General features: G+C 41.0%; 1 protein-coding gene across 1 annotated transcript; it reads left to right on the top strand.

The window, feature by feature from the left end:
• Positions 1-27131: 27131 nt before the first annotated feature.
• Positions 27132-34571, top strand: NPY (neuropeptide Y). Its single transcript, XM_010987191.3, has 4 exons — positions 27132-27318; positions 28233-28420; positions 32451-32531; positions 34373-34571. Exons 2-4 carry the CDS (start codon positions 28233-28235, stop codon positions 34395-34397), a joined length of 294 nt encoding a protein of 97 aa, XP_010985493.1. The 5' UTR covers positions 27132-27318; the 3' UTR covers positions 34398-34571.
• The last annotated feature ends 37518 nt before the right edge of the window (positions 34572-72089 follow it).

The following is a 72089-nucleotide window of genomic DNA, read 5'->3' as shown; positions in this document are numbered from 1 at the left end:
ATCAGTATTTCATGGATATTTTCTAGCTATAGCCCTACCTCATTTAAAAAAGTAGCTGCTTAATATTCTATACTCTGTATTATGTGCCATAATTTAGTCTTTGGCAAATATTCAGTTTTGATTCTTCTGCCAATACAATGTTGCAATTAATATCCTTGTGCATAAATTCCTACATTCTCTCTTTTTTTTATTGAAGTATAGTTGATTTATAATGTTATTTTTAGTTTCTGGTATACAGCATAGTGATTCAGTTATACATACATATATTCTTTTTCATATTCTTTTTTATTATAGGTTACTACAGGATATTGAATATAGTTCCTTCTGCTATACAGCAGGACCTTGTTATTTATCTATTTTATATAGAGTAGTTAGTATCTGCAAACCCCGAACTCCCAATTTATCCCTCCCTCCCCCTTTCCCCCATAACCAAAAGTTTGTTTTCTATGTGTGTGAGTCTCTATTTTATAAATAAGTTCATTTGTGTCATTTTTTTAGATTCTACATATAAGTGATATCATATGATATTTGTCTTTCTCTGTCAGACTTACTTTACTTAATTTGATTATCTCTAGGTCCATCCATGTTGCTGAAAATGGCATTATTTCATTCTTTTTTATGCCCGAGTAGTATTCCAGTGTGTGTATATGTGTGTGTGTGTGTGTGTGTGTACCACATCTTTATTCAATCATCTGTTGATGGACATTTAGGTTGCTTCCATGCCTTGACTATTGTAAATAGTGCTGCTATGAACATTGGGATGCATGTATCAAATTCCTACATTCTCTTGCTTTTCTTTTTTTCTGTTAGATTCTCAAAAATTGGCTTGCTGAGTCAATAAGTATGAATACTTTAAATGCTAGTAAATGCCTTATAGTTCTTTCCCAAGAAATTATAAAAATTCAACTTTAACCAGCATGCTGTGAAAGTACTTCTCATTTCCTGGAAATTATTGGTTCATATTACTCTTTTAATTTTTATCCAGGTCTGGGGCAGGGAATATACCTGATGAGTTTAGGACATCTTTGTGTGCCAAAACACAGGGATGCTTTCAGAGACTAATGGTGTCCTGCCAAAGAGTCACTTAAGCTGGTTAGAAGGATCTCTCACTAACAAAATTGGGACAATTTAAGCATCAAAAAAGAATAATAACTGTAATGAACTGAAACACAATATATGATATATACATTCAAGTATGTGTGTGTGTGTGTGGCCTTCATCCAAAGGCCATCAGAAACACCTGTAACTGAACAAGTTGAATTTATTTTGCTCACTTATTGCAGCAAGAAAGACTGTACACCATGGGGAAGCGAAGTGGGAGGGGGCAGTGAAGGAAGCATCTCAGAAAGAGAGTGTGAGAAAGAACCCATTACGGAATTTGGGCTTTGGGTGGGTAATTCAGGGGCAAGCCTAAGGAAGTTTGTTCTAGACTGGGTGTTGTCAGAAAGCGGAGACAACATTATGACTGAATATCTCAAAAAATGTTACCTACAGGGAGGGCAGATAGAGCAAAGATAAAGCTGAAATTGCTCAAGAAGCAGAAGTCACCCTGTCAGCCGCCAGAGAAGACTATTTGGTATTTGGTGGGTAACATGGCGACTTTGTCTGACGTGGGTGCTCTGTGAGACTATGTCCAACAGGAGCCCAGGGCTCAGCTGTAAGCAGCAGGTCCACCTGTAATGGCCCGAGGCATGGCTGCAAGCCCTCGCACATCAGGGATGCTTGCTCCCCATACAGACAGGTAAGGCCGGTAGTGAGGGAACTAGATACAGAAAAAGAGAGAGACTTTTTTTTTAAAAGTAAGAAGTAAAAGAGAAATCTCATGAGTCTTCATTGGAGTTACTTATTAGGCTTATTCCTTCCTCTGAAAATTGGTTATGAAGCAGAATTAATTAGCAGCTTATCTTGCCTTTTCAGTATGAACTCTATTAGGATTCCTCTGCTATTAGAAAATACAGCGTCCCATGAAATCTTTCCTAAGTTGAAATGGCATAGCGTGAGGAAGCAATCGCCTTAGGATACATCTTGCTAACTGTTGCACAAAATAAATGGACATCAAGCCAAGATGTGGCTCAAAGCTGTGGCCTAATGCTGAGAGGCTGAGGGTGGTTCCCGGGGAAGGAGCGTGGTGCTGCCGCTCTCACGGCTCAGGGTGTGTGCTGTCTCTGTAACCGGTGGCTGTGAAACACGCTCAATGCTCTTTTCATTTTTTGCCTTTTTTCCTAAGAGCAAAAATCCTCTTCACCCCTCTTTTGGTGAGGGAAAACAGGTACTAACGTAGGTCTATCATAAAAGCGAAGTGGCCTAAAATGAACTTTTGAAAAATGGGGGATACCTGTATAAGGACAGCCTGGATGGTGAGACACAGCTCTTCTTGGAGAAGAATTCCAGGTGATAAATGTGGAACAAATGCTAAAACTATAAAGTCGCCCTTTTACAACCCATGATGAAAAAAATTCACAGGCTAACATTGTCAGCAGACGCTAAAACAATTCAGGGAAAAGGTGAACAGGGGACTGTATGCTTACATGTCACCAGAATGTCACTTCACAGATTATGTAGTGGTCATAGCTGGGAAAACACAACTTGACAGCAGTGTAGGATGAAGTTATTGCCACCTTAATCCAACGAACATTCCTAGAACCAGTAATAGTGGACACCAGACATTATCTGTCCCTGGATATGGTGCGTTCTGTCAATGCCCTGCATCACTTGTGAAACCTTGCTGCCCAAAGTGTCTAACCTAAATCTAATCAAGCCTTTAGAGATAACTTCAGTTTACAGGGAAGACAGGAAAAACAAGGAAAACCACAAAGAAATAACCCAGGCTGTTGGGCATTCTGTAATTCAGCTGGCCAATCTCTTCAACAGATCGCTACCAGGGGGAAAAAGAGACAAAGGTGAGGATTCCATTCCAGATTAAAAGAGATTCTAGAGACATGATGCCCAAATGCAGTAAGAGAGCCTTATCGGGTCTCGCTTTAGGTGAATCAGCTGTAAAAGATATTTGAAGGTTGACTGCGAAAATTAGAATGTGGGCTGGGTATTAGAATATGAAAGAATTATTATTAATTCTGCTAGTTGAAATGATATTGTGGTTATTTAGGAAAATGTCCTTTCTCTACGAGGGACATGTTGAAGTGTTTAGGGAGAAACAGCATGATATCCTCAGTCAAAAATATTACGACGAAAAGCAAACAGATTAAGGAATGTGGCAGATATTAACAATTATTAAATCTAAGCAATGGATATAGATGTCATTATACTAGTCCATCTAATTTTTATTGAACAAAGTTAAAAAAAAGTGAAAACAAAGTATGTAATTTTCACAAGTTGACATGTAACTTCTTTAAATGTACACTCTGTGACACTAGTAAAGCCAGGCCTCTTTCCATATGTTTGCTAGTCATCTTCATTTCTCTTTGAATTTCTCATGTATCTTGCTTGCTCATTTGGGGGATTGTTTTGCTCTTAATTTGTAAGACATATTTGGATATTAAACATACTGACCTATCATAGGTGCTGCAAGAATTTATTTCCTAACCTCTCTTTTGTCTTTAACCTTTGTTCCTTATATCTTTTGGACTGCAAAATATTTAAATTTCTGTAAAATCAAATATGTCTATTTTGCCCCAGAAAGGTGGCAAGGCCAGGGACCTGGACCTCTTGTGAGTTGGGACCACTTCCTGCAGAGTGGGCCCAGGGTGGTCCTTCCCTGGGCAGCCAGGGTGACATTTGGCTCTGGCCCTGAGCATGTCTGTGGCTATGCCCTTGGACCTGTGTGCCCAGAAAGGAGGGTCCTGCAGGGCCAGCTTGTTTGTGTGGGGAGCTGAGGCTGAGGCCATGGGCAGCTCCCTTGGTGAAGCTAGGAGTCCTGGCTCCCATTGAACGTGTCACCCAAGATTAAAACAAAAAAGTTTTTTTTTCTTTATGGCCTTTGGGTTTTCTGCTTTACTTAAGAACCACCTCCCCCCAACCCCTGCCTTGTTAGATGGATTTTCTTCAAAATTCTTTTTAATATTTTTATTTTTTAATTTGAGATGTATCTAATCTATAATTTATGTATTATGACTTTTATCTTCTATTAGGATCCCATGTGTTTCTGAATCTATTTATGGATTATCTGTTCTGTTCCTCTAATTTCCTTGCCTATTCTTAAGCCAGTATCATATTGCTTTGATTTCATTAGCTTTCTGTTACACTTCAATATTTGGGGAGGAAAGTTCCTCGTAACTAGTCTTCCTTTTCAGAAAAGTTTTTGGCTACTGTCAGTCATTTATCCTTCCATATGAATTCTTGAGTCATTTTTATATCATTCACAAAATAATCCTTTTGCAATTATGATAGCCACTACAATAAATTCATTTATTAATTTGGGAAGTATAGGATGCCTCTTCATGTACTCAGAACTTACATTATATTCCTCAATAAGATTTTATAATTTTTTTACACATGTCTTAAAACTTAGGTTCTTACAATTTGAATAGAATCTCTCCCTCACCTTCATTTTTTCATATCTGGTTTATCATTTCTAAGGCAGACAATTGCTATAGGTTAATTATATCAACTCACAATTCTTTTAACCTATGCTCTTGGAAGCAGTATTGTACTGTTTTGATTCCATTAGCTATCTATTGAAAGCTAACTCATAGGCTCTGCTAAGAAAGGCCCAAACATGATTTGAAGTAGGTATGGAGGAGTGAGGAAGTAAAGCATCTTGAAGAGAAACAGAGTTAGTAGTATTTTTGATAGATTAATAGAGAAATAAAAGTTGAATCCTGACAGCTAAGAAGGAAAAGTGTGCACTAGAAGAAATGAAAAACATAGTAGAACTTCTAAATTAATTTGGGAAGGAAGAATAAAAAGAAATAACCCCTGGATCAATAAGAAAGTGAAAAGTAAAATTGCATATTGTCTAGAAAGAGGTGAAGTATAAATAGGTCATAGAAAAGACTATCAGCACAGAAAAGTTCTAGTCAAAGGAAGTTCTAGAGCTGCAAAAAATTTTAAAGAAAATAATAAGAGGAAATAAAGTAATGTTTCAACCATAAGAAGTTATAAAAAGAACAACCAAATGAAACAAAAGAAACTAGAATATGGTAAACAAAGATAAAAGCAGAAATAAACAAAATAAAAAACAGAAAAATATAGTAGAAAGGAAAAATAAAGCCAAAAGTTGGTTCCTTGGAAAGAACCATAAAATAACCTTCTGTTAAGTCTGATTGAGGATAAAAAGAGCAAAATTACACTATCTGAGAAATGAGAATCTGAGACTGAATCCTGGATCTTAAAGAGATTATAGAAATTAAAAAATAAAAGTACGTGTTAGTATAAGGCAATAAATTTAAAAATCTAGGGGAAATAGTTAATTTCTTAGTTTAAAAAAATCTACTAAAAATGATCGAAGAAGCAATACAAAACATGAACAGACCAATAAAGACTGGGAGAATAATTTAAGATCATTTATTTAAAAAAATTGGAACCAGAAGGTTTTATAGCTGAACTCTGTCTAATCTTTAAAGGACAAGTTATTTCAATATTTAAAATTCTAAATATTTAAATCAGACCACAGGGACTCTAGCATAATCTTAATATTAAAATCTTTAGAAGACAAAACATAAATAGGGAAACAAAGAACTATTTCACTTGTGAACAGAAATGCAGGATTTCAAAATAGAATATTGTCATATCAAAGAATAAAATTCTATTTTATTCTGGAATTATTTATTCTGGAATGTAAGAATAGTATTAAGAAATCAGTTGATATAATTCATTATATTAGCAAATTAAAGAACAGACACTACATGATTAATAAATATTAAAAATATATTTGATTCACTTTAGGAACTGTTCTTAGTTTAAAAAAAGGGTAAAAAAGAATAAAAGAAGAAAACCATTTACCAAAAACAGGCAGGAAATGTCATAGTAAATGAGGGAATTTCAAATCAAGACTAGAATAGATATCTTTGCTATCACTACAATTATTCAATACTATTTTTGGAAATTTTGACTAATACAATAAGCCAAGAAACAGAATTGTCAGTAAACATACAGGAAAATCCCCAAATTATATTTTCATTATTAATATGATTATTCACTAAGAAAGCTATCAGAAAGCCAACATCTATTAAAATTAATAATATAATTTAGAAATTAGATATTAATAAATTAAATTGCAAATTTAAAAATCCATAGCAATTATCTGCCCTAGAAATGATGAATTAGAAATGAAAAAGTGAGGGGTAGGAGAGACCCTATGAATTGCTTTTCCTCCTACCCTCCCCCTCTTTCCTCTTCAATCAAAGTATGTAAACTTGGAAGTATGATTAACTTAGTACTTCAGAGTAGAGATAGAAAATCGATCTGGGTTTAAATCTAGGCTTTGCCTTTTGCCAGCTCTGGGAACCTGGAGGATAATATTTTGAGATGTTTACCCAGGTTTTCTCTACATTTGTATGTGTGGGTGTGTGTTGTACTCATTTCAACCTCGCTACCCTTAAGAGAGAGATACTCAGAAATGCAGAGTTTCATTTGTTCAACAGTGTTTATGGAACTCCTGTCTGTGCACAGGTGCTGATTTAGGTGCCAAAAATACAGCAATCAGCAAGACAGATAAGGTTCCTGCTCGCATGAAGCTGATACTCCAGTGGAGGGAAAAAAGACTGGAATTAGATAGACAGCATAGATAAGTAGGTGATAGATACATAGATAGATAGATGACATGTAGAGTATTAAAATGAATAAGAAAAATACCAGGTAGTGATAAATGTTATATGCAGAAGTGAAATATCAGGCTTTGTGTTGCAGTTATCTATTGCTGTATACCAAGCCTTCACAAAGCTTAGTGGCTTCATAAAACAACCATTTTACTATCTCACACTTTTGTGGGTGAGAAATTTGGGGAGGGCTTGGTTGAGTGAGTCTTCTGCTCCACATGGTGTTATCTGGTGGTGTTCAGCTGATGGCTGGTCTTGTATAGACGTTTGGTGCCTGGAGGGGTGACTGGAGGCTGGACTTGTTGACTGGAGAGATTATACGTGGCTTGTCTGACTTGGCAGTGTCTGGGTGGTCAGAGTCTTACGTGGCAGCTCAGGGCTCCAAGTGAGGGTGTTTCAAAAGGCCCAGGTAGATGTTGCAAGGACCCTAGCTTCAGAAGTCCCACCATGTGACATTCACTGCATTATATTAGTCAAGCAAGTCATTAAGGCCAGTGCATATTCCAGGGGAAGTAAATTAGACCCTCCTTTCAAAGTAAATAATGACTTGGGTGATGAGGAGGGCTGACTGGGAAGGTCACATTTAAGCTGAGAGCTGAGTAATATGAAGGATTGGACCCTGAAGATACAAAGAAAAAGCTTACCAGTCAGAGGGACAAGAGAACACAAAGGCTTGGTGTGTTTGAGAAACTGCAAGTGACCGGGAGTGCAGTGAGCACGGTGGGTAGTGGGATGAGATAAGTCAGGCAAGCCACAAGGGACCGGTTTATGTAAGATTTTGTAAGCCTGGCTGAGGAATTTGAATTTTATTTTAAATATTTCTTATTCCAAGAATCTACTAAAAGAGCTTTAGCAAAGGCCAATCAAATCGGTAGATTCTCTACAGAGCTGTTTGTCAGGAAAGAGGTAAGGGCAGAAGCAGGAAGGCTAGCCACGAGGCATGTGTGATAGTCCAGGAAGGAAATGGTAGAGTATGGACCAGTATGGTTGTGAGGAAGGACAGATTCAAGACATGTTTTGGGGCAGAGTCTACTACTACACTTACTGATGGATTACACTGGAAAGTCAAAGAACCAAAGAATCAAGAAAATCTCCACCCCAAGGTAAGTTTTAAGAAATCTAAGAGCAGAAATCTTCCCAGAGGTGCCTTCTTGGTTTCTCTCCTTCTTTACTCCATATACTCCATACAATCCATCACTAAGTCCTGTATATTCTACCTTCAAAACACATCCCCACTCCTGCCACTTCTCATCCCCTTCACTACTGGTCCAAGCCACCAGCAACTTCACCTGGATGATTGGAAGAACCTCCTAAGTGATCTCCTGCTTCTACTCTTGCTCCACCTTAGTCTGCGTGCATGAAGTGACCAGCATGATCTTTTTAAAATGTAAATCATGTCCCCTTCTCCAGACTTTTCAACTTCTCTCTCATTTGGAATACCCTTTACCTTCCAGCCCCTGCTGTCTGTCAGCCTCACTCCCACTCTCCTCCTCCGCACTCTCCTCTGCTAACACTGGCTGTGCTGCTCTGATTCCAGGGAGAATGCAGCCACCTGAGGGCCTTTGCACTTCCTGCCCCCTCTGCCTGGAACGCTTTTCTCAGAGTTCTTCATCTGGCCCACTCCCCAGCTTTGTTCACGTCTCCATTCAGATATCTCATCCTCAGAGACACCTACTCTGACCTAAGCTCCCCACCCCTATCTAGCCCCTTAACCCTCTTTTGTATATCTTTATTGCACAAATTACTCACCCACCTGAAGTTATATTTCATTTGTTTACCTGTTTATTTTGTTTCTGTTATTTATTTATTGTATATCTCTTCCATTGGCATGTAAATTCCACGAGGGAAGCAGCCTGTCTGTCATGTTCATTGCTATACACCCAGGGCCCAGAACTGTGCCTGGTACAAAGAAGGCACTTAAATAATGTATAGAGATGAGTAATTGTTAGCTATTATTATCATTATTGATATTATCATGAGTCACTTGCCATATCCTCTTGATTTTTCCTTTCAAATGTCTCCTCATTCGTACCTTCTTTCCATACCCACTGCCACCACGTGAATCCAGGCCCCTCTCACTCCACACCTGACCACCACTGAAGCCTTCTTCCTGCTCCATAAATCTAGTGCTTTCCTCCTCCAGGCATGTCATGTGACTGCCTGGTCAATCTTTCTGAAACCTGGCTTAATGATTTCGTATCTCCTTTCTAACAGCGTGAAGTCTAATCACTGTCACCTTACTGTCATTTCCCTCATAGCTGGTCTCTCTCAACCCTCTCTCCCAGCTTCATTCCTCAGTACTCCCTCTCATGAACCCTTGGCCCCAGACAAACTGCAACACCTGCTCAGAACTGGTACTTTTCCATGTCTGTAAGTTGACCACACCCTTTGCCCCATCTACCCCAAGCCTTCCCTGCTATTCAAAGTTGAGCTCAAATCTCACATCCCTGGGGACTGCCTGTCTCTCTAGTAGTCTTACATTTATTTTCCTCACCCGCTACTTGGACCTTGTATTGGCTCAGTCATATTTTCTGCTGACTATCCACTTTGTATATCAGTATATAGGTATACTCAGTCCTGCCTTCACAAATACACAGCCAGTATGTCCAATCTGTACACCTTAGCTTAAAGCTTTAGCTGTGTCCACTTTAGCTTAAGGCTCTCAGTTATATTTCTGCCCTGTTCATTGTTATGTGTCCTTGGACAGATTCTATCATCTCCCTGAGTATCTGTTTCCTTTTCAGTAAAGTGGGGATAATAATCTCCCTCTCATAGTGCTGGCATTAGAATTGGAAGAGTCCAGGTACAATGCTTAATACACAGTGGGCCTCAATTACTCGTCATTATTCCTTTTTGTGTTTCTCATAGTGCCACTTCACAGTGTGGCTGATGAGTCTGCAAATAGGCAGGGAAATATCTGCAGTAGGCATTATACCACAGGCTAGCCGTAACATGCATCTTCCACAAAGACTACTGCTTTAAAGAGTATATTCCCTGTGCCTTCCTTTTCCTGTCTTGCTTTGGATAATACTTGATTGATGACACCTGAGTCCAGCTGGGTGGCAGTAAGCTTTCCCTAGATGTTCCCACCCTTGTGGGAATACTGATCACGGCGTATTTCCAGCAGCGAGGATCTCAGTAACGCATGAGGATGGAAGTGAGGATAAGAACGATCACTTTTGCAACCAGATTTCTGGAAGGTAAATGATTCAAGCAAAGTGGTTCCAGAAATAAGCTTATCTGAGCAGCATGACCATTTGCTGGAGTTGACTCAGGCACACAAAGTCTAAAGATCTCTTCTACATCATCTTAGGTTCTGGTAAAGTTGTCCCAGTAATACTGAGCAGGCTTCTTCCCAGCCTAATGCCCCCTTTTTGGTGGTGTTATCATTTAGATTTGTTATTCTTTCTAATTTTCCCTGTGTGGTCTCAGCAGTCAGGCTGCTGTCCGAGGTCTTGTTCTGTCCTTCCCGTGCTGGTGAATCTACACAGACAGAAGGTACAGAAGACTCTGTGTAGTTGTCACTGGGTTTCACACCAGGAGTCAGTCTGCACAGGGGCTACCTGGCATGTGCTCAGGGTCACTGGGCAGGTGGTACACTGCAGTGCTTTCCCTTTGGACTGCAGGTCTGTCATAAGGACAGGGCAGTATCACAGGACTGGTGGGCGAATATTATTTTCTCTTGTTTCCCTCCAACACGACAGAGATAAGATGCAGGGTTTTTCATTCGGGACCAGAATGATGCATTCGGTGGCTCGACTGGGGTCTCAGCAGCAGACAGCACACCCGGATGGGGACTGAGAGAGGAACTGCTTGCAGAGGTGTGGGCAGGGTGACGTGGAGCGAGGGCTGGTGCAACACCCCCAGGCCACCGTCAGGGAGAGCTCTTACCTGCTAGGCCAGAGAGCACGAGAAAGGAGGAGCAGTAGCCCCCCTTAGCCATGATTTCGCTTTCCACAGTCAACTGCTATCTGAAAATATTAAATGGAAAGTTCTAGAAATAAATGGATGCCATAATGAAGCCATAAATTGCTCCCTTTAAGAGAACAAGTGAAAGTTCTCAACTTAATAAGGAAAGGGAAAAAAAAGTATGCTGAGGTAGCCAAGATCTACAGTAAAGATGAGTCTTCTATCCGTGAGATTGTGAAAAGGAAAAAGAAATCCCTGCTGGTTTTGCTGTTGCACCTCAAACTGCAAAAGTTATGGCCTCATGCATCTCATCACATAGCCTCTGCGTCATTTCATGTCATCACAGGAGGAAGGGTGAGTAGAGGGACAATAAGACAGTGAGAGAGACAAACCACATTCATGTAACTGATTACAGTATATTGTTATAATTGTTCCATTTTGTTATTAGGTATTGTGGTTTATCTCTTATTGTGCCTAATTTGTAAATTAAACTTCATCAGAGGTATGTACATAGAAGAAAAAACATAGTGTATATAGGGTTCAGTGCTATCACTGATTCCAGGGATCCAGTGGGGGTCTTGGACTGTATCCCCCACAGATAAGGGGGTTACTATGTCACCAGAACCCAGAGAAAAAAAAATCAGTCGATCTAAGAGGGAGCCATTTAACAGGCACCCTGTCTTCAGCAGAGGTGTCTGCAGCTCACGGTGACAGGGCACAGAGCAAGCTGGCTTCTTCCTCCGCCCGCTACGCATCTCCTGATGGTGCTTCCCCACAGCTGAACCCAGTAGGACGGAACTCAGAGGACAAGGCATCTATGGATGCCTGGGTGCTGTCAATGCCGCTCAGGTCCTCAGGCACAGAGCGAGGTAGGGAAGGGCACAGCTGGGCCCGCAGGGGCCAGGGTGAAATGTTTAGCATGTGATGGCTGCTAGTTTAGGTGTTAGTGGGTCTGCTGGCGCAGCAGGACAGGACTGGCAAGAATAGCTTTGAGTGAGCTGATTTAATATTTGGGGCTCAAAGAAAAGAGGACGTGAACTTGAATGAGGAGGAAGGGGTGGGAGATGGAACAGCATGGTGTCTGGCATGTGGTTTCCTGGGGTCCCGCCAATAGACTCAAGTCTGAACCTCAAGAAGGAAGGGGCTGCCAGAGGAAGCCAAGGTGACTTTTCACAGTGAAAACATCCTTTCCTCTGCTTTTCTCTCATCAGTCTCCCCTTACCCCTTCATTGATCCCTAAACCCCAAATTGACTCTTTGAGCCCAGGAAGCCCCAGCTTTTGGACCTAGGTGCAGACTGAGGAGAGGAACACACTCCCTATTCACTGAAGTCAGATGGAGAATTTCAGGGGGTGAGGCACTCCCTGGCCAAATGGGGATCTGTGACTAGGAACTTTAGGAGACGACCTTGAGTTCTCAAAAACAGAGTGGTGGCAGTGCTGAATCACCACACCCCTACCCAGGGTCTTCTGGAACATAGGCATTATTAACAGGAGCAGCTAGAGAGGAAGAAGATGAGAATACTATGGATGAATTCACATAAGACACTTTGAGAAATTCTCATAAAACCAGAGGTTTTAGGGAAAGTGTGGGGGCATTGCATTAGCTGATAGGTACAAAGGAAATGTAGCTCTTAGCATTAACGTGACCCCACTTATACCCCCAGGCTTCTGAGGTGCAGAACAACACAAGATAGTTTTTGCACGTTGGTTTATGGTGAGTTCTTTTGTACTGTAGTCAGCATGGTAATCTGTCTAAATTTTCAAGAGTGTTTTCCTCCTGTATCTGTTCTATATGTATTTTATAAATTATATCCTCCAAGTAGAGGTCCTTGAACTTTTTTTTGTGATATAAACTGCTTTGGTAGTTTGGTGAAACCGCTCCAGAGAAAAATGTTTTTAAATGCATAACAATAAACAGAATTCCAAAAAATTTTAATATCAAAATACAGTTATGAAATCTTTTAATGTGATATAATGAGATACACACTTTGTTAATGCCTTCATTAGATTACAAGCTCTAGCGATGGCTCTGATAATCACCACACTTTTGAAGTTTCATGAGTGTAGAGCTATTTTGAGGTTTCTGCATCAACTTTAGTGTGATGTGAAACATTGTAATTTCTGCTGTTGTCAAAGTCAGAGGTACTGCTAACACAGCCATGGTCGCTGCCCACTTTCATAAATGAAGGAATTACTAAATTTTAGTTAGAGTAGTGGCAACCAAGATGTATTTTTTTATTCAATTCATAGATGTCCTGAATTCTATCTACAAGCCCCTTATTAAGAGCTCCTGCTAGCATCTCCTCTCCTCTTCATCTCCTAAGCCCTCTCACAACTAAAACAAAAACAAAGGCAGCATGAGACTAAAATTTTCAGACATTTAGTTTCAGGGGAGTCTGATATATCTCACCTCCTGACTCCTCCTCTCCCATCATGGAAAATTCTAGATAAAGAATAATGGGTCAGAGAGGAAGAGATGGAGCCACCCCATACTGATATGAGAAGAATGTCCTGGGAGACTCCAAGACTCCTGGAGAGCTGAGTCAGCCCCAAGCTTTTCCTGAAGCCACAACAGTGGAGAACCTCGTTACCCACCCACAAGGTCAGCCTGTTACCCACTGAGCATGCAGTCTTTGGAGACACATTCTTTGGTCAGTCCCTCAATAATCTGCCTTGTGCACCCCTCTTCTCACACGGACCACCCACTAGAAGAGATGGCTTGAACGTATTCCAGGATAGTCATGGCCTGAAGGAAAGTCCCACCCTCTGACCAAAGTTGCCTAGCAGAATTTACGTGACCAACTACTTTGTACCTGTGATATAAGTGAAGATGCCTGGGCTAAAATGAAGTCTAAAGGAGACACTACTGACAGCAGTTGCAGAAAATATCTGAAAATTAACCACAAACCCCACACCCCTAGATGGGTATCAAGTTGTTTAGAAGAGTTGTAATAGTAGGATTCAGTTGCACACGTGGACATCTTCGGCTTCAATAATACTGCAGGATTCTGGACAGTCAAGAAAATCGCGGGAATATTTCACAGACTGAAGCAGGTTCTGTGCTTATCGGTGTGGGCCTGGAATAGTCTTGTTATACCAAGAGTGGAGGCTATGGCTCCAAGGCAGCTTCCTGGGCCATGCTGGGCCAAGAGGAAATTAGAAGCTGGTAGGTGATACTATTTCAGTGGCTTGACCTCTCACTCACTGTTGTGATCCCAGACAAGCCACAACTATCTGAAGGGGGAATTATAATTCTAATAACAAAGATTGGATGAGTTCATACCTTTAAGGCAAAAGTCACATAGGGGCAATGAGAAATGTAGTTTACTACGCAGGTCCTAAATTCCCCTCAGTTTTCCCTGTCCAAGTGCTGGGCAGTCCTATCTACGAGCCCCTTATTAAGAATTGAATTCTACCTACGAGCCCCTAAGGTGACTGAGAGAGAGGGGGAGATGCAGATGATGACAGCATTTTGAGGCCTCCTCTCTCGGCCTCGTCTCTTTGCATCCTTCTGGGAACATGGGTGAAGGCTGGTCTAATAATAGACATTTGAGACCGTACACAAAAGGGTCTCCATTTTATAGATGGGAGACCAGGACTCAGAGAGGTGAGGTGAGTCACTTGCGATGTGACATTTTAGGATAAATAATACAGGACTAAAATGCAGGTTTTCTGACCTCAGATCATTGTGCTCTCTCCATCACTGAGAAAACATTCTAAGCAAACCACAAATGTTGTTTACATCTTGGCCTTCACGGCCGTATCTCAGCAGCAGAAGGGGAAGTGGTAGCTGTGTTCTCTCAGTGCTGAAAACGAAGACCAACCTGGAATGGGTGGGACCAGATGCCAGAAAGCCCAGACCTACTAGGTGCAAATGGTAAACCGACTTACTCGAAACCAGTTCCCATACCCTCCCGGGCCCTCCTGTAGCACAGAAGCTGGAAAGCTAACACTTTCCTTCCCGGACTCCCATGCAGCTAGGAGAGACCATGTGAGATCTGGTGAATGAGACATAAGCTCACGTCAGCTGATTCCGCCTCTTCTGCATTTCCTTTCTCCTTGACTAGACTGTGAGCACCATACTGGAGGTGTGTCCGTCATCCCCAGCATGATGCGGCAGGAAGAGAAAGAGCCCAGTCCCTTGATGGCATTTTGAGGTGCCGTACTAGCCCTGATTTGCTGAAACCCAGACTTCTTCTCACATGGAGTAATAAATCCCTTCCTCATGTAAGTCCATGTTCGTTAGGTTTAACGGTACTTTTGTCAAATGTAATCCTAACTTACATTTCAGTCTATGAATCAAAAGTGAAACTCAAGGATGGCAAATACATGATAAAACAGATTTCAGTAGGGTAGGTTTACAGGCTAATTGAGTTTAAAGCTATGATACAAACTAGCAAAGAGGCCCACTTAAAGAAGGTAAGAAAACTGTCTAGACATGACATGCTGTTTGTGTGGGGTGGTTTTGAAGACCCAGAATGTGACCTGTGGAAGTGCTTTAGTTGGATGACTCAACAACATTAATTAATCAAGGCACCATGATTCAAGGGTAGCATTACTTTATTTGGAGCCATCTCTCCTAGTTTCTTTCATAAAAATAAAATAACATGGCCACCAGAGGGTGTGGGAAAGGAAACACTGAGGCAACATGCCTGCAAACCAGACTGTTCCAGGAATGCTGTCACAGTGGGGCCTGAGGTAGCCTACGGCCTGTGGAAATAAGAGAAGATAAAACACAGGTATCAGAATCAAGCTTTAGAATGAGGTTAGAGAACTTTGGTTTCTTAGCCTAATTTCATCCCACTGGAGACAATTATCTTATGAGGTGATACTAGCTGTAGCATTCAAGTTTAAAGAATACTGCTCTTGTGGGTAGGCTGCCGGGGGTTTCTGAATCAGAGAATTCTCTGGTGATTTAGTGAGAGCAGCTAAAGGTGCATATGGCGTGTACTTCACTCAGTTACTCCTGAAGGGCTCCTCACTTAGTTGGTTTTAAATTGTCTCCACCAGGACCCAAGAAGAAGAAAAAAATGTGAACTGAAAAAGAGACTTTAAACAATTAAAATAAATGTTTCCAAATGTAAAATCAAGAACTATGTTAATTTCTCAAAATAAGAAAAAGGCAATTAAAAATGAAGTTAGGAATATTATGTATTGACATTCCTGGGAAAGCTCTCAAACTGACCCATACTTAAGGTGCCAAAATATGTTTATAAGACCTAAGCCATTACTTCCCAATAGTACAAAACCTTCAGAATTCCATAAGGGGAAAGCCTGTTTTTCAAAAAAAAAAAATTGAACACTAAAACCAGTAGAACCAAGGGTATTTTGGAAAACACTTCTGGTGAGCTCATCAGAGTTTGTAAGGTCTGTGAAAACAGCCTTTGGGTAGCTCCTTCCAGCTCAAGAGAAACAGCAGGAATCCTCTAGCCTCATTTTGGGTCCACTCATTAACCTGCTCTGCCCTGTGGCTCAGTTTTCACTTCCCTTAGGTTCCAGTCCTACTATGGAGCAAAGGTACTTTGGGCACAAACATGGATTTTCACTTTGGAAAGAGAGTCCCATTGTATCCTGAGGCCAGATGGAGGGACCAGAAATTTAAGCAGGCACATTCCTCTGCTTAGTCTCAGGCACTTCTGATCCACCATTCACAGAAGCAGCCCCTCCTTATCCATAGAAGTACACACCCTCTTTTGGAAAACACACTCTCTCATACCTTACTAGTGGACACATCTTTTGGGAAGGCAATATGGCAAGAGCTATTGACATTTCAAATGCAAGCTTTCTTTAACCAAGAAATTCCACTTCTAGGAATGCAACAGTTGCATCTGCACACATGGGTAAAGACAAATATCCAAAGTTACTCATTGCTATAGTTGTTGTAATACAAGGAGATGGGGGGGGGAGTAAATGTTCAGTAAGAAATGATACTAAATAAATTATTTTCTTTAAAAGGGTGTCAATATGTCTGGATGCAACCAGAGTTAGGGCTAGTGTCTAAGTCAAAGTCATCATACCTGGATAGTGGAGCAGACAATGGAAAGAACCCGGGCCTCGTTGACATAATTGAGCTGCGGAATTAACTTTTAATAGAGATGCTCCATCTTTGGGCTTCTTATTCTGTGAGATTATAAGTTTTCATAATTTTAGACAACTGAGCCTGAATTATCTATTGCTTTCAGACATACCATCCCAAAAGAGCATCCTTTATGAAGGGAGATTTGGAGAAATGCCCTGAGATTATGGCCCCACAGGTAAGTTCCATGGCTCTGTATGCATCTTCTGTGTATGTACTTTGAGACACCAGCTGCCATTTCAACAACCTGTATCTCTGAGAACAAGCCTCTCATTTCCCATGGGACCATTTTCTATCAGTTTAAATGGACCCGTAGAAGTAGCTGGATGAGGGGAAATAACTCACAGAGGCCTGCACTTCCTGTCTCTGAGACTCAAGAGACCCAGTCTGTGGCAGCAGAATCCCTGACCAGCACTGTTTCTGCCATGGTCCCGGGTGTGGTCAGAGTTCTTAGTGTCAGGTCTCAGAGTCTGTTCCAGTTACTTTACACAGAAGAGGATTTATTAAAGGGTAGACTCTTTGGAAGTAAGTGCTAAAAAAGCAGACTCTAGACTGAGCTTCCAGAAACAACTCCCCAAACCTCACTACAGAGCCAGGCCACCAAGAACGCTGCTATCTTTGCATCAGTCAGGAAGCTGCAGAATCTGGACTCTTCCATCAGGGCTGTCTGCTCCAGGCCACGTGGCTTCTGCTTCTATCCGGGTCAGGAAGAGGATATTGACACATAATTTAGTTCTTTCATAACTCAGTGTTCTTTAGACCTCTTTTTTTCAGTTAATAATATACCTGGAGAATAGGGGACATCTTAAATGTTATAACTCAATTTTGAATCAAAATCTCAAACAACTGGATCTGAACTAAGTCACATCTGAACCCTGGAAGCAAGCGAGGCCTGGAAACTGATGGCCACATGCCAGTTTCTGGACTCCTAGGAGGCTGAACGTGTCCTGCAGTGGGACAGCCAATTCCAGTATCCACACCCCCTAACATGGAAATGATGTAGCCTCACACTGAAAACTGAACGTTCCTCAAACTCAGCCCTATCAGAAATGAAGGTAGGACTCCTCAGTAAGTCAGTGGTATCACCTGAGCTGCAGGTTACTCTACACAGCATTTAAACCATCTACCTAGAAGGAAATCAATATCTTCCTAGAAAGTCTGCCTTCATTGTGGTGAAAAGTGCTTGTCATTCCCACGATCACATTTAAGGTTCTATTCACAGCAAAAAAAAAAAAGCATTCTGCTATTAGTTGTTGTGACTAGAAGCATGGGACTTGAGATTAATACTACTACTACTACTAATAATAATATAACAACAATTTGTTAAAAAACTGTGACTGGTCAGAAGAACACAAGCCAGTCTCAACTCGGCACTGTGAGTGCTGTTTTGGAAACTTCAGTTTCTTCCTGCACATGGAAGAGTGGAGGAGAGAATTGTAGCTATTATCAGAATACTTTCAAATTTTAAAAATGATATTTTCCTGCAATTATCTAGATGTTTTAGATAAGTTTGGGGGTAAGTATGGTCCAAATAATCTTCATAATTGCCCCAATTCTCTAGTACATGTACTTCTAGACACTGCTAAAAATACATAGCAATCGAGGTAGTGCTGTCTGTCGGTAAACCCTGTTTCAGTTTCACAGAGAAGCTGGGAAAGAAATACAGGATCAAGAAACCTCTCTTCTCGCAAATGTAATAAAATGCACAAAAATTAGAATAGAAAAAAAAGAAAAACAAAAAGAAATAAAAAGAAAAAAAAGTTGGAAGCATCCAAAGTAAGGAAGAAGCACAGCCTCATAATGTAATAGTTTAAAAATAGTATCCATAGAGAGAAGATTCTGGAATTTGACTGTAGCATCTACCTGACTCCTCTGGAAGCAGCACAATGAACAAAACTGTGAAGAAATAAAGTTCTGAAAAGATGAACTGATACCTCTAATTTGGGGGGTAGTAGGCTGATGGTGTGAGGGATGGGGTTTGGAAGTGAAGCTCAAAAGTATCAGGAGTCTTTGTAAGTGGTTGCCTCTCTCACTATGAGAGAGAAACAGATTCATCAGAGGTGGGAAGAACTACAAAGAATTGGCATTTTTTGTTTGTTTGTTTTCATAACAAGATATAAGCAGGGAAGGGACAAATATGATGAATTCCTATCTTCATGCCTTTTCCACCCATATCTCAGAGAGGAGCAGGAGAGACCAGAAGGGAGAGGAGGAGAGGAAATGACTACCTAAGGCAGCAAGTCTATGAGAGAAGAGGAGGCTTTGGGTTCCCTGGCACCTGGTGAACAGCCTGAAAACCAAAGGCTTTCCTCAGTGGATCAGATACACCCTTAACCATTCAGAGTAAACCTCAGTACAGAACTTTTAACTAAGTCACAGAAAGAGTCACAGTGACAAAGTCCTCCAACTGTGATACCCACAGCCCTGGTTCCCCCCTTCCTCCCCAGACCCCACCCAGTCCCATCCTCACCACCTTCTTAGACAACAGAAAAGCAGATGGAACACAACTCACAAATACAACAGGCCTACATTAGGCCTAAGGGGAGTAAAAAAAAAAATGCATTACAAGTAGAAAAATAAATATAAGGCACAAATAGAGGTTTTCCCTTGTCAAAAAATAAATATCTAAAAATAAAAAAGGATAATATTCCAAAAGTCATAGAGGAAAAAAGTAAAGAAAATCAAGAATTTAATGCTGAATTCTAATCATGAATGCTTTTAGCTGCAAGTAGCAGAAAACCCAGCTAACTGTTGCTTCAACTATGTGAACATCTATTGTTCACTTAAGGAGACATCTAGAGGTTGGCAGTCCCAAGATCAGTTTGGCAGCTCATTGACTCATCAGTAATCTAGGCCCTTCTGACCTTTGAATTTTGTCACATTCTGTGTATTTGCAGTATTGGTCCTCACAAGCACAAGATTGCTGCCACAGCTCTAAGACTCACGTCTGCACTCAGCAGTATCCAGGAAGCAGAGAGGAAGAGAGAGGAATCACAGCAAAGGATATGCCTCTTCGTTTTGAGAGAGGAAACACTTTCCTAAAAGTCCCAGCTTATTTATCCTGGTATTTCATCGGCCAGAAATGGATCACACATTCACCTCGAAATCTGTCGCTGGCAAAGGTAAGAGAATTATCATAATTCAGTCCCTTGTCTGGTGATGTTGATGTCAGAGCCAAATCAGGGTCTATTAGCAAAGAAGAAGGCAGGAGTAGCAACTGGAGGTTGGGGGTGGGGGCAGCTGAAATAACAGCCATTGTTCGGTTCAGATTATTTAGATCTGTTATGAGAGTCACTAGAAGAAATAAAACAGATCATATACTTCCCAAATTGCCAGAAATAGGATATAAAAGAACTATCACAGATCATAAAGCAAAAGATAGAAAGCAAAGGAAATGGCAAGGCTCCAGTAAAAAAATTAAAAACCACACAATGTAAAGTAAGATGATAGAACATTACATATATATCTAGCTTAACAACAACAACAACAACAACAACAACAACACAAAATATATATAATTAGTAAGTCAAAACCTCTAAAAAGAGAGCCATAATGGAGGATGTGGAACAAGCTGTAACTGCATATTAACTCATATCATTAAAGTCTGGTACTTGTACTTGTATGGACAGAAAGATGAATGGAATAAGACGGAAAGTCCAGAATTCGACAAGGAAATGTATTACTGTATATGTAAAGGTAGCATCCCAAAGCTATGCGGAAATTACAAACTTTCCAATAAGTGGTATGAGAAAAATAGTATTCAATCTAGAGAAAAATAAATTTGAAATCCTAATTTATTTACCATACTAGGATAAATTCCAGATCTTAATGTAAGGAAAGGAAGAAATAAAGAAATTATAAAAGTACAAGGAAAAACGAAACAAAAAAAAACAACAAAAAAGGGCAAATTCCTTTTTCTTTTCTTTTTTTTAAACTATAGGAGTTGGCAATATCTCTCTATAAATGGCCACATAGCAAATAGTATTGCAACTACTCAATTCCACCACTGTAGTTTGAAAGAAGACATAAACAGTATGTAAACAAATGGGTGTGGCTCTTTTCCAATAAAACTCTATTTACAAAACAAGTGAAGGGCTAGATTTGGCCCCTGAGCCACATCTCCCAAACCCCTGAGGAAGCTTGTGAAAGGTCTTTGAAACTAAGACTCAAAACTCAGAAGCCACAAAAGAAAAGATTGGCTACAGGCAGCTACAAATTAAAAACTTCTACAAGGCAAAAACAACACATTAAGCAAAGTCGAAAGATAAAATGACAAACCACAAATGCATATTTGCAATTCATTTCACAAAGGGATATATACAATCCCTAATATATACAACTTCTAGATTCTCTCTTTTCCTGTCATTTTTCCCTCCTCCCGCATTATTCCCTTCAGCAGGCCAACCTGCTCCTTTCCCTCCCATCTTAAAAGATTTTTCTCTTGACTCTATTTTCCTCACCAGTTACTGCCCCATTTTTTACTCTTCTTTGCAGTGAAACTCTTGGAAAAAATTATCTCCTATATCTTTCCTCTCTTTCTCCTTTAAACTCTGCCAGTCCACCAAAACTACTCTGGTCAAGACTTCTACATTGTTCAAAACTGCAGTCAATTTCAGCCCATGTCTTACTTTACTTTTCAGTAGCATTTGATGCAGATATTCATTTTCTCTTCCTTGGGGGAAAAAATTGTACTTGGCTTCAAGAACATCAAATATCAGACTCTAGGGTTTCCTCTCCCTCTCCATCTTAGGCTACTTTGCTCACCTGTTCTCATCCCTGAGCTGTCAATTTTGGGTCATGGCAGGACTCAACTTGGGGCTCTTCTTGTCTCTTTCTTTACTCAGTTCCTTGATAATCTTACACAGGAGCATCTAAGACCCTTGGAATCGCTGGAGGAAGAAGAGTGTCTTTTATATGCTGAGATGGCTGGTATCTGGGAGACCCTAGATGGCTTCAGAATAGGGGCTGATCACAGAAAGCCAAGCCATGATTAGAGGCTTGGAACTTTTAGCCTACCCTCCAAGGAGGGGAGAGGAACTAGAAATTGAGTTAATTGATTATATCTTTCTGATGAAACCTCTATTTAAAAAAAGCCTTAAACTATGGGGTCCAGAGAGCTTCCAGGTTGGTAACCACTTGGAGGTGCTGGGAGGGTGGTACATCCAGAGAGGACATGGAAGCTCTGAGCCTCTTCCCTGTATGCTATGGATCCCTTCATCTGGCTGTTCATCTGTATCATTTGTAACATCTTTTCTAATAAGCCAATAAACATAAGTAAATGTTTCCATGAATTTTACGAGCCATTCTACCAAATTACTGAACCTGTGGATGAGTTTGTGGGAACCCCCAATTTATGGCTGGTTGGCCAGAAGAATAGTTGACAACCTCGGACTCAAGACTGTCTCAATCTGAAGTTGGAGGGAGTCTGGTGAGACTGAACCTTTAACTTTTGAGGTCTGCACGAAGTCCAGGCAGTTAGTGTCAGGACTGAGTTAAATGCTAGGACATACAGTCGATGTCCACTGAGAAATGAAGAATGGCTTGGTATAGAAAAACCCACACACTTTTCAGAAGTGTTGTGAGTGGAGTAAAAGAAAGTGTTCTTTCTTTTATCACCCAGCTGTCCTATGACCTCCCATTGGCACTTTCAATCTCTCTTCTCTGCCAATTACTTTTCTCCACAGAACTCATTATTCTAGACATCAGGAATATAATGGTGAACAAAACACACATCCTTGCTCTCATGGACCTTATACATATGAAATGTTAGTGACACCAAGCAAATAATAACATGTATGACTGTATACCTAACTAGATAATTACAGCTATGAAAGCCTCCTTAAAGGGAAAGTTTAGGGAGCTATGGAACCACACAATGAGGCGAGGTGGAGAGAAACCTATTGTAGACTGAGGGATCATGGAGAAATGACAGGCAGGGTAAAACATGAAGGATAAGTAGGAGTTTGCCAGGCAAAGAGTCGGGGGGAAAAGAGAGTGTCAAGCAGAGAAAGCATGTGCAAGGGCCCTGGGGCAGGAAGTAGTCTGGCCTATTCAGGACCCTCAAATTGTGATTTATATAAAATACTTAAGTTCTAAATCAGAGGTCTGCATACTTTCTATAAAGAGCCAGAGTAAATTTTTTGATTTTGTGGGCCAAAATTACAATCTTTGTTGTACAGTCTGTTGTAACTTCTTAACTTTGCCATTGCAGCAGGAAAGCAGACATAGACAATATGTAAATGAATGAGCATGGTGATGTTCTAGGAAAACTTATTGTGGGGGTGGCTCAAAAGCTGTAGTTTGCCAATCTCTGTTCTAAATTGTAACAGACCCCTTTAAAACTCAGTTATTAACCTGTTTCATAAAAATATTTATTCTGATCGAGACATTTATTAGGGATCTGTTATAGTGCTAGGAATCACACCAGGGATACACAAGTAAATAAAAAAATGTGTTGTCCCTTCTTTTATGGAGTTAACAGATATTAACAAATATCAATACAGTAGCTAGATAATACATCCAAAATTCAACTGTAGCTAAGGAAAATTAATGAAAAGTTCGGGGTCCTCTGAGAACTTATAATAGAGGATCTAATCTAGATCAGAGGACTAGGAAAATCTGAAGTGACATTACAAGGTAAAACTAGAATGATGTGTAAGTGTTGGTCAGGTAAAAGAGTTGACAGAGTGTCTTAGAGAGAAAACACAGCACAATGAAGACCCAAGAGGGGAAGGTTATTGAAAGCTTGTTTAAGGAGCAGAAAGAAAGCCAATGGACAAGAATATAGGGAATGAAGGGAAAAGTTATGTTAGATCACCTGCAACGTAGGTAAGGCTCAAAGTATGTGAGCCTTGAAGTTCAATTTAAGGATTCTGAAAATGTTTTGGACTTTATGTGGAATTTAGGAATTAGAAAATTAGGAATGTATGTTAATGGTAGCTCGATTCTAAACTTGAGGCTTGATCAAGATTATCTGAGCCGGACCACTGCCCTTCAGGTATGAGCCCTTAGCTGGAGGTAGAGATTTCAGACTCAAAAGCCACAGGAGTAGGTGAGTCTTCTTGTTTAGTGTGTGCAGACTGGAAAGGTTAAGGCTGGGCTTTGGGTACAGAAGGAAAAGTTAGCAAAGGAGACTGTGGCCAGTTCAGAGAGAAAGGAAGTGAAGGAGAGGAGACCAGCGAGGGCAACGGTCAGGAGAAGTCAGATAACTAGTAAAGGTCTGTGCAGCTTGCAGTTAGGAGGTCTCACCAACAGAGCTTTCACGGCTAGATTCAGGCAGAACCTATGGTGCCGTGGTTTTATGACCAAATTAAAGGTGAAAGAAGAGACAATGACTAGAAACGTGTTTTTTCTCCAAGCCTTACTATGTGAGTTTCATTTCTGGTTAAGAAAAAGAGAAACTGGATTTGCCCTCCCATTTGAAACAACTGAAACGCCAGACAAAAATACATGAACCAACACCCCAAACATTGGACATCAAGCAACAAAGGACAGTGATCTCTTAGGAATGGGAAACAGGTGAGGGGAGCCCTACAAGCATCTCAGCCCACTGCCTGAAGAAATCATCCCGGCTGCAGTGCTGAGGGAGGAATTAAAACAGAGCCTGGCAGAGGAGATGGGGCTGGAAATGTGGGAAGATGGGTCAGCTGAAGCCACAGGTAGAGAACTAGATAAGAAAGACATCACTCTGGAGACCTGCAAAGTGTCCAGCTCAAATATTTAATGGATTGCTGATCAGATTGTGCACATGAGGAAACCACCTGAGACCAGGAAAAGAACTGCACAAAAGAATGAGAGGGAACAGTGTCCAGTGCTCACAAAGGGATGCAGATAGTGACTATTCCAACAGCCAGAGGGGAAGTTTCACAATTCAGGGGCATCAGCTATAAGTCAAAGTAAGAAGAAGGTGCCTGCTTCAGAAGAGGGGGAAATTAAACCTAGACTAAAGCCAGCTCTGCTCCCACCTCCAAATCTTAGATGCAAGACCCGAAATGGATCAAACTATTCCCAAGTTGTTATTTTTTTTAACTATGTCCCAGAACAAAGATCAAAAATAGTTTTAGGACTACAAAAACATCCAACAAACAACTGATATTCTTTCCAAAATTATCAGGCAGACAAAAAAGGAAAATACAAACCATAATGAGGTGAAAATCAATCAATCCAAAGTAACACAGAAATGACACTGATGATAGAAGTAGTAGACAAGTAATTATTAATGTATATTCAAGAAGCTAGAGGAAAAAAATAGACATGCTGAGACATGAGAGATATAAAAAAAGATCCAAATTGAAATTCTAGAGATAGTAGCTATATGGTCTTTGTAGCAATTAGACATTGCACAAGAAAAGATTAGTCAACTGGAAGACATAGCAAGAGAAAGTGTCCAATAAAACACACACAGGAAAAAAGAGCAAAACATAAAAAAACAAACAGACCATCAGTGAACTGTGGGACAATATACACCCACCACATGATCTAGCCATTCTGCCCCCAAGTTATGTCCCCAAAAGAAATCAAAGCATATGTTCGTACAAAGATTTGTAACACATGTTTATAGAAACTTCATTTGTAGTAGTCCAAACTGGAAACAACTCAAAGTCCATGAGCAGTTGAATAGATTTTTTTTTAAGTTTAAAATACATCTATATAATGAAATACTACTGAGCAATAAAAAACTAGTTATTGATACATGCAACAACATGGGTGGATCTGAAAATAACGATGCTGAATGAAAGAAGGCAGACAAATTGTATATTATACAATCCAAAAATGCAAACAAATCTATAAAGACAGACCAATGGAGGAGGGGGGCGGGGAGTGACAGGAGGAAGGAATTACAAAGGGATGTGAGGAAACTTTTGATGGCGATGTATACATTCATTACCTTGATAGTGGTGAAGACTTCATGGGCATCTATATGTAAGAAAATACCCAGTGGAATACTATAAACATGTGTAGGTTAGTGTATCTCAATTGTGTCTCAACAAAACTGTTAAGAATAAACAAACATATAAACAAACACACTTGATTTTTAAACATAGGAGAGAAATAGTTCAGCAGCCAGAGGTGCCTCTCCCATTATCAAAAATGGGATCAAAGTTAGAAAGTGTTTTGCTGTAACTTTACCAAGGGCTCTTTGACATAAGCATCCCTGAGCAACGCTAAGAGCCTGGTATTTGTGTCCCTGGTGTATATTTGTGCAATATGGAAAGACGCAGTCACCTAAGTGAAAGGGAGGTTGGTCTTCAAAATTTCTAACATACATACACAGGATTGCTTGCTGTACAGTAACTGATATTTAATTCAATACTGTCAAAACAGCACAAAAACAAAATGTCAGTTTAACAGAATCACTTGTCATTTTAACATTAAAATAATGTAAACTCAACGCTTCAATTTCCTAACATGCCGTTTATTCAGAAAGATTCAGACTTTCAGAAGCATTCATTCAGGGAACTTTAAGACCTAAGTCCACTACATGAAATCCTGATCCTGTAAAAATAGTTTATGTATCTTACATATTCATTCAACAAGTTTAACGCGATGTGCAAACTAATGGTGATTTTTTAAATACATATATATATACATATATATACCTTTTTCATTTCAATCAACCCACATTCTCAATCAACGTTAATTGAACCTAAGCAGAACTAAGCAACGGGGCGCAGATAAAAGAGAAATCGCTATTCATTTAACTACCCAGTTGCTTTGTACCAAAAATTTTCGTTTGTGCTTTGAGGGGTCTCTTCGCTCTTCAAACTCCGCTCTTTTCCAGCAAATCCAGAAAGTGTCCCGCCTCTAAGCGGAGTTTTCAGTCGCTACACTCTTCAGGTACCGACCGGGCTCCCCGCGTTTGGGGGAGTTCTTGGTGAGGGCTGATCTCCAAGAAAAACAAGCTGGGAAAAGAGTCGAAGCCACAGAAGCCTATTCTCAGCCCCTTAGGACTTAGGCCAGGCTTCTGGGACCTGCTTTAAGTGCAGGAAAAGCCTGGGGGGCACCAAGTTTTCTACCCCTAAAGAGCTTAAAAGTTGTGCCAGCGCCGTTGCTGCGCAGATCCTGGAGAAGCTCCACAAAGTAGAGGATTCAGGTGCCCCCCGAGTCTAGCGCCCAACTGGTTGGTAGCCCCGGTGACAGGCGACAGAGATGCTCTGGGCGGCTCCTATCTCTGGCAGGACTAGAGGGGGCGCGAAGGACAGGGAGGTTTGGCCGTAGCAGGATGGCAGGAACTTGGGCTTTGGCGTGGTCCAGCGCCCTTGGAGAGCGCTGCCTCACTCGCCTCGTGCTAGCCCTCCCTTCCCCTGGCAGGGCCTGGCGCGGAAGAGTTGCGGTGTGGGTGGCTCCCGGAGCCGACAGTCGTGCGGCAGCCGCTCCAGCCCCCTCCCCCCAACCCCCGCCACTCGGGGGCGGGAAGCTGCGGAGTAGGAGTCACCGAGCGTGATTGCCCGAGGCCCCTCCCGCCTCGGCGAGGGAGCATCATAAAAGCCCTGTTGCAACCTGCTCTCGACACTCATCCACCTGCTCTCACCCCTCGGAGAGACGCGCCGGACCGCGGAGCACTCGTCGCCCAGCCGCGCCCGCGCGCCAGCTCGCCACCTCGCCACCTCGCCACCGTGAGTGCCAGGACCCGCACGCTTGGCGGGAGCGAAGTGGGTAGGGGAGCTCCTGTGAACTTGCCCGGGGCTCCATCTCACCTTCTGCAGAGCCCTGCGGCGCTGGGAGGGCCGACTCCCCAACTCCTACACATTGCGCCCTCCCCACGCCGAAGCGCGCCAGCCCCTCTTGGCGGCTGAATTCCACTTGCTTCTCCTTGTCCCTTTTCTTCTCCCTGACCTTCCGGGCTGAACTGTCCCTCTGGGTTATCTTTTGGCGGATATGGAGGGAGAACACGCCCCCCAAACCAGGGCAGTTTGCAGTTTCCTCGGGGGTCTCCGCCTGGAGGGTGGTTTCCCAGGCAGCCCCCACCCCCCCGCCCCCGACTGAGGAATTCTCGGAGCTTGGAAGACCGGCTCCTTGCCATTATTTGAGACTGGCCGAGCACAGTTCTCTTCCATCTCCCCCAAATTGCCACCCTAAATTACTCTCAGCCATCTCTGTCAAGTTCTTGCAGCCGGGCAAACCAAAAGTAGTAAAGAAGAAACTTCTCCTATCTGGGGAAGAGGGTAGGAAAGCATTAAGTCCTAACGCAGAGGGAGGAAATTCTAATCTGGCTTTTAAGTGTGGAAACTTGCGCCCGGGCTCCCCGAACTCTGCGCCTTTTGCCGCGGGATTAGGCTCTGCTACTTGACCGAAGTTGCTCAGAGTTTTCGGGCGGAGCAGGGGAGCCGGGCCAGAGCAGATCTTGACCTGAATCCGCGGAGTGGTACCCGCCACTCTCCGCTTGCCTTTGCGTGACTGGGTCGAGTGCCAGTTTGTGGGTGGGGAGGTGGTAGCAAGGGGATGGGCACCCGGGGAGCAAAGGAAGGAGATGCGGAGCGTGTGTCCTCTGAATCCCAAGCCTCCTCCTTTGCGTCTTCGGTGCCCGCAGATGCTGGGTAGCAAGCGACTGGGGCTGTCCGGACTGACCCTCGCCCTGTCCCTGCTCGTGTGTCTGGGCGCGCTTGCCGAGGCGTACCCCTCCAAGCCTGACAATCCTGGGGAGGACGCGCCAGCGGAGGACTTGGCCAGATACTACTCCGCGTTGCGACACTACATAAATCTCATCACCAGGCAGAGGTAGGTGGGCCACGCGGGACCAACGACTCCAGAACGCTCTCCCTACACACCCAGAGATGCTGGGACCTTAGACGACAGGAAACCTGTCTTTTTCTTCTTTGTATCCCAGGGCAGGTTGTATCAGGCCCATACTCAGCTCTCGGTAAATGTTTGCGCGGGGCACTGAGTACGTTCCCTCTAAAACTACAGTCACAAAATCCTAATCCCCAGACTCAGGTTCCCCAGGTGGTGTAGCTGACCATCTCTTCTCACCCACCCCCTTGTCTTTTTTGTTCTTAGGGCAGCTGAGGGAGTATTTGGAAACCTGGTTGGAAAAGTACCTTGTGAAAGGGGTCAGGAGGGTGCCAGGGAGGGGTTGGAAGGAGAAGATCAAGCAGTGTCTGGGAAAACAACAGCACAAACCAGGGAAGAAACAGTTGGGTCGCCAGATTTTTCAACGTGTCCAGACCAAATTGAATGACAATAGATTGGAAAAGACAATTAGAGCTATTTTCCCTCCTGTACAATGTTTTGTTGCAGTCTCAGCCCCTTACGTGAAACCCTGGTCCTAATTAGTAAAGATTTAGCATGAAAACAGTTGGTCTAAAATGCTGAGACATTTTTCATTTCATAGAGGATGAATTATGAAAAGGATATGCCCACTTGGTGCTTCATTAAGAAGAAACTTACAATGGTCTCCTCACTCTAGGGTGAATCGAGGGATTACATGTAATTTGAGAAATTGTCATCTTTATTCTGAACCCCTAGAAAGCTAAAATGAAAGGCCACATTTCACTCTCAACATCAAATCTTAAGTACAAAATCAAATCCAAACTATTTTACAAATAACACAGGATTTAAAAATTTGTTTCCAAACTGATTCTTCTCAGTTTTGAATCATTCAATATCTTATTGTAATTACTGAGATCAAATGACCTTAATAAGACAAAAGCAATGAGCCCTTTACAATCATTGATGTCATTTAACACACTTAAATTATGTTTTGTAAAGTGTCGTGTTTTGGTTTTTTATTTTTTTTTTTTTACTATATTTCAGGGAATAGCTGGAAAGGATCCAAAGAGGGGGAGGGGGAGTTTATCTTTCTTAAAGTTTTCTTTTTTCTGTTTCATCAAAAGCTGTTTCACCCTGAAAATCTTTTTTTAAAGTACCAATTTCTTTAGAATCAGAAACACACGAAAGTGGCAGAATTGAGTAGTATTGGTTTATGATCCCTGAAGTCTGATCATTTTACATCTGATCATCGTAAAAGGCAAGAATGTTTTGTATCTTATAGACTTTTTAGAAAGTTAATTGCTTCAAATTCTTGCTTACTCTGTCATACAGACCAGAGAAAATAACTTGTACAAATAAAAAAGATATTTTTTTTTTCTAGGAAAGCCTTTGTTAGTTATTTAGCTTGTTAGAGCATGCAGTAGAACTTGTTTTGCAAAGATGATCCCCGTAAAGCTTTACCATTGTAGAAAGCTTTGGCATTTCAAAATGTTTTCCTAGGTATTATTTTGTTCAGTCTTTACCACAAAGCTTTGAATTGAGTATAATTATCTCCATTTTACAAATCATGAAACTAAGATAGTTCATGAAAGCTTTTTTTAGGGGTGATTAAATTGGAGCCCTGCTACTGATCTTCCTTGGGTGTTATCACTGCCACCGGCAGTCAGGGTGCTCTCCAGCACCTTTGATGAGGAGAAAATAAGGGAAAGAGACTTGAGTTTCATGGGAAGAGATTCAGGTTGGTTGGGAAGGAATTGGTCCTGAAGCAGTTTTCTGTCTCATCTTCATATAAATTCCTACTTAGAAACCATCAGAGGCTTATGACCTGCACCCATCACCTCCATTCTGTACTCTTATCATCTTGCTGCCACATACATCCCTTCATATGCACATGTTCATATTTTTGAAGATTACATTTGTGTACATACATTTTAATTTGGCATAAATGGTTCTCTGATATCATTCTCTTTTCTTCCATTTTTCTGCTCAGTTCATGTTCTAAAGCTACATACTCCTGGTTCATTGCTTCCAAAAACAGCATCGTTTATTCTAGAGCATAGGTCTGCCACATTTTGCTTTTACTATCCCCTAAATCAGCAGTTCTCAGTTGGGACAGACTTTATGCTCCCCAAGATGTTGAGCAACATCTGGAGACAGTTTTGGTTGTCACAATGTAGGGGTGATACTACTGGCATCTGGTGGGTATAGACCAGGGATGCTGCCAGACGTCCTACAAAGCCTAATACAGCCTCCACATCAAAGAATTATCCAGTTCAGAATGTTCAGAGTGCCAACATTGAGAAACCCAGCCCTAGATTAGAGTTTCTCCCTCCTGGTTGCATGTTGTTATCACTTGGGGAGCTTTTAAAATATACCGATGCTGGGCTGTGCCCCTGACCAGTTAAATCAGTCTCCTGGGTTGTGGGGAAGGGGCTGGGCTTTACAGTGGGTTTTAAAGCTTCATAGCTGGTTCTAATGTGCAGCCAGGTTTGAGAATCTTTCTAGGGATGCTGTCTTTGAAAGTTAAAGCATTGTCGAGAAGAAGGATAATCCAGAATTAATTAGAGATGGAAGAACTGTCATCAGTGCTGCTCTGGGTACTGACTCTTATAACTGCAAATTCCAGTCCTACAGACTTAGGTTCTCTACTAGTAAATTGGAGAAAATATTCTTCAGTTCTTTAATTTACTGGAGCATGATGAAGATAAATGAGTTAAGGTTGCCCAAGAGATTTAAGATTGGTAAAATCAACTGATGGACAGAATAAATCTGTATAAGCAGCAGCCTGATACCACAACTCCAGAAAACCTCTGAGGAAATCTTACAAATGATGGGGGCGGGAGAGTTGGCTTTGTTTTTGCATCCCTTGAGTCCCAGCCAAGGAGCAATAACAGGAAAAAATTTCCCAAAATTCAGACTTAATTGTGCTTGATAGGCAGTTGCATATACCCTCTGTTAGCTTTGTTCCACTGTTTCCACTGCTAATCAATCTGTGCCAGGCTAACTTTTCACTTGTGAAAAAAAGCAGCTGCTGCGTTCCAAAGCCTTTTCTGAGAAAAGGCAAAATAGCTTCTTCAAAAAATACTACTTGGTACAGATTTGTCAGACCCTTTATCAGGAAGAGTGAGAGACCCCAGCGTCCTCACTCACCGGGAGCCGGCAACATATATACCCTAGCAAGAAAACATAACCTCACGTTCAAATATTGTCTATCTACATCCTTCTATGAGAGAAAAGAGACCAAGAACATTTCCACAGACCAGCAGGATTCCTTTATGTTTACAGGATAGATTAAAATCACAGCATGGGAGAAGATTTTTAGATTTCGGCACCTCAAATACATATAGAAAATGTAGGACCCAGGATCTGTTCGCAGCTGTAAGAATGGGTGCATTTCAACAGCAGTAATGTGCAGTCTTGTGCATCACTCTGTCACTTTCAAAGCATTGTGACTTACATTGGACATTATATTCATCCAGGCTCTAATTTAAGCAGGAGCTATGATTTTATTTTTACAAATGGGAAAACTGAGATTCAAAGACACAGGTGAGTCTAGAACTTCAGTCTGCTGAGTCTTTCTAAGCCTGTTTCTGAAATACCGCCCAGTCTCTTTGTTAAGATTTAAACTGACGTGTATCACTAGGACTATGTCAATAGCTAATTATGGAAACATTTAAAATCATACTTCAGTGTATTTTAATTTATTTCTTGTCACCTAGTTATAAAAGTATATATATGTATTGTTGTGATGGTATAGAAAGGTAAGAAGTTGACTAGGAATTTTGGTTAAGTTATATAATCTGCTAAGTTATTTACTAAGTATTTAAGCAAAGTTTAAATATATGTGTAAAATTTGAAACCGTATTTATGTTTCTGTATCATATATGCTTCATTCACCTAGATTACTCATTAGCAGATGATGGACTGAAAACTTCTTTTAGATTTAATACCACAAATGTTCTTTTTTCCCTAAAGGTTTTTATGGTTCCTCCAAACTTGCTTTAAAGGATTTTTACTCCCTCTGCCCTCCCTTTTTTAGATATGGAAAACGATCTAGCCCTGAGACACTGATTGCAGACCTCCTGATGAGAGAAAACACAGAAAATGGTCCCAGAACTAGGTATGAAACAGCTTGTACGGGGCATTGTTGCAGAGGGCAAGTGCCCAAGGAAGGGAAATCAGAGAGGGCTGCTGGGAGGAGGCTTTGGGATGGGATCTTCCAGACCAGGGAAGGTTTAGGTAGAAATAGGGATGGGGAGCAGGGTGGGAAGGACATTTCTTTTCACATATTCATTTGTAAATCTCTGAACTTCTGTGGGGTGATACTTCTATCTCAAATTATTTGATGCTCCTTTAAAATTTTTAAATATAAGTGACTTTTACCTGATAAATTATAAAGAACTTCTAACTGGGTTAGATTGGGGAAGCACAGAGTAAGCCCCCATCTCTGCATTGAAATGACCAAGCGTCCGTATCTGGCCGAGGTCATCTTTAGTTCTTATACACTATGTGGAGCATCTCGACTGCCTGGGAAATGTCCCACATGGGTCTCACTCCAGTCTTCCTGGTTTTACATGAAGCTGTAGGTAAACTGAGGGATGCTCCTATTTACTTTTTGACATATTTTAGTTCAGCTGATATCACATCATAATTTATTGCATTCAGTGAATGAACATTCAATGACACATTCTTCTTAGGGGCTTGTCTGGAGCCCTGAGGCTTTCTTGGAGTGTGGAGCTGCCTTAGGAAGAGGAGCCCTCCAATATCTAGGTGTCAAACATTAGGCTGGGATCTTCTAGTGCCCCTGGACAAAGAGTGCTAGTGAAAAGGTGCCCGGACCTCCTCTGTTTTCATAACTGGCTCTCCTGTCCCATACCCACTGTAAGATCACATGGCATGTGGTTCATCCATTTCTGTGCTGGCTTGTCCGCCTTAAACCCAGAGCTCTACAACATCAAGAAACAAGTTCCCCAGAAGAGGTCACTAGAAGACTTGCTCAGCGAGTGTGACCGACGTGTCACTCTTCATTGGGGTTCTCCCTAGGATGCCACCACTTCCCTCCTGCTCTCCCTCCTCCATTCTCTTGTGAAATCGCCAGCCATCGAGAAGGTGGGGTCTAGAGTTGTCAGGTTTGTCTGAAGGAAGCAACAATCTGGACTGGAATAAAGCTCCAGGGCTCTTGTCCCTGGAGGCCCCAGCCCAGACTTAAACAGCAAATGCAAGAGATGCAGGTGGAAAACTCCTAAGGGTAGTTTTTAAATACTAAGCAGTCAGTGTTTTTTAATGTTTTATGAATATGCATATGAGGTTTACCACCGTAAAAAGTTTAGGATAAGCTGTACCCACTTAGGGTTGGAAATATAATCACCCAGACCAACTTACAGCCTTGCCGCTGCTCTTTGCTTTGTGACACAGTTGGTGCGTGAAGTAGAGTTAATTGCACCCTGATTGACAGCCTCAATCATGTGCACTCAGAAGGAGATAAAACTTGACAGCCTTGCAGTTGCCTGTGAATGCTATTTTATTTAAAAGTGTTCTTTATAGTCTAATAAAGAACATCTTACCGCATAAAAAGCCTTGCAGGAAAACACAGGAAGCATATTCAGAGGTGAATAACAATAACTTTCTTATTACAGTTTCGTCTGATTCCTGTAATTTTGATCTTCAGAAATATTGCAGAGTTCTTCCGCTTCTTTGATAAAAACAGAGCCTTTTAAATACTCCCTCTGAGATTTGCCTGAGAGTCCCCTTAACATGAGTGAAAGCTAATCAGCTGGGTCTGTACATTATGCCTCTGTCTCTCGCTCTGATATTCACATGGCCTCCTATTTAGAATGCCAACAGGAGACTTTTCAACAGTTTCTGATCCTCTTTCAGCTCAGAACTGAATGTCTTACTCCTGCAAGCCTCCCAGGAAGTTGGGAAGCTTTTCTTACGAGGTTTGCTTCTTGTGTTTGACAGGCTGGAAGACCCTTCCATGTGGTGATGGGAAGTGAATATCGCTCTCCGGTCTTTGCCTATTTTTCAACCCTTATTTCATCCTGTAAAACTAGTCTGCGGGTTCTCCCACTGCATGCAGCCCTTGTGCTCACCTCCACAGAGTTTCCCTTTGTCATCACTGTATATATGAGTGTTTAAATAAAGTACCATGCATTCAAAAGTGTACACTCCTCAATGAAAAATCTGCTGTTGCAATAGTGAAAATTATTTTTAGTTATTCATTAAATCACAGTCTCCCTCAAGTAGCATATTCAAGGTTTGTATCACTAATATTCAAAGGCTGGCTGTGGAAGATATAAAGATAAGATTTGTGGTGACCCAGTCTCAGCCATGGGGTGTCCTATGTTCTGTGTGGAACGGCAGAAAGATTTGGAAACATTGCGCAGGGCAATGCTAATTTGGACCAATTTGCTGAACTTTTCCCCTATTATATGGCATCCTTGTTAACCTTGTTAGCCTGTGCTGTCAGCAGAAAAGATTGCTGTGTAATAGCATTTTCTGCAACATGTCCTGTGTCTCCTGTGTCAAATATGGTAGTCACTAGGCACATGTGGCTTTTGAGCACTTGAATGTAGCCAGGAAAAAATAAGGAGCTGAGTTTTAAATTTTAATTTACCTGAACTCAAATAGCCATGCATTTCCAGCAGCTACCATATCAGATGGCTCACATCTATACATTTTCTTAGGCCATTACCTTTAGAATTTGAGGCATAAACAGAAGCACAGAGTAGGATGATTACTTTTTCACACAATGTGGGGCATGTTAATTAATTTAGCTAAATGTTATTAAGCTTTCCCCCGCCTTCATGTACCGATTTGCATGGGCTTAGTTTAATGTTATGAGATTCTTACATGTAACTTCTAAATCAAAGAAAATGAATCTCATCCTGTATTTGTCCTTTGAATCACACTCTAAAAAAAGGTGCACAGATATTTTAATGTGATGCCTTAAAACTGTTTACAAAAATCCTGTACACATCACGACTTAGGGAATCTTACACAAAATATCCTCTGTTCAAAAAGAATTCTAATGTTTCTTCAGCTAGTGAGGTCAATGATACTACAAAATATCATTTCCTTTAATGAAACTAAGATAAAACTGTTCTGTGATTTTCCTAAATTTCTCCTTACTGTTGTTTCTTTGCAATTTGAACTGAATGCCAATCTGTAAAGTTTTTTTTTTTTAATCTTAAAATGTTGAGTAAGTCACAATGCAGTATCACACAACATCAAAGTTCTTTATTAACCTAGCATATCTGGAGACCGGCTTTACGGAAGCAGTATTATGCAAAGAAGGTTGACTCAAAGATTCATTTGGCAGCAACACAGATGTGCCGAATGTTCATCATCAGATAAGAAGTCTTGGTTATATGGAGCGGAGCAAACAGGAATAATGTATACGAACCATTGAAAGATAATCCAGGACTTGCATTTTAAACAAAAGTTTAAACCTCTTATTCCACCACATCTAAATGCCTGAAAGGCTGACCATTAAACAGCCTACATTTTACTTTGAACTCAGGCCCCGATTTCTTGCTTCTTCCCCTCGTATTGCTAGAAAGAGGACTGAACCTTCACAACACGTGAGCTGTGTGGCCCTGACTCAGCGGCTCCCAGGTTCTCTGACCTTCAAATTCATTAAACTCCTGAGTTCTCACTCATGAAATGGGGACAATTCTGCCCAGCTTTCCATGTAAGTCTATACTGGGATCAAAATTCAAGTTAAGATAATGTTACTTGTAAGTAATAGAAGGGAATGGATAAGGATGATGGTTTTGATGATTCCTGTGTTGGGTTATAAATCCCTTGCCATATACAATGTTTGTGTCCCTCCAAATTCATATGTTGAAATCCTAAGCCCCAGTGTGATGGTATTTGGAGGTGGGGTGATTAGGTCATGAGAATAGAGTTCTCATGAATGGGATTAGTGCTCTTATAAAAGGGACCCCAGAGAAGTCCCTTGTCCCTTCCATCATATGAGGCCACAGCAGGAATATGGTTGGCTATGAACCAGGAAGCAGGCTCTCAGCAGACACCAAATCTGCCAGTGCCCTGATCTTGGACTTCCTAACCTCCAGTACTGTGAGCAATAAATCTGTGTTGTTTTTAAGCCGTTCAGTCTATGGTAATTTGTGACAGCAGTCCAAGTGGACTAAGACATCCCTAAGAAACAAGAATTTGATTTAAGAAATTCAATAATAGTAAACTTAAAAAAATTGCAAAACTATATTCCAAGAGATTCCCTAGTAGTATTTCTGAAACATTTTCAGCCTAACGACCCTTCCTGGAATAGGTTTAAAGGCATCATAGCACCCATCTATCATTGCAAATAATGATAACAATCCAACCAGTTACAGTAAGAACAATTCAACCTTCATTAATGAGATGCCTGTGAGCAACATAGCCATTATCAAGTAAATCTGTAAGAATTTATGAAGCTCTCCTCTGATCTTAGCTTTATTCTACATTCTAAGAGGTATAAATTGTGTATAAGTTTTTCACAGATGCCACTGTGTTTTTATTTTGATCCTTTTAATACTCGAGCTGGGGATTTAATATTCAAGCTGGGGATTATTCCTTCTATTTTCACAGGTGAGGAGACTGAGGCCCAGGGAAAGTAAGTGACTTTCCCCACCTCATTCAGATTAGGGGAACTTGACAGCAGCTGCTCTATTTGCAAACTTTGCCCTGCCCACTGATGTCTCATGGAAGAAGTAAGTCAAGATCAGGATGTAAATAACCTAGCTAAGAACATAATTGTGGCACAGATTAGAGAATAACAAAGTACTAAACCATGAGAAAGGCATTTAGAAAAGGGAATGAGAGGTGGGGATACAGCTCAGTGATAGAGTGCCTGATTAGCATGCACGAGATCCTGGGTTCAATCCCCAGTACCTCCATTAACAACAACAACAAAAAAGAGAGAGAGAAGGGGGTGAGTGTGGGCAGAATTAGCTAGAAAGGGCTTCATGGAGAATGTGAATGTTGAGCTGGGATTGAGGACATTCTGGGTGAGGTGACCAGCTAAGCTCAACACAGAGGTGGGTCAGCAGGGTGGCCAGGGTTGGCTGGACAAAGCAGGTTCCAGAATGGCTAAACTCATTCATCCATTCATTCATTCACACACTTACCATTATTTGAGCACCCAAAGCTGGACCCTGCACTAAGGACTGGGATATAAAGCTCAATAATAGCTTCTCAGGAAGTTTACCATCTAGTGAGGGAGGCAGATAATTACAGTGCATTGTTGAAAGTGCAGAGAAGGGAGAGTTAGAGTTTTTGGTGTTAGGTGCCTCCTTTCCACTCATACCTCCCTTTGTAGTCTCCTGACAAAGGAGCTGTAGATTTAAAAATCGATTGCCAAACAGAGAACAAAGTACCAGGTGGGCAAGTATCCAAAGAGGCCAAATGCAAGGCTGCCCTAAACTGAGTCAGGGTGCCTGGCTGCTGCCTGAGCCTCTAGAGCAGCCCAGCCCCAACACCAGATCTCAGCATCCCGGCAGGGAGTGGCAGGAACAGTGAGGTCTGTGGGCAGCCTCCCAAATCCACTTAACCAAACAACCACATAGACAAGAAGAGCCAGCCTGCCACATCCAGTAGCAGATGGAAGAAGAGAAGGGACCCTCATGAATGCCTATTACCTTCTGGTACAGCGTCCCTGCCCACAGTGCAATGTGGCCTCAAGAATCAGTCAGAAGAGCAGCTTCAATTCATTCAGAGGGAGCTCGTAAAGAGAATAGAGGAGGAAGGGTCCAGAAGCCTCTACTGGCCAAGATTAAAACAAGCCCTTTGAATTCAGTACACTTGGCTGTTATTCCGTACTTCAGGACAGAGGTATCTCCTCCCTTTCTAACAGGAAATGGGTATGAGGTGTTTCAGGAGCTGTGAAGGGGCACCCACCCCAGGCAGGTAGAGCAGTGGAGGCAGGTCAGACTTCCTGGAGCTGCTGATGCTTGAGCTGAGGTTTGAAGGCAGAGCACCAACTGCCAGATGAAGAACGCAAGATAGGAGGTAGAGAACATGCGGGTAGGAGAGAGCAATGCATAGTTCGAGTAGTTTTTAATTATTCTTGATTCCTATGCTTTGAAAGTTATCACGTGCTAGGCTTGGACCCCTGAGTTACTATTATAAAGGGAAAATCCCGTTCAGGATGAAATCACGTCCCATAGCTGCCCCCACCTCTTTTTTTCCTAGGCATTTTCTCCCTCTCCAATCCCAACTGCTCTTCCTATAGACTTGGCTCTGGGGAAAAACCAGCCCCTCTAACAGTATTCTTCATTTAGCCAAATCAGGACTCGCCTTCTCAGCCTGAGCTATCTTAATCGTGATCTTATGGGCCAGACTTACAAGTTCAAAGAATAAATGTTTTAGGATTGGTTCTGCTCCCTAATTCAGGAAGGAGGCAAGTCACTATCTCTTTTTACAATATTTTAGTTTCCTAAATACCTTTCAGCCTCTTTCTCCTGCCTAAACGAGGGTCAGGACAGAGGAGCAGACATAAGGAGAAGGAACACTCAGCACTGGTTTGGGACTTCCACACCATAGTACAAGGCTTCCCACTATGTTAAGATGACTGTCCAAAGCCAGGCCTGTGTGCAGACTCCACATGCCATACTGATGACAGGAAAGCAACATGAGGGTGAGTAATTGTTCCCTTCTTTCTTTCTAATACATACGCATTATGCTTATATGGTTACTTATTACTATGTATACAACAAAGTTTTTCTCCTCTATGCAGAACATTGAAATCAGTTACAATGTCATCCGAATTCAACAAATACCTTTCCCATCATCATAAAGGAAAGCAGCCCTTTGAATGAGATGTTTCAGTGGAATATTCTTCCATTGTGCTTTGTGGGTAGGAGGATTATGATATAGTCACGATGAAACTATTGCCTTTTCTTCTGCCTATTAATTAGCACAGTGTGAAATCACACGATCTTTTTCTCTTTTTCAAATTGGAGTGAAATAACATATAATTAATTGTATATCACCCCAGCTCATTTTTTAATGTGCTAAGTAGTAGCTATCAATTTGAGTTTGTTCTAATGCTGCAGGATGGAAACGCTTTGCAGTGATGGGAATAGGGTGATTGTGCAGATGATACCTGCTTTGCTGCCTGACATGTAGTAGGTGCACAGTGAGAACCAGTGCAGTCTGGGTTGATTATGATGATTGGGAGTGATCCCGGAGGAGCCAGAACCAATGCAATGCTTGGTGAACAACCTCAAAGGATTATTCGCCATCCTTTGGGAGATGTAGGTACCATCTATGCAGGACCTTGACAAAAGTATAGGATTTTAATTACCCACAACTTCCTGGTGCTCTCAGAGTTGCTGGTTAATAGAGTATTCTTTCTCATCATCTTAGGCATTTGATTCACCTTAGATTACCTTTAGTATCAAGTTCAAAAAGAACTTTCTTTTCAACCTTGAATATTGTGGTTCTAATATTCTCTGAAGTACCTTTAGGTCACCAATAATTCTTCCCTGGTTTTGAGTTTAATGATAATTTTGGAGTTCTCGCAAATTGTTACCACTTACGTTGCTAATTTATTGACATATTATAAAGATGCTCTATTGACATATTACACATTTTACTAATGTATTGATTCTAATTTGGGGTGACTCTAGTTTGTCCTTAGGCAAATTATTTTGATATTTAAACTTGTAAAGGATTTGGTCCTTTAAAAAAAAACAACACTGTTTTACCTACAAGACACAGATTCCTTTAATTCCCAAACTAATTCTAATTTCAGGATTCTTTGTTTTCCCAAAAGTTAATTGAGTTTGAAACTTGATTTGTTCAATGTACTTGTTTGAAATTTGACTTGATTCATTAGTTTGGTTGCTTCACTATGATATTATGAAGCAATTTAAAGTAGAAATGAGAACCTTTGGGTAGAATATAAAAACCACATTTTACTCTTTCTTCTCACTCAGTAACACCTTGCTCTTTGAATATCATCTACTTGGGAGAATAGCATCGTTCAAATGATTATTCAATTAAAGTTTGCCTAGAATAACTTGAATGTTATTTGTTCTTATTTCTACATCTTTTCTATCGCTGGCAAGTCTTTTCAAATCATAGTGACCTGCTAAATTAACTGGCCTGTGAATTTCCATGCAAGAATAAGCAATGTTGGCAAGAACATACTTAATATAGTCATTCCTCCTAACAGACTGAATTATTGACCAAGTTATAATGGAGCCAGCTGATCTCTGATGAGTTTCTAGAGTCCCAAGGATGTTATCAATTCCTGAAACATTTATTGAATAGTCTCTCTGTGACAGGCACTCTGCTAGATCCTAAGTGTTATATAAAGATGAGTGTGACAGTTTCTCTGCTCTTAAAGACCTAGCAATTTATGAAGGAGATAGACACATGCTTAAGTGACTGTACTACAAGGCAGATAATAATTGAGGTTTAAATAGAAGCATAAAGTAATTACCATGGGAGAACAGGGGAGGCTGAAATCATTTCCACTTGTGTGTGTAGGGAGAGGGCAGTGTTACTCGAAGTGGACTCTGGTGAATGGCAGTTGTTCAATAGTTTGCTCTTTACTACTGTGGATCTCAAGGTCATTATTAAGTTCGTTATATCCTTAGAAAAAAGGCTGTGCTGGTGCCCAAGCAAGCTCCCTGTGGGATTCTGAGAGGGCTGTCTGGGGACCTGGTGATTGGCCATCCATTTTGGAGTCAGCATCAATTGTCTGAGTTGATACAAATGGGAAGCAGGATGAGAGTGAAGACGGTGGCGGCGGGGATAGGATGGCGTCTGATGCTCTCTTAATACTCACATCTCCACCTTGAAAATGAGGGGCTCGTTTGGGCAACAAAACTAAAAGTACCATGTTTTTGGAAGAAGTGGTATTCTAGGCAGAGGACAGGCTACACTGGGGTCTAAGTGGCGAAGTGTAACAGGAGAGATATTTCTCTTTTCTCCCACACTCAGCCCCTGGGGCCTCAGGCGACTGTCAGAGATCAAGTGTGGAGCCCAGCAGTGTAACAGAACGAACTCTGCACTTGACATAGCAGGCTTCTCACGAAGGGCTCCAGCAGCTATGACTGACACAGGCAGATCACTTTGGGGTGCTGGCCTTGAAGGGTCCCCCATCATTCTGGTTTTCCCAGGACTTTCCCAGGTTTAGCACTGAAAATCCTTCATTCCAGAAAACCCTTCAGTTCCAGGCAAACCGGGGCAGTGGATCACCCGACTTGGGAAACAATCCACTATTTGTGATCTCGTTTTAAGGGAAAATATGTTCTGAGTGCCAAACTACTTACAAGTGAGGATCTCAACCAGTCATCAGCCTCTACACGCCTGAACACAAACGTTCAACTGCATGTTCTTTTCCTAACTGAACTTACAGTACCCTATTTTCTCTAGATAATTGTGAAAGGTGATTTAAAAATATTCCCAAGATAGGAAAACACCAGCTGTGAAGACATTAAGAATGTCTTTTCATTTCTAGACCAGCCACTTTCTTATTCTAACAGTATGAACACATTGCTTCCGTGAATGCATAAATATTTAATTTCATGGATAATTAACTCTTTATAAGAAAAATGATTTCAACTTGAAATCTTAAATAGCTATTTGCCTTCTGAAGTTATAAGTTTTGCAGGTTTTTTTTTTTTGTGATAAGAAATAGGATGTGAGGGAGCTAATATTTGTTGACAAGCTGGTATAAACTGGCCCTTTATTTACTTTAATTCTTTTAATCCTCATAAAAAATAGGAAACACAAGTAAGGCTGGACATATTTTACAGATGAGGAAACTGAGGCATAGAAAGGTGAAATGAAACTAGGCAACAAAGCTGGTAAGTCGTGGGGTTGGAACTCCAACCCAGGCCAGTTTGACTTACCTCTGGGGATTTTAAATCATTATTATTCTCTCAGTAGAATTCTAACCTACTGTTTCATTATGTATGATCACCATGGTCATAAATGCCAGGCAGCATAGAGAACTGCTGAGGTGGACTATGGAGTCAGAAAAGACTGGCCTCTTTTATCATTATGCAGTGACGCCCCTCTACTCCCTAAATGCATTCCCTGAGAGTCCAGTGTGTCTAATACTAATCCAGCTACACTAGCTTTTTAAACTTTGGTATTTACCTATCTTCTTTCATCCATTTACCTTCAACCTTTCTGAGCCTTCAAGTTCTAGTTGTAGCTGTTATTTAAAAAATGGTAATTTAAAAAGTAAATAGTAAGCCCTTTTAACCAGCAAGTTTAGACTGTTTACATTTACTATGATTATTCATGTGTTTTGATTTATTTCTGCCATCTTACTGTGTTCTGTTTCTTTACTTCCTTTTTTCTATTTCTTGCCTTCTGTGGAATAAGTCATTTCCTCCTCTTTTTTTCCTCTACTAGTTTGTGTATTATATTTTCTTTCCTTCTTCTGAACAACATAATGGCATTAGAATGAGTTCAGCTCCAATAACCTCTAGCCATTTTGCTTGTCTGTCCTCCCAAACTAGACATTATTATTTCTGTTTATTTTATGTGGTCAGTGGTTACTTATATGTACCCCTGTCCAGCTATTTTTTGTTCACTGTTGCTACTTTCAGTATATTTCTTCATTCTGTGTTCCATTTCCTTCTTCCTAAAGTTTATCCTTCAGTAGTTTGTTTAGACAGGGTCTTGAAATGGTAAATTCTTTCAGCCTTTTTCTGAAAATGTCTTACTTCACTTTACCTGGACACAGTATTCTACATCTCCAGTTATTTTTCCCCGACACTCTGCAGCAGGAATTCCACTGACTCTTAGCCTCCCTGTTGATTTTCAGAAATCTGTAGTCTTTCAAATTCGCTTTCTTCTGTAGACCATCTACCTTTTCCTCTAGGGTTGCTTTTAAGAATCTGTCTTTGTCATGGTGGTCTGAAATTTCACAATGATGTGTTAAGACAAAAGATTTCATGTTTTTAACTCTAAGGATTCAGGTCTTGTATCAGCTCATGGACACTCTCTCTTTGAATGTTGCTTCTCTCTTATTTTCTCTCTTCTTTTGTTCTTGAAATTCTCTTGACTAAACCTTCTTATTCTATATTGCAAATTTTAAAATTGCTTTCTTATTTCTCATCTGTTTATTTATCGATGCTGTGTTCTGAATGACTTCTTTAAATCTGCTTGCTAGTGTCTGACTTTCTCTCCAGCAAGTCTAATCTGCTGCTTAACCCATCCATTGAGTTTTAATTTTAATGGCTTTCATTTTAAATGATATTTAGAATTTCTATTTTGTTGTTTTGAATTTTTCTATTTTTTCACAATCACTTATTCTTTACTTAAGGCTTTGATTCATTTTTATGTTTCTCATTATTTGAATTGTTTTAAATACAGCTCTGTTATGTGCTCTTCCAGATTGTTGGCTTGTATTTCAAGTCCTCGAGGCTCTACTGCCCAGTGTGTTCCATTTTCTCACTCCTACTCCTCTTTTTTTCCCCATCCCTATAGAGACTCCATAAAACTTGGATTAGGAAATGTTTCTTCCTTCAAGGTGGTTTTGTGTCTGCACCTACCAGGTGACTCACCAACCACTTAATGTTGATTTCTCAGCTTCGTGTGTCCTGGATTATGGAGGTAGTCTAAATTTAACTTTTCAACCCACATGAGGGTCAACATAGGGTTTTAATTTCCTGTGATTTCTTCTCCCATCCAGAGCCTTCGCATTGGCAGGCAAGCTAAGCCAGTGGGCATCTTTTTTGCTATTCCATCCTTTCATTCTCTATTATTTCTGCAATAAATGGCTATTTAAGGACCCTGTATTTATGCTGAAATCTCAGTGCCACCCAAGTGAAGTTTGTGGCTGAAGGCCTAGTCTACTGAAACCAAGGCTTCTGCATTCCTTGAACTTTCTCCCAATATGATCTTAAAGAGGATGCGGCATAAGCACATTTGCTTAGATCTTTGCTTTTTAGTTTCCTTTCCATTTCTGGTACCTGGATAATTCTCCCTTCTTTTTGTCAGCTCTGTTTTGCATTTAAAAAAATTATATATTTGATTCATCATTTCTTGTTTGTTGGTGTCATCTCAGTACTTGATTGTCACTGAACTGGAGTTCACAGTTGCTGATTGTTTCCTCATTGCTATGGTCCATGTGTGTACAAAAGGGCAGCCATCCCTCAGCACCTGTGTGAGTGAGAGTTACACAATCATGTTTAGACTAGTGTATCAGAAAGGCTGTCATCAAAGAGAAAGAAAGATGCACATAAATTTATGCCACAAGTAGTTAAGGAAACCACAGAGTAGTGAGAAAATCAGCTCCAACTTAACACGTAGGAAATTGAAGAAAGAACGGGTTGCTCCAGTCTTTACTACCTTCATGACCTTGAGCAAGTCACAATCTCTCTCTTATTTTCAGCCTCTGGAAAATACTTAATACTAACCTTGTCTAACTGTTAGAATTAAATGAAGAGAATACATAAAATACTTGGTAAAACAGTGGGTGCTCAATAGATTATAGTTCCCCTCTTCCACCAAGACAGAGAGAATAGACATGCACATTGTCACATCATTGATTAGAGATGATTCAACCAAAAGGGACTTCAGCAGCTAATTTACATGCATAGTCAGTCTGGCCTTTAGAAATCTGGAGTACTTAAGGGTCCAACGGAGAAAAAGGGTCAATAAAGATGCAAACCCTGACTTGTCCATCAGTACCCAGCTTATTGAAGATTCACAGCCTCTGAGTCTCATATTATGGGATCTCTCTAAAACAGTTGGCTGTCACTGTGTTTGGAAGATCTGAGTGGGGTCATTGCTTTCAACTCCTGTTGAATCTGATCTTATCAAAGAATGACTTCGGTGTAGAAACCCATGTATAACTGCAGAATGTCTCCCCTTGATGCAGCCTTTATTCTCCTACATCTCAGCTGTTAATGGGTAAAGGGAGGTAGCAAGTGGAGAAGACAGCCATTCCCTGGCCATTCCTCCCACTGACAAAATCTATGTCAGAATTCCACAAGGATCAGGAGTTAGAAGGGACTTGAGAAATCATTGAGCTGTTGGGAATTGTCTGATCTTGTTCCTGCTATCAGTCCCTAGCAGACCTGGTTGGTAGTTGTTCATAACAATATGATGAATAATAAAGGAGTACAGTGAACTTACTGTAGAGAAACTGCTTACAGTAGAGAACTAAAAATAATCTTCCACATTGTTAACATTGCAGTTTTGAAGATTGGGATTTGCCAGAATGTTAAAGGTAGGCAGCTTTTGTCATCTACAGTAAAGAAATCTATTTATGGCATGTACTGTGTCTCAGATGTTTAAAAAGAAAAAAAAGCAGTCATGGGAATTTCTTTATTCTACCCTACTGGAACGGAGTTTCCTCACAGTGCATCTTTCCCATTGATAGTAAAGAGAGTTAGACTTGCCAATTGAACGCCTCTCAATTTCCTCTGCCTCATTTTAGGTAGATAATAAATTTTGAACTCTACATCTAGACTTTTTCTCCTGCAAAGATTCCCCTTCTTCCTCCTAAGATATAATCTAAGTGCAAGGAGAAGCTTGTTGTTGAAGTCAGGACTCTGAGCTCAAAGGCCATCTGTCTCTGGGGACTTTTTCTTGCCCCTAAAGAAGCTATAATTGATTTTCAGTGGTGTGTGGGCAGCAGTGGCCTCTGCCCTTAGGGAATCCTCTCTTGAAGTGTTCTAGGCTGGAGTGATTTGTGATCCCCGCTCTCAGTGTGGCCCACGCATGGTGGGTCCTGTCTGACTGAACCTTCACTTGCCTCTCACTGTGCTTCTGATCCACTGAGGCCTGACTGTGAATCCCAGCAGGCAGATTGGACAGCACAGCCCCTTCTCAGGCCTCTGCTAGAGGGACATTTACCTTCACCTTAGCACTCGAGTCCCTGCCAGCATGCTCAGCTGCCTTCCCTGTAGGCCGAGAACTTCTAGATCCCCTCTGTACCCACTCAGAACACAGGGAAGCATGGGGGGAAAATGCGGGCTGTCTTACCCCCTTGACCCCTAAACATTCCAGATTACCACTTCTCCCGTACTCTGCACCCTGTGTTTGAGAAGGACATCCTACCAACCTCTTTACTCTTTCTGGACTTTCTATATTCTTACTCCACCCCTAGCCCTCACCACCATACACACTAAGTTAACCCCAAAGAGCAGTAGCGTCTGAGCCCTAGTCTTACCTCATCCATCTTTTGCTCTCTCCCTGGCAAAAGGACCCCTGTATCATATCCCCTCTTTTTTTCTACCTTATTTGTTCTGGGAATAACTCGCCCTCCCCTTCCCTAGAGTCATAATAAAATACCATTCATGACAGAAGGGACTGCATTTAATAAAGGGATTGCTGAGAGGAGAAATGCCTCAAGAGGTACATCAATGATATTGTCCCTGTCACACATTCGAGGACAAGTCAGCAGGCTCTGGACTGAGGCAGGAGTTACTGCACTTCTCTAAACCTCAGAGTCTTCATAATTCCTGCCTCTGATAAGACGCTGCAGGTTGTTGATATGAAAACACTTTGTAAACACTAAAGCACTATACAAATGATAGTCACAATTATTATTGGTGCTGTTATTTATTATTGAAGACTACATAAGTAATTTTAAATCCGTTTTTTTGACTCATTGCAAAATGCCCTTGTAATCTATAAATGTTTTTCACATACTATATGTAAAAAGTGCCCAAGGAACACTGTGTGATGTTAGTTCATCGACCACATAAGGTTTTCTTTTTTAAGAAAAACGTGAATTTTTTTTCTAATTTATTTGAATAATACAATTTGGGGTTTTGGTAAAAATGTAATTCTGCAGCCATGTTCCCTAATATTTGGCTTGTGAATCTGGATGATGCGCTTCGAAGAAAGGAAATACTACCTATGTATGCGTGACCTGAGAGTCTTGTGTGAAAGGTTAAATCCTAAAGCGGCGCGACGTACATACGCCCTGACGTCCTGACGCCGTGACGCCCTGACGTCCCGACGCCCTGACGTCCTGACGTGGGTGCCGCCCACACCCCCACGTCAGGACGGGGCCCTCAGTTCCCCGGGTGTTGGGAGATTTGGCGAATAATGGCGCTCAGCTGAGTCTCTCATTGAGCACTGTCGTCGCCGGGGAGAGCTGTTTAGCACGAGGTCAGCTCTCCGCCCACGACCGCGCAGCGCAGACCTGGAAAGCCGCAGGCCCTCGCCCTAACCTGGGACAACTCCAAAGGGCCCTGCCAGCTCGGGAACTCCCGCTGGAGGCCTTTTCGGTGACGGCGCGGTAGTTCCTCTGTCCAGTCACGAGCGCACTGCCCAAGGGACTCCGTGCCTGCAAGCCTCCGTCCCAGAGACCGTGTACCGGGGACCAGCCTGCGACGTCCCGGCCCTGCTGCGCCGCTGGTGAACGCAGGTGAGAGCGGGGCTGAGGGCTGTTAGCGCGAGTGGACACGGCTGCTCTCAGCTGCCCTTCCAGGGCCTTCCCGGCAGCGGGAGGGGGGTGATTTGTCCTTGTTCACTCTGCATGGAGCTGATTAAAAATTCATTTAGGCAACAGGAAATGGTGGAGCCTTCTGGAGCAGCAGCAATGTTGAGTCAATTGGGAGGATGTTTGCTAACGAGCTTATGTTTAGGGATCAATGTTTTTCCATTGACCAATCGCTTAAACTGTTTTCAACGGCAGAGGAATTGGCATTACCGGCGGTGTAGTAAAATTCCTGTCTCTCACTTGTATCGATTACAGAGCAACGGCTTATCTTAAAATACTGTAAGAAAAAGCTGAGGAAACTTCACAATACGCTAAAAATACCAACTTTTATCCGTTGTTTACTTATTAGAAGAAAACCTCAATTCACCTATCAATTGGCAAAGGTGACAAATGGTAATAATGTTTAATATGGGTGAAGCCATGAGAAAATAATCACTGTCCATAGAACATTATAAAAATGTCAATTCTCTCCCAAATTAAAGTCAGTGAAATACTTTTTATAAACCCCATTAGGATCTTTATAAGCAGATTCTAAAATTTATTTGAAAGAGAAAACAAAAAGAATATAAAAACTTTTTTTGATAAAGGGCAAGTAAGGACTTGCCCTACCAAATAAAAAAAAATTAAACTATAAAACTATGGGGAAATTTTTATAAAACTAAAGAAATGAAGAGTGTGGTATTTGTGCAGGAAGACAAATTGATCAGTGACACAGAATACAGCCTGAAGGAACCCCACCCATGGATGGTAGGGAATTTGTTATATGACAGAAATAGCATTTCATATCAGTAGGGCAAAGGTGAACCATTCATTGAATAATTTTATGTCAATTGATAAGATAAAGTTAGTTCCTGACTCATAAAAAGAAACTATGAAATAAATTCTAGGTAATAGTTGGACAACAATCTAGAAAGGGCAAGATGGTAAATATTTTCATTTTTATGGGCCATATAATTTCTGTAACTAATCTTCAGCTTTACCTTTACAGTGTAAAAGCAGTCACCAACAAGATGGAAACAATAGGTGTAGCTTTGTTCCAATAAAACTTTATTCATAAAAACAGGCAGCAGGCTGGATTTGACAGTAATCCAGATTGCTGACCTCTGGATTAAAAGACCATAAACACTGAAAATATACACTATAATAGAAAATATAGGAAAATTTGTTATGACGTTGTTATAAGAAAAGCCTTCCTTTAAGCAAGACATGAAATAAAAGAATTAATTGGAAATACCCAGTTTGGGCAAGAGTGTGGGGAAGGGTTTTCCTATGCATTCCTTTTGGGTCATTAATTCCATTATAAGGAATTTCTCGTACAATATAGCTTACATCCATATACAGTGATATGGCTACATCTCCATAGACCTGTGCATAGAAAAAGTTGAAAATAAGCTACATGTTTATTAACAGAGGTTTAATTAAATTCTGGTAGACCTATACGATGTCTAGCATAGCATAGCATAAAAAGAATAAGGTTGTTCTACATGTACTGACATGGAAAGATAAAAAAAAGCAATCACCTCTGGAGTGTATACAGATGGTCCCTGACATATGATTTTTCAACTTTACAATGGTTTGAAAGCAGCACTTGTACTTCAGACTTTGAATTGTGACTTTCCCTGCAGTAGTATGTGAAGTAAGATGCTCCCTTGTGATGCTGGGCTGGGGTTGAGGGGGAGGGGGGGTGCAGTGAGCCACAGCTCCGGGTCAGCCACGCAATCGTGAGGGTAAAAAACCCACACACTTTAAAACCATTCTGTACCCATATGGCCATTCTGTTTTTCATGTACAGTACAGAATTTAACAAATTACGTGAGCTATTCATTGCCTTATTATAAAATCCACTTTGTGTTAGACGATTTTGCCCAACTGTAGGCTAATGGAAGTGTTCTGAGCATGTGAAGCTAAGCTGTGATTTTCGGTAGGTTAGGTGTATTAAATGCATTTTGACTTATGATATTTTCAACTTATGTTGAGTTTATCAGGACATAACCCCATCATAAAGTCAAGAAAGATCAATAGTAATGTCTTATTTTTGTTGTAAACAATGTGTAGTGTGTGTGTGTGTGTGATTCTAGAAAGATAGACATCAAATTGTTCACCTCTGAGAGAAGGGTAGATGTGGAGTGACTTCTCATAGTGTATACCCTTCTATATTGCTTGAATGATTTAGTGAGCACACATAAGCTAAATAGAAGAAAGATCTAAGAGGCTGTACTGAGAAGTCTGGAAAGTGCAGCATAGAGTTAGGGAATTCTGTGGCCACTTTTCTGGAGACAGAGATGAGAGGAGGGAGGGTGTGTAGCTGTCCTGTGGGTTGTGAATACAGGCACACTGTGTACCGTGCTTGAGGCCACATCATCGACGTCTGTGGGGGTGGGGACAGACATTCACCTGGGGATGCTGTCACATGGATGGGAGATAATAAGGATGAAATGGTCAGAGCACATCTTGTTTATAAGTGTAGTTCTCCTTGCTGCATGGCTTCTTGGGCCCTGGGACAGAGCACTTAGCCTAAGGCCACTGAAAAGATTTCTGGCTGGGGTTTACTAAGATAACAGATGTGTAACCCAGATATAACTTTCACTTTCATGGCCCATGCTCAGTAGTTTCTCATGCAAACGAACTGTGGTCCAATTAAAAAGTCTTGAGAAACACCAGAGATCTTTTACTGTGCTTGTTGGCAAAGTGATGGCATAAGGGTTTTACAAAAGACTTCCTGTGGAAACCCATCTTACCTTCTGTCATTCATGGTGGCTAATGAAATCCGTCTCTTCTGTCCCATCCATAGGGTACCTCACAGACATGGTGGTCTGGCATTTTCTTCCTTCTTCCCCATACACTTCAGCTGACACCTGGCACAGGTCCATGGAACATGGAATCTGTTCATCTTAGGAAAGCCATATTCCCATGGAATGTGGTGAATAAAAACCTGCACCTCATTGTATCCCTGAAATCTAACACCCAGCAAGTGTTGGTAGGAAGTACTTTTCCCACGTTACAGATTTTGGATTTTCAAAGAGAAAGAATCCACAGGTATATCAGCGCACATTTCACCCACAGCATTAACTAAACCCACCGCCTTGACTGGAGTGCTCCGTGCTGGGTTTAGTGAGTGTCCCTCATTTTGTGTGTTCACGTCTGGCACAACATTCATCTTGAAGTGTCCAGGTCTCCTTCCTGCCTCATTTGTCCATCTAATGCAGCTCTTCCAATTTCTAATGAGAGATGCTTATATTTTAGAAGGGGCAGGTACCCTTCTGTTGTACTGAAAAGGGCTCCTTTTTTTCCCTGGCAGAAATATGTTGAAACTTTCAAGTGGCTTCATAACTAGGGTCCTGCTTGTAGCTCTAGCTTTATCTCTCCTCATATTACTCACAGTTCCTCCAAACTCACCATTCTGGTCCCTCTGTTTTGAATTTCAACTGCTTCTTCATTCGACTAACTCCTATTCAATCAATAGGTCATAGCTTACCTAGCATCTTCTCCAGGAAACTGTCACCTCTGTTGACACTTATCACACTGCATTGTAGTTGGCTTTTGTGCCTATGTGTTCCCTCACTAGGGAGTGAGTCCTATGGGGATCAGGTTCATGTCTATCTTGTCCACTGATGCTTCCCCAGCAAGTGGCACAATGCCTGGCCCACAAGGCAGTTAAGTGCTTGTTGAAAGCTTGAAGACAGGGGCCTAGATTGAGTAGCTCAGGCAGTCTTTTTAGACCCTTCTTAATGCACAAGAACACTCCCATGTATCTACCTTTTCAGTTTCAAATTCAGCCTATGATTAGATCTGAGGACAGAAATTATTCTCACAGTTAAATGACTTTAAATTAGCCCTCTAATTCATCCTCTGTGAAAAACTGAAAACACTGAATGTCTATCAATAAAGATGTGATTGGGTAAAATATTAAGCATCTATGCTTTGAAATATCCAACAACTCCCAAAGGGAGAGAAATGAGAACCCCATGTACTGAGTTGAAGGTTGTCCATGATATATTAAGTGAAAAGGGCAGATTGCCAAGCAGTGTGTATACTGGGATATGAACTCATTTTTGCAACAACCAAAAAAAGTGGGGAAAAACTCATAAATATATACATTGGTGTATGTGTGAATAAATGTAAATTGGTGGGAATGAATTCTTGCCATACTGTTAACCTTGCTTACTTCTGAGAATCAGAACTGGAGAGGAGAAATGATAAATTTTACACATCTTTGTAACATTTGATGTGCAAAAATAAATATGTATTATTTTTCTTCTTAATCCAATAATTAAATCCCAGTTGCAAGTACATTTAGGTCATGATAGACCCCCAGATTTTCACAAGATACTGAATATCCTTGCTTCGCAAACTAAGTATAGGCAAGGATCACCTGGAGGTTTGGTGAAACACAGATGGCCAGACCCACTCACCCTCAGAGTTTGACTCAGAAGAGCTGGGATCAGGCCTGAAAATATGCATTTGTAACAAGTTCCCAGGAGAGGCTGAGGCTACTGATCCATGGTCTGAATTTGAGTAGCACAGCTGTATCCAGGTTCTCTGAAAAGGGAGATGTCAAGGGGACCTTCAAGGGGACCTGAGAAGCACTGAGACTAGCACAGTTTTCAAGTGTGATGCTTGAGTACCATCAGTGATGGGGAAACGTACTCACTCTGTTCAGTGCTAATTAATTACCTCCTTGGAACCCGCACTGTGACTTCCGGAGCAGAAGCTCCCCTGCGTGTAACTCAGAGACATTATATGTGAAGCTGATGTCAGTGATCCACATTTGGAGCTTTGCTGTGTCTTTCTACTGCCTTATTGCTCCATGATTTCATGGCGGGCAGTTACCTCCCTGCTGGCTGTTTGAAATGAAGCTTTGCCATTATGGAAGCTGGAAATACTGCAGGCACTTTGGAAGGCAGCAGCATGCCCGGCTCCATCTGGTCTGAGAGAGTCCGCCATTGACTGAAGGGTCTGTGAGAGCTGCTACTTCATGGGAGTAAATGGTGTCATGGACCACATCAGTCTTTATTCTCATAGATGGCTTGTTTGGTGGAGCAGATCACAAAGTCATTAAAGAAGACGACCAAAAATTGAGGTGGGAGTTCTTGGAAATTTCTGGAAGGAACCAGAGGGGTCAGCCAGATTGTTAGGTGTTTATTGAATGCACCATGCTCTCTCATCACCTTTAGGGGGCTGAAAAGCCTTGTAGGCAAGCAGTTCAGACCACAAGCTTCGGCATTACATCAACTTGACTGGGAATCCCAGCTCTGCCACTGTGGTCCTGAGCAATGTATGTAACATTTGTGAGACTCAGTTCCCCCACCTGTAAAGAGAGTAGAATAGTATCTACCACAGAGGGTTGGCCTTAAAGGGGAAAGTGTTCTATGTAAAGACCCTAGATTTTTTTTGTCATCGTCATCATCATCATTACAGTATTTCATTGATTATAAGAATTACATTTAAATTTTTTTAACATCTCTGAAATCAGGAAGCATCTCACAATTGCTGTTAGCTAGGCAGCTGTTGTGATGTAATTGTCATTGTCTTTGCCTCAAAATTTACAAAATGGGTATTGTAAGAAATTCCCAGAAACTATAGTGGAGCTCTCGTCTAAGAAATACAGCATCATGAATACTCTCAGGGGCTAAGACTCGAAGATGATATCATGGGGAAAAGCATGGCCAGTGATAAAGATGAAAAGTGATTCAGGAGAGCTGAATTCTCAGTGGGGGAAGAGGTTTGAGGAATACCATTACTGTATTATCCAAGATCCCAGCAGGGACCAGACTGGGGAATTGAGGAGAATTTAATCAAGGGCAATTTACAAAGTTGTGGGAAGGGTTTAAACTAGGGGAGGGTATATAGCTTAGTGGTAGAGTGTGTGTTTAGCATGCTCGAGGTCGTGGGTTCAATCAGTTAAGAGTAAACAAACAAACAAACAAACAAACCTAATTACGCTCCCCCCCCCCCAAAAAAAACCCAACCAGCAAAGGATAGTAGAGTAGCTCTGGACCAGAAGAATAGGGAGCAGTTACCACCGCTTTGCTTGGGGTGGAGGGGATGGAGGGAGGGGATCTGGAAGGGAAGGAACTGAGAGCAAATACTCCACCCTTATGACCTTCCACCCTCTGATCTCTCTCTGGTGCTCCCCATCAGTTGAACTGACAAGAATCCAAATGGCAAGGATCCTTACATGAAGTCCCTTCAGTTCAGCCTCCTGGAGAAGAAAGCAGGACCGAAAAGCATGAGGGGTGAATCGAGGGGTCAAGCAGTGGGTACCCCTACACTAACCAATATATTGCTTACATTTTTCTTTCTACAAATACACGAGAGTGATAGATGATTTAAAAATCTTTCTAAGTATATCTAAAAGATCTCTTCCAGTAGGTATAAAATAAAAATTCTAAGTAATAGAAAGAGAGCTCTGGGATCTCCAAAACCTGATAAATCTTGCAAAATTCTCTCTCATATCACGTCTTCACATTGATTCTGGGTGGATCATACATCTAAATGTAATAGGTAAAACAATACAGCTTTTCAAAGCTAATGCTGAAAAATATTTTCTTCATTTTGAATAATCAAAGACTTCTTTAATAGGACAAGAAAAGAACTAATGGGAAATGAAAATGTTAATAAACTAGACTACATTAAAATTAAGAACTTTGGTTTCTCAAACTATTAAGAGTGAAAAGGAAACCACAGAGTGAGATGTTACATGCAATACTTGTAACTTATGTGCAGAACATTAAGACTCCTGTAAAACAATGAATCAAATAACCCAGTAGAAAAAAATGGGTAAACAACTCCAACAGGTGGCCAATAAACATTTTATATGGTGTTCAACCTCCTGAGTAATCCAGAAAATACAAATTAAACTCACAACAAAGAGTAGAACAGGGTTACCAGAACAGCTCAAATGAAAAAGATGGGCAAGACCAAGCATGAGCAAGAATGTGGCGCTGTGGGAAATCTTATACACCACTGGCAAAGTATGAAGTGCTGTAACCACTTGGAAAGACTGGTTGGCATCACATAGTAATGTTGAATGAAAACATACTATATGATCCAGCAGTTCAGCTACTATATATAAAGCCAACAGAAACGTGCATATGGATTCAAAAGACATGAACAGAGTTGTCCACAGCAGGAAGATTCATGATGCCCCCTAATTGGACATAAGACTCTTGCCCACCAATAGAAGAATACCATTCAGCAACTAAATGAATGACCCACAGCCACACACAAACACATGGATGAATAGGTTTGTATTCAAAATCAGGCAGTATTATTCTGTGGTGCTACAAGTTGGTATAGTTACTATCTTCGGGGAGAAGAGAGTGGTGATTGATCAGGGTGGGGCATGAATGGAGCCCACGCCGTACTGGTAGTGTTCTGTTTTGACATGTGAGATGAGTGTGCTCACTTTGGGTTTATTAATGGAACTTATGACTTGAACATTTCTTTTTCTGGAAAGAAATGTTTGTGGAACATAACTTGGTAATAATGTTTTAAAATAAAAGACTTTATCAAAGCTCATAGGAATTAGCTATAAGAAGACATGAGGTAAAGGCTGATTTGGGAAGGAGAAAGTCCAGATTGATGTAAAAGACTGAAATTCTATTTTAACCCCAGAAGCACTGACTGTAATAGATCATCATGTGCTGCCTTCCGACCCAAATCTGGAAAATCATGTCCTAAAAAGAAATTGTTAGAGACTTTAAATTTCACTCTATCAGCCCTGTCTCTTTCCAACCAGACTGAAATTAAAGCTCTATTAAAAAGTGAATTCATTTAATATAACTTAAATTGACTGGCTTATCTGTTGAAGCCAGAACTACATTTCACAGCCCTTCACATACCAGCAAGCGCATTTATCACACTTTGTTCTTTGCTGTTCCCAAGGTCTAGAGAACCTGCACATGAACAAAACAAATCCATGATACAGATTATGGGTATGGATAACATAAAATCAGTGGACCAAAATTACGTATTTTAACAATTTCTAAATAATGTTCTATACCTAATTGAATAATTTGAGGAACTCAACAAAGCAAAACAATCCATTAACATTCCTATTAGTCCAGAGCAATCTCCCTTTCTTCAGGACACCTAAGGTATCGCAGCAGAATTAAACAGTCACTGCAGTATGAAGGGCAGAGTCCAAAACTCTGGATACCGACAGAGTCATATCAAGAGTCAACCTAGTCAGAGCCCCATGCACAAAGAATTTTCTCTTTTGCTTCGACCCTTCGATCAGACAGCTAATCTACCCAGCACGCTCAAATAGACCAGCCAGTAAAATAAATGAAGATATTGTACCTAACTCAGTTCCACCCACACGAACACTGGGGAATGTGCCACCTGAGCTTGTGGTCATTGGAAAGCGCAGTCATTCTCGGTCAACCACCCCCTGCTCTCCAACCGAGTGCCCAGTTTATCTAGCACCAGGCTCAACACTGCCACTGCAGACAAGAATAGGGCCCAGTCTCTGCCTTGAGAGTTCATGGCCATTCCTTTATTCTTGATAATTTAGAAACTACATAAAAGCAAATTGAACAAAGCAAAAATCATCTCTATTGTACCACCTAGAGAGAATGTTTTTACAAATATTCTTCGAGTTACAAACACTGCTATAGACTGAATGTTTGTGCCCCTCCCCACCATCAATTCATATGTTGAAATCCTAACCCCCAATGTGATGGTATTAGGAAGTGAAGCCTTTGGGACGTGACTAGGTCTTGAGGGTAGAACCCTCGTGAATGGATTGGTGTCCTTATCAAAGAGGCTCCTGAAGGCCCCATTCCCCTTCTGCCAGGGGGGAACTCAGCAGGAAGACAGCCATCTGTGAATCAGAAAGCCGGCCTCACCAGACACTATCTGCTGGCACCTTGAACCTGGCCTCCCAGCGTCCAGAACTGTAAGAAATAAATTGTTGTTTGTAAACCACCCAGTCTATGGTATTTTGTTATAATGGCCCGAATGGACTTAGGCAAACATACACACGTAGTTTTTTTTCTTTCTTAAATTAAAAATGCTCATACTCTAGATACCATTTTGTAATCTGCTTCTTTCAATTACTATTTTGTGAACATCTCTCTACTACCCTAGAAACTGTGTGTGGATGGAAAAAAAACTAAAAATAGGGCCTCCTCCTTAGGTCTGTGGCAAGGTGAAGGGAGCGGATGCTTGAATAGACCTAACAGTGCCTGACAGAGATGGGTACTCCATACCTACCTGATATTTTTTTCTTAGCTGTTGCTGTTACTATTGAAGAGACTGACATTCCCTGAGGCCATTTCCACAGAGGCTGGTTTTACACAGAAGTGCTTTGCTCTGAAAACCCTTCCTTTTGAGTTATTTCTGTATTTCAAAATTGTTATCAGTGGGATGTATGGAACGAATAGTCCATCCAGTTGGCTCTGGGGTCTGCGTCAGCCACAGCATGGGAAGGGTCTCCCCGGATGGCCGGGAGGGTGGGCGAGGGCCCTGAGCTGACCTCAGAGCTGCTGCCTCCCCCATCCCTGCCCAGGTTGCCTTTTCCTCATCATCACATGCTTAGTGACTCCTGTAAAATGTGCAAAAGTTGGAAGAAAAAAATGTGTATCAAGTGTGTGGAAGAATAAAGCTATATGCGCCTCATTTTACCTGTGTCAGTAAAATATCATACACCCCTTTGTCCATTTCTGTCAATCAAACTGAGCCCTGCTGGCTCACTGTTTTTGCTTATAATGCTGACTAAGGACATTTCCAGAACCGGGCCTTAAAAATGAAAGTCTTCAGAGTGAACAAGAGGAGTCCTAGGAAGAGAGGAAAGAGATTCCCCTTCTCCCTTTCTGCAGAGGGAGAGAGATCTTTTTCCCATAAAACCAGTTCCAATCATGTAATTTGATAAAATGCTACATTGAGAGCTTTCACAAGAACATCAATCTTGCTTTTGTGTATTACCAGCTTATTTTCTTCCTTTATCAAAAATCTGTTCTTGGAAAATAATATGAACAAAAAGATTGTTTAAGAGCCCCAAGGCTTAGAAATGGGTGCCATGACCTGTGAAGATATATGCTTGTGATTCTGTGACTCTCCCCTGCCCCCAGGATGCATCTCTTCCTTTCTGAGGCCTGTCCTGGACCCCAGGAGGCTGGGCCCCACGGAGTGCAGACCCCAGCCTTCTCTGCAGATGCCCTTGTGGGCTTTGACCAGGACTTTGGACTTCAGTGAAGCAAGCAAAGCCCCCAAGTCACAAACTTTAAAGAGGTGTTCACTTAAGTGTGCCCTGCTCTCTGTGAGCCTGAGAGGGGGGGTCTTGCTGGCCTGCTTCAATCATGGGATAAGGGTTAGGGCGTTCAATGCCTGCTCCCTCTCTGCTTTGGGCTGTTTCCAGTTTCGGCTTCAGCCCTGCCAGGGGAAAGACATCCGGGGTGGCTGCTCCAGAGCTCCAGCCCTCCCTGGGCTCACCTGCCCCTCCAGCCCTAGAGATGGAGGTGGTTTCACACAGTTACTGGTCTCTGGGTGCCCCAACTTCCCTCCATGGTTCCCTTACCCTTGCTTACACTTTTACGAGTAGTTCTTTCATTAAGGTCTCTTGAACCATCTGAGTTGAAAGTTATTTCCCGCAAGGTCTCTGGCTAAGCCAGTAATCTTTAACAACAACAAGTAATTCTGATTGTTTATCTCACTTGATAATTTGTTGCTCTGGTTATAATGTGATTGAGAGCTCAGTATTCTTGACTAGCGTAAATAATTAAAATATGACTGTCAAATCAGAAAAGGAACAGAGATAAACGTAGTCCATGTGTTAGCATGATTTCTTATTTTAATTTTTAAAAATCCAGAGTTTTATCTCACTTAAAGAAACAAATGAGAGAAAACAACTTTAGTGAAAGTTGGAAAATGTGGATGGAGAAAGTGTTTAGGAAGCAAGTATATTTGTGCCTGTACAAAAGCTCCCAATAATGGCAAATTTGGGGGTTTTTGAGAGTCTCTGGCTCTTTCTATCCAGACTCTCCAGGGTCTATTCTGTAATAAAGGGACAAAGAGCCATTGTTACGTGCAGAAGTTGAGGTGCATGTCTTCGGCTAATGCTGTGCAAAGCATATTTGGGAAGATGCATTATTTGCCGCAGAGAAACTCCTTGTAGGGGGTGGGGCGGGGGAGGTGGCAACACAGCAGTTTCTCCACTGACAGTGACTCCCTTCCCGGAAAATTACAACCACCCAATTGCTTTGCCCTCTGGGGAGCTGTTTAGTAAGTTGTGACTCTCAACCAGCAAAGCGCAGCAAAATCCAGTGTGTCCACATTTTGAAAAAGTATAGATTTAGCTTCATGAGATTGAAAGGGGCAGAGGGTGGGGTGAGGACCTCATTGCGCTGGCTGGGAGACTGATGCCTCTGCCCTGCAGGCTTGTCTGCCAGCACTCAGGCTACTGTTTCACTAGCCCAGCCAGTACCTCCCAGCCAAAGTCATGATGAAGCTCAGATTCATCATTTGCCTCTTGGAGAGCGTGGTGTGCATGTTTTAGGACACTGCATTAGATAAAGAGGCTTTCAGAAGCCATCATTTCTATGCGTCTTAGTTCCGTTTAGATAGCGAAATAATTGCAAGTTTCCAGGGAGAGGTTCCATAGCTGCAGAGGCACTGATGTCTTGATTTACACTTGTATAGGACAGCGTTAGCTGTTGGTATGAAAATGTTAATTAGTGTTATAACTGCTCTTTAATTTGCATATTCTGTTAATTAACTTCTGGAGTGACCAGACTTGGAAAATGGGAGTGAGAGAACTATGTAACCTCAGAGATAAAGAAGATTTTAAAGGTTTCTTTTTTCCCCCAACCCACCCTTCTGATACTGAACCTCCTCTACCTGATCCCTACCAGGGATCTTTCTACTTCTGCCTGTACACCTCTAATGATTTCCTTAGAGAGGAAGGGATAGGTACCAGTACTTAACCATTTGCTGGGTACTGTGTGCTAGGTAGTCTCTCCTTTATGCCCCACAGTCACCCTAGCAGATGAGTACTGCTGTTCCCACTTTATAAATGTTGAGACTGAGGTTCAGAGAGCTTAAGAAACTTGTTCTTTCAAACAATTTGTAGCCTTCAATTTCTGCTCAACATATAAAAACTGGGAAGTCCCATTCTAACAATAAGAAAAAGCTGAACAAACTGAAGAGACATACTTTCCTAGGACTTATCAGAAAACTGAATTCATAGGGCCAACTGCCACCCACAAGTCTGGAGAGACAGGGCTGGAGCCATAAACTGGTAAGAACGCTTAAATGATAACTTTAAGAAATTACTGGAAACTGTGTGGACTAGCTTGACGGTGAGAAACTGCTGGGGGCCACAGTTTAGTGGGGGCTCCACTCTGTGTGGGCTTTACCTTCAGGAACCCCACCAGGTTCTCAAGGGAAAGACCAGAAAAGCCCCCCTTGTGGATCTGCTCATGAAGGAAAAGTATAATCATTGGAAATACACTGAAAACCATCTTCATAATACACTCCAGGAGAAGATACTTTTGTCTTTTTTGAAGGAGAGTTGAGTTACAATGTTGTGTTCATTTCTGGTGTACAGCATAGTTATTCAGTTATATATATGTATTATTTTTCATATTCTTTTTCACTATAGTTTATTACAAGGAATTGAATGTATTGTTTATCTATTCTGTATATAGTTGTTTGTATTTGCTAATCCCAAGCCCCTAATTTATCACCTCCTGCTCTCTTCCCCTTTGGTAACCATAAGTTTATTTTCTATCTGTAAGTCTGTCAGAAGACACCGTGTGAGCCTTATCTCATCCAGAAGAAGGGCATTTCTTCCATCACAGCTCCCTCTTGCCTCCATGTTTTGCCTAAGGGAAAAACAAAAACAGAAACAACCACCATAGGTAACAGGCGTCAGGCCTTTAAGGAAATAAACTGGGAATGCCATAGCCAGGAAAGGGAGTGGGGCAGAGAGAAGCATATGTGAAGGTCACAGCCCAGAGATACAGGCTACTAAAGGAATAAGATTTAATTTGAAGATTACAGAATGCTCCCTCTTCTCTACCCCTACTACTGTACCAACAGGGTTCCGTATAACAGCAGTAGATTGCAGCTAGAAGAGCTACAAGACACAGACTGACTCTCTCTTTGGAGGAGTATTTAGGGAAGCCCAAAGTCAACACAGGAAACAAAAACAAGGAACCAGAGGGATTTGAACCCTCTGGTACCCACAGCTACAGAGAATATTAAACACAGCCAACTCCTACTCTTATGGCTTAATAATCTCCCAAAGGCTCCACCTTCAAATGTCATTATTGGGGAGTAGGTTTCAACATGAATTTTGGAGGGGGACACAAAAATTCAGTCTGTTGCAGCAAGAAATGTTAAAAGAAGTTCTTCAGGCAGTGGGACAAATATATAGGTCAGAAACTTGAATCTACATAAATAAAGGAAGAATGTAAGAGAACTGATTGATCTAAAATAACTTTGTTTAAAGCAATAACAGTAACAGTATATTAGAGTATATGTGTAAGTGAAATGAATGACAATGGGGAATGGAAGAATTGGAAATATTCTAAGTTACTTTTACTATATGTGAAAAGGTATAGTGTTATTTGAAAGTGAACTTAGTTAAAGGTGTATATTATAACTCTAGGACAACCAGTAAAAAAGTTAATAAAGAAGTATACTAAGAGAAGATAAAATGGAATGATACAAAGTATGTATGAATTAAAACCAAATAAAGAGGAAAACCAAACATGTATATCACTTACTACATGCCAGGCCTTGTGCTGAGCATTTTACAAATATTAAATCTTTTAATTTTCATCTCAACACTATGAGACAAGTAGTATCATTATCCCTTTCTTCCAAGCGAGAAGACTTAAGACATGGTGAGGTTAAATGTGTTGCCCAAATCACACAGCCAATGAATGGTGGAGCTGGGGTTCACACCCCAGGCAGTCCATGCTCTGAAGCCTTATACTAAGTGGCCTTAATGTTAAAGCCAGAAATGGAAATCAGCTAACTACAATGCCTATGCCTTTATCTGTTATGTCGGTAGCAAACTGCTACCTCCATTTGTAGATCTTTTCATCTTTGGGTAGCTCTGAACTTTTATTTTTGAAGATTTTTTTCTATGTTACTTACATAATACTTGCTCACTGTAAAAAAAAAAGTTAGTATAGAAAGATGTAGGTATCAAACTTATGGTTACCAGGGGGAAAAAGGTGGTGGGAATGGATAAATTGGGAGTTCGAGATTTGCAGATACTAACTACTGTATATAAAACAGATAAACAACAAGCTTATACTGTAAAGCACAGGGAACTATATTCAATATCTTGTGGTAACCTATAATGAAAAGGAATCTGTATATGTATATGTATGATTAAAACATCATGCTGTACACCAGAAATTGACACAACATTGTAAACTGACTACAATTAAAAAAAATCAAAGATGTAGGGAAAATTCAAAAATATTACCTAGAGTAAATCACTGTAATGCTTTAGTAACTGTGTATTCATGTATCTCTCTGCATATGTGCAAATATGTAGGTAAAGCTGCAATAATAGGATATTACTATTTTATGATAAACACACTTATTTTCTTCTAGTCTTTTCCTTTTCTTCTATACTCACTTCCCTCAGCCTCTCCCTACTCCCACCTGCTCCAAACTGGGGAATCAAAGTAAACATAGAATTACTTTATGCACACACACACACACACACACAGACAGACAGACATACATATATACACACACCTACATATTTACATTTACAGGGATTTTGCCATTTAGTTTTACAAAAGTGAAATCATATTTTATACAATTTTCTGGGCCTTGCTTTTCACTTAATACTTTATGTAAATCCTTCAAATGGCTTGGAATAGATATAACTCATTTGTTTCAATGATTATCTTGTACCCCAAGGTATGGATAAATCACAATGAATTCCACAATTCCCTGAACTGGAGGGTCTGCTTGTAGATTCAGTTTTTGACCTCTACAAGATACTGCAATAAAAACTTTACACAGAGCTTCTTGTTAAACCAACAGATTAAACTTGTGTCCTTGGCAAACCCACTAAAAAAATCACAGTACATGGCTTACTTTAAAGGTATAAGCCCATAAGGACAAAGGGGATGGGAGAGGGGACATCAGCACCAAAGTATCTGCCTCAGCAGACCTCAGAAGGTGAAGGAAAGCCCAGATGGAATCTGGTCTACACTACACACCCTCCAGATGCTCAGGAGCTAGGGGCTTCAGTTACCTCTGGAAGTGTGTGGGAAGGTGGAAAAATAGAATTGGTTTAGTATCTGTTTGAGAAGCAGTTAGACTTACAGATTCCTCCACCACCTTCATGTAGCTAAGTGATTGCCAATCCCCTACTCTGGGTGGAGACTCCATGTTTGTTCTTTGGAGTGGCTAAAACAGAGGCTTTCTAGACTGAGGGATGCTAAGAATGGTTAAGGGCAGAGTTATACATTGAAAACAAGAGAATTAAGTAAAAAGTTACATACTAAATGTGTGTATTTATACTCTGCTCTAATCATGCCTGGAAGCCAGAGGTATTCATATTCTAACCAAACAGCTGGAAGTGTCCTCTCAGGGGATGTAAACAGCCTGAAGAAAGGACCTAAAGATAATGGAATTAATTGTTCTCCAAATGAATTAGCCTTCCATCATCTCATCACCAAGATGACCACGTATGATAAACTCAAGTGCAGTGAGCTTTGAATTAGCTTCTGTATATCTCACTCTTAAATATGAGCAAATAGGCAGAAATTGTCAGATATTTGAGGAAAATCTCTAGTATGAGAGAGACCAAAAGCAGAAACTAGGATAAAAGAGAAACTAGGCAGAAAGGAAAAAAAGTTAAAAACAAATCAAGCCTATCCTCAAATAATAATATTGCAGTCACAAAATGAGAACAAGATACTCTTTCTAAAATGATCACTCAGAGAACAAAAAAATCTTAGAAAGTGAAACATAAGAAATGAAACACTTACAAGAAGGTTTGGAATCTTCCCCTCAACTAGAGAAAAAATGAAAGAAGTGGAAAATAGGATTGTAAGGAAGATTAATTGTTAATATTTGTTAAATGGTTACAACAATGCCTATCACAGAGAACAGGTATCAAAATGCTAATAGTAATCCTAGAAAGAGAAAATGGAAGGAAGAAAATTACCAAAGAAGTAATTCAAGAAAATTTCTCAGAACTGAAGGATATGAGTATCAACACTGAACAAACCACCAAAGAGCCTAACAAAATAAATGAGGCACATCATTGTAAAATTTCAGAAGTCTTAGAACCAGAGAAGAAACTTCAAAGAGAAAAAACATGTTTTGTACAAAAAACCAAGAAGCGCAACACCATTGGGCTTCTCAGCAACAATAATGGAAGCCAGAAGGTAATGGCTAGACTACCTCCAAGATTCTAAAGGAAAATTTCCTGCTCAGTCTGCCCATTATATGTGACGTTTTTCCAGAAATCAAATATTGCAACATTTCCTTGCATGTGTTCTTAGGAAGCTGATGGAGGACATACTATACCAAATGAGGGAGAAACCTCTTCTAAAAAAATAAACCATTCTTGTTTCCTCCTTCCCACCCCCAATCCCTATCGTCACCATGGTTGACTGAGTATTGTTTATATTTCTGTTTCTGCAACCTAAGACGCCACTGGATTCTGGCAGTTACATCATACTCTCTGAAGTAGCTTTCAGCCCAAATGCTCAAATCTACTGACCACCTGCTACTGCTAAACCGTATCCTCCCCCAACACAGGTACACCAAGTACCCACGCTTAATTATCCAAAACTTGGTGATTTATGTCAGTAAGTCCCTGGAATGTACCATGAGTCCTGGCTTATTTTATCTAAGTGCAGAATCTTCTGTTGATTCCCTTTATAATCCATCTTATTAGATTTGTCCCATTGCTCCAGGCTGTCATGATCCTTTTGGATCCTCATTCTATCATCCAGTACATTTGCTGTCCTTTCCAGATTCCTGTCATCCACAAATTAAATTGATGTGCCCTCTAAACTTTCAGATGAGGCATGGATACAAATGCCAAACAAACCAGGGCTGCATCCTCCAGGAGTTCATCAATCAATACCAGCAGCTGTTCTTCCAGTTATGAATTTCCCTAACTCTCATGAGAAATGCCCCTGGAGATAGCGCCAGATCTGTACACAAAGATTATACATCATTAATGTGGGGTATCTGGTTTCTATGCTTCTAATGCAATTCATGGGAAGTTTGTGATTTTAAGCCCAAACAAATAAATATGTCCTTTGCCTACAGTGAGCAGTCATTACATTCTCTCAGCCTCAGTTCCTGAAAACTGGCTACAGAAAAAAATATAGGAGAGAAGAATCTCATACAGTAGTTGTATTCTAAAGAAAATATGAAATAGACATTGCCTTTAGAAAGAGCCACATTGGAGGACATCTCAGTCTCTCAGTGAGACCACCAACATGGCAGCAGATTGCTGTCTCTTTAATTGAGCATCAGTGAGGTAGCTGGTCCCATTTTAGTGACCATATTCAAAGAAAAATGTACATCTTTTAAATACTAGAATCACACTTAGTGTGGTGAGACACCCCCACTGTGAGAGAGGGAAGCAAAAGCATTGACTGAAGAGCAGGTTTTCATCTCATCCTGACCCCACAGTTCACACTCAATGAGCGTAATAGATGGAAATAATTACACAGTCTCTCTCAATCTCTCTCTCTTCTCTTTCTCTCCCTTTCCTCTCCTCCCCAATTCCTCAGAGTAGAATTTGCCCTAGTTAAACATGAGTATAATGGCTCAGTTGTACCACATTTAGACAAGTGTGCAGCTTTCTGAAACCTGAGATCAGAAAGGATGTTTAGAGAGCGACAGTTCTTCAAAATAAATTGATTACCTTACAATCTGTAACCCTGGGAGATTCAGGGCTGCCCATTTCAGCAACAGGGTAAGTGTCCATTATAATCCATGTCTGTTACAGTTTAATTGCATGTCTATCATGAGGAATTATTGGGTGCCTCGATCTGTCCTTTGTATTTACTATACATCATTGCCCCTCTGTCTCAGAAGGCTCAGAAGAGACCAGGTCAACAGGAAGCTGGGATTTTAGAGTCCCTTAATACAAACAATGCCAAGGAGAAGACATTGCTTCTCTATTGCCTCTCTTGACTAGCAACCCTTAGGTAGTAGGAGAAGTCACCTTAAGAAGGAAGAGTCAGTGGGCTTATCTTCCATGACAGGGAACCACGGTGCATTGAAGGGTGTGACACTTCTAATGACAGTATGACATTAGACAGTGTCATGTAGGTGTGCTTGTCTAACGCAGTTGGTAAACATCTTTGAAAGATGTAGGCAACACTAGTGTCCATACTCATCACTACAGTAAGAGGATATTGTTTTTAATCCAAACATCCCTTTGGGTCATGACCTGAGCCAGATATAGATGTATGAAATTTATAACCTTGCCCTCAAATCCCTGCACAGGCAACATTTCCAGAAAGAGATGTGCACTACTGAAAAAACAATGCCTGTCTCTAAATGAAAACTTGGACTCACGAGGTCTTTCACTGCACGATGAAAGCACTTAGATTCAGTAATTTACAGAATTAAATGAGTGCTCATATTCAAGAGCTCTTAGTAGGAACGGTACAGTTAAATGACCAGTGTTTCAGCCAAGCATTTAAAAAATCTTATCCTTAATCCAATTTGACCTGTTTAGGACTCATAGACATAGAATACGAACTTGTGGTTGCCAAGGGGGAGGAGGGTGGGAAGGGACAGACTGGGAGTTCAAAATTTGTAGATACTGACAGGCATATATAGAATAGATAAACAAGATTAAACTGTATAGCACAGGGAAATATATACAAGATCTTGTGGTAGCTCACAGCGAAAAAAAATGTGACGATGAATATATGTATGTTCATGTATAACTGAAAAATTGTGCTCTACACTGGAATTTCACACAACATTGTAAAATGACTATAACTCAATAAAAAATATTTTTAAAAGATCAAGAATTTGACCTGTTTAGGAAGTTTTTATTTAGCAGATAAATTTTGTCCTGAAACCAGACAAAAGAAAAAAGTAAAATCACACTTGTGATCTCTCACATGCTAATATTAACTTCTTTTGTATGTTTTAAGCTACGGCTATAGACTTTGTGCGAAAATCTAAAACTACATTTTTAAACATGCTCAGGGCCTTTCACTGTACAGTTTAGTGGTTTCCAGGACTTATTGATCTCATAATGTCAAAACAAATTTCTTTTTTTTTCTTTGCCTCAAGGCACTTAATCTTCCATTAGAGGAAATCAGTTACCAAAATTGACTGCAGAGAGCTTGAAGGCTGAATTAAAATTGCACCAAATAAACAATTGTGTCATTTATATTTGTTAGAGGGCAGTCGCCACCTGGCTTCTCCCGCTTGTGCTTTAGGGACCAGAAGTCAGAGGGCAGTTTTTCTAGTGGAAGTTTTTAATCAAATTGTCATCTCCTGTCCAAGCCATCTTGTTGAAACATGACATTTCTGACCCTGGTAGCATCATGGGAATTTGAAAGAGGGTATAAATTTGTTTTCTTCTGGGTTTCCTTATTGGTCATCCAAAAAGGAAAATTAATTTTGTGTGTTCACAGACTAAAATATTTAACTTTAAAGGATCTTTGTCCCCAGAAGTAGGAGAGCAAAATACAAATTAATAAAAATCTCTTGATACTTTTATTTATCTTTTTCATCAACAGAACTCCAGCCAAAGAGCCATGGCCAACATTTACTGAGTACTTACTACCCATGCCGGGCTCTGTTGATGCTGAATTGTACTGTCACTTAATCCAGACACTAAGTCTGTGAGGCAGGCTTTATTATTGCCTCCATTTTGCAGGTAAGGGAACTGAGGCATCGAGTGAATAAATGACTTGTCCAAAGATGTGGGTGCACAGCTGGTTTGAGGCCAGGTGGTATGACTGTAGCCTTTGTATTCTATCCTATTTCTTCTGAAACAATCTACCTGTAGAATAGGAAGACCCTCACCCAGCCCTTTGACCTAATGACTATAAGACCCCGACAATGGACTGGATGAAAATAGTGTATTTTCAAATCCCAATGTGCATTCCCTCTTAAGTATTGTTCCTGTTCCCTGTATAGGTTTTGAAGAGACCTTGGCCGAGCCAGCAGGCTGGGCTGCTCTCATTCTGAGAGATTTTATTTTCATGAGAGCCACATGTAGGGAAGTAAAAAGGGAGCATAAAGTACAAAAAGCACTTAGGCCGCCTTCCCTGCTTTTAGAGTCTTTGTAAAACAGGATCCTTGATCTGTAATGACACTGGGTATAAATCACCTTTTGGTGTTTTGGCTTCAGGACTCAGAGGATTGTGGGCATTTCCTCTGGACTTTCTCTCCTCTCTTTTTTCTCCTTTTTAGGACCTGATGAGGCATTTTCTCTTTATTCTGTACCAATCAAAACTCTTCAAGCAAGCCAAACTCAGACTGTGCTGTTGATACTTGGTTTTAGGAACTCACCTGGTTAGTGGAGCAGCTGCTCACTTTATTTGACAGAAGTCAGAAGCAGGGAGGGGTGGTTTACTCAGGGAATCATTTTACATACCACTTGGAAAGCTCAGAATTTAAGCTGTTTAAACTATTGCCCTGGGCGTGGGGCAGCACTTTTTAGCTAAGGTGGCTTGCTGATGGCTTCAGGAGGAGGCAGAATCATGTTCTAGCCTGGGGAAGGCCATCCCAAGTCAGAGAAAATTCTAGTCTCCTGTGTTGTGCACAATGTAGATACTCAGAGTCTCTTGATCTGCTTACATTCGCAGGTGGGACCTGGGAAAGAGGACACAGTCAAGACACTTAATTTTCTGCCTTCTGTCTTGTCTTCAAGTTTTTCCAGTGCAGACAGAACTTTAGGGCTCATCTGGTTTAGCACTGACTTTGCTCAGGGAGAAGATTGGGTCCAATTATCTTTAGCCCTTTTCTGAGCATCAGTTGGATCATCGGGATTCCACCTCCTGAAGTCACTGGATCTGCCACCATTCCCTGGGCATTAGCCCTGGGCTACGTACTGCTTAGTCCTGGAGAGGTGAGGATGAGTGTGACCTGCTTCCTCGCCCTGTCTGAGAAAGGAGGTAGTTAGGTATGACTTACCCCAGGGTGGCAGTCTGTGGCCAGCAGGCTCCATCCTAGTGGAACACAGCTGAGCTCTTTGTTTATGTGTGTCTGTGGCTGCTATCATGCTCCAGTGGCAGAGTTGAGACAGAGACTGCATGACCTGTAAAGCTAAAAATAATTACCATCTAACCCTTGACAGAAAAACTTTACCAATACCAGGTTTAATCCCTTTGGGGTTCCATTAAGAGCAGTGGTTAAACGCTAGTTGCTGATAGATGCATGTGCTTCGGCAAGAACCCCGTTTCATAAAGCAGAATCTGCATGTCTCTAGAGGATGCTCATGACTCTTCAAACGTAGCACATCCTGCTTTCCTAAACCCAACTGCCTTCACACTGATGCTAGCTATGTGGGTGTTTGAATTTGAAAGCCTTGATTCAGAGTAAGACCACTGAAGATGGCAAAAGTGAGGAGTGGCTCGTCTTCACTCAGCTTCAGTGCTGAGCCTTGACAGAGGGACATTTCTTCTTTACCATCAGTAACACCCCCACAGCAATATCGTCAGGTACTGATGGGGTTATGGAAGGAAAGGAGCAGAGAGTCCACTAATCCTCCAAACCTGAAACAGCACCCAGCACAAAACATATCCTCTGCAATGCCGTTGAGTGAATCAGTGGTGGAAAAGAGGGTGGAACAGAGCAAATAATTAATGTTGCTTTTTAACTGCAATGAACAAGTTGAAGTTACCTCGTTGTATTTTCCCTAAATTTTAAAATACTCATTTTAATTATGTAAAACAGCCTTTTTGATTAGAAAATTAACCAGCCAAATCAAGAAGTCCCTGTGGTTTGAACAATGAATATAAACAGTTTTACTATTAGCAGACAAATCTCCCAATAGTCACTGAAGAGAAAGCCTAGGGATTGAATGGATGGCACCTCTGACTGGGTCTTCCACACGTTACTGGATTGGCTTTTAACTTATTTGACTTTTAACTTTTAACCCTTGGCTGGTCCATGGGTTCCTACTTATATTAAGATCTTGATGATTGAGGGATTGCCATTCTTATCCTGTAGGCAATAGATATCAACTTCTTGTAACATATAGAAAATATAACTTCATATCACAACTGATAGACCATAAAGAAACTATAAAAGATCCCACAGTTACCCCTCTGTTGGCTGGCAGCGTTCCTACCTGAGCTCTGGTAGACAAAATGAATGAGTTCACTCTACTTAAAACAGTACCTTTTGTAAATGGTTTGAACACTGTTTTGCAGCTAACATTTGTCAAATTCTTACTATATAGCAGGAACTGTGCTAATTGTTGTATGTGCAGTATGTAATTTAGTCACCACTCAAAGATATATGGCAGATTAGATTATTATTTTTATCTTATGTATTTGGAAACTGAGGTTGTGCATGTATTTACTGGCAGAGGCAATCCACTTCTAACTCCGAAGCCTCCACTCCTAAATGGCTAAGTGCCAATTCAGTCATCTCCTTCAATAGTCCATATTTAATCATGTTTATCACTTTTTTAATATCAAAATTCTGTGTGGAAACACTGCTTGGACCATATATTACATTGGGATTATTCAAAGCAGTTCTTAACCTCAGATCCATGGACACCTCGCAAGTTTATGAGCACTTCAAGGACATCACAAAACCCAGACATTTATGCCAAGTTGTGTGTGTGTTTATGTTTTAGTGCATGGGTGAGTACTTTTTTCTGGAAAAGAGTGCTCATCGAAGTCTGTGATACAATGAAATACTAAGAACTACTTACTTTCTCAATAATTCAGTGGTTCTTTGATTTACTCAGTAAGTTTCCTGATTGTCAACCACGTGGCAGGCACTCTGCAAGATGAATGAGGGACTAAACTAGCCAACTTCCTACCATTTTTTTTTTTTTTTTGGTCACCCTCGCAGAAGGAGACCCTTCAGATCTTTCCCCATTTAGGGGTCCAGAATCTAACCTATATCAGACATTAATTTACAAATTTAAAGCTTGATGCAAAATTAATAATGCTCAGTATGTTCACAAGTTAATTATAAAAAATTGGAGACACCATTTCTACCCAACAACAAAAAAAGACTATTATGTTTTTATAAATTACAGAAGTATTCCGTCTTCATTGTATTGCCTCAGTTTTCTCAAATAATTAGTCTTTGAAAAGGTAAAAAAAAAATGCTTTTAGCAAGGAAATTGAGTCTTTTCATACCAAATTTATTTTTCAGGGCTCTTTTAGTGTCAAGTGACAGAAACCCAGGCTTAAATAATGACAGGCATTGATTTTGCCACATAGCTGAAACACCCAGGGTGGGTTTAGTTTCAGGAACGTGTGTGTCTGAAGTTCAAACAACAGTGTCAAGGTTCATTTCTCTCTCCGCCTTTTGAATAAGCTCTTGCCATATGGTGAAAAATAGCCTCAGATCTTTAGTCTACCAATGCAGCAGCAATCTCTGCGGAAAACATGATCTTCCCTGGTCTCTCAACAGAGAGGTCACAACAGTATTTGGATTGGACTGGGTTAGACGTGTTCAGTGCTAAGCCAGTAACTCCAATAACTGTAGCCAAGGAGCATCGAAGGCCAGAATCATGTGTCCACCCTTGGAGCCTAGAGTGGTGGTGGGGGTGGAGAATTGCTTCTTCACTCAAATAGCGTGGGATCTTATAGAGTAGAAAGTGCCTATTAGAGAGAGAGGTGAATGGTGCCTGATGGACCAAAACCACAGAGGTCCACCGCACCGACATGTGTGTTCTCAGGAAGCTGCCTACCAGGCTGACAGTATGTCCTTTATTCAATGATAAACGTGCTGGGCATTGTTCTAGGTACTAGAGATACAGGTAAACGAAACAGACAGAGATCCTGCCATCCTGGAGCTTACATTCTAGTTAGAGGAGAGAGTCAATATAAAAAGTAAAAAAGTAAATTATACAGTAAGTTAGAGGGTGAGAAGCTTTATGGAGAGATATGAAGCAATGGAGAGGTATAGAGTATCAGGAAAGAAAAGGAGATTCAGTGTCTACATGGTCATGAAGACTTCCCTGAGTGACTCTGAACAAAGACTGTGGTCAAGTCAGAGGTGACTATGTAGATAGATATCAAGGGAGTTAGAGTTCAGGCAAAAAGAAACAGCATATGCAAAGGCCCTGAGATGGAA

Source organism: Camelus dromedarius, chromosome 7, assembly GCF_036321535.1.
Source record: "Camelus dromedarius isolate mCamDro1 chromosome 7, mCamDro1.pat, whole genome shotgun sequence".
Classification (NCBI taxonomy): domain Eukaryota; kingdom Metazoa; phylum Chordata; class Mammalia; order Artiodactyla; family Camelidae; genus Camelus; species Camelus dromedarius.
Note: the sequence above shows the minus strand (reverse complement) of the source record. Positions and strands in the feature narration are given on the sequence as shown.

What these genes read in the sequence shown, in the direction of transcription:
- NPY (XM_010987191.3), top strand. Translation starts at nt 28,233, where the DNA reads ATGCTGGGTAGCAAGCGACTGGGGCTGTCCGGACTGACCCTCGCCCTG. An exon ending in AATCTCATCACCAGGCAGAG is followed by an intron (nt 28,421 to 32,450) that starts GTAGGTGGGCCA and finishes TCCCTTTTTTAG; the next exon opens with ATATGGAAAACGATCTAGCC. An exon ending in GAAAATGGTCCCAGAACTAG is followed by an intron (nt 32,532 to 34,372) that starts GTATGAAACAGC and finishes TGTGTTTGACAG; the next exon opens with GCTGGAAGACCCTTCCATGT.